This window comes from Morus notabilis, unplaced genomic scaffold (assembly GCF_000414095.1).
Source record: "Morus notabilis unplaced genomic scaffold, ASM41409v2 Scaffold538, whole genome shotgun sequence".
Classification (NCBI taxonomy): Eukaryota; Viridiplantae; Streptophyta; class Magnoliopsida; order Rosales; family Moraceae; genus Morus; species Morus notabilis.
In genome coordinates, this window is record NW_010359796.1 from 192,454 (window position 1) to 250,119 (window position 57,666).

Consider the following 57,666-nt stretch of genomic DNA (forward strand, 5'->3'; position numbering starts at 1 on the left):
ACTCACACTTACTAATGTGAGCCATATACACTAGACTAATGGCATGTTTACTATGCCTTCACGTTGCCGGAGATTTTTTTTCCTAGTATTTTCATTTTTTTTTTTTTTGTAATTATTGGATAAAGAATAGCTTGTTATCAAATGTGTAGCAGTTTTTATATTTGTTTCTATCATAACGTGATTTTCGACCACTTGTTTTGAATAAACAGTTTTAAAAAACTTTCGTGGCCTTCGTACTGTAGTCCTCCCCATAACAAAATGATGCTAGTCAATACGTTTTGTACGGACACGCTATTAATATCGTAAATTTTTTTAGACCGTCAGATTGATAGTTGAAGGCTGCAGATCGCAGTCTCATGGAAAGAAAAATGGGCACAACTTCATTTGCTCACGATCTATTATTAATCAAATAGTAAAAAAACAGAGGAAAGTTCTAAAAAAAACGGTCGGTTACTGGAGGAATTGCCAACGAGCATCAAACGTGCCTCCTTCAGGACGAGGATCGAACCTCCATCGTGATGAGGACCGGACCTTCGTCGTGACGTTTCGCGATGAAATGGTAGTCACGAGCTCCGGCCCAAGGGGTCTCGATTTTCGTCGCGACCTCCATCCGACCCATGGGGTCACTATCTGGGGTCGTCGCACCCTGATCTGGCATTGCCAGCGACCCTCACTTCGGCGATGTGAACAAATTTCATATCTAAGATATGAGGGCCGTGTTTGGAATTAATCTCATTTGTGAGAAAAAAATGGCCTAAAAAAATAACAAAAAGAGTAAAACGTAGTCAAAAAGTCCCCGGCCCGCGTAATGGGGAGCCCAGGGGACAGCTCAGGGGCCGGAATGAGTCAAAATTTTACATTTTTATTTATGTTTTACATTCTAAAATTAATATACAATTTTTAGGAATTAATGCAACAAGCGGCACCATTTTTTGATGAATATTCTATTTCTTATGATTTTTTTTATTTTTCATCTTTAAAAAATATAATAAAATAAAAACGACGTCAAAAAATAATAAAATTTTGCAAACAAGATCCTTACATTTTACTAGGCATGTCACCAAAAAATGGCCTCAAAAAATGACAAAAAAAGTAAAACGCTGTCAAAAAGTCATCGGCCCGCGTAGTGAGGCACCCAGGGACCAGCTTAGGGGCCGGGATGGGTAAAAAATATACATTTTTATTTATATTTTGTGTTCTAAAATTAATATATACTTTTTAGGAATTAATGCAACAAGTAGCACCTTTTTTTTATGAATATTCCATTTTTTATGATTTTCTTTATTTTTCGTCTTTAAAAAATATAACAAAATAAAATCGATGTAAAAAAATAATGAAATTTTGCAGACACGATCCTTACATTTTTCTAGCCATGCCATAATAAAATGGCATAAAAAAAGATAAAAAAATTAAAACGCTGTCAAAAATCTGCCAAGTTGCGTTGTAGGGTGCCCAGGGGCCAGCTCAGGGGCTGGGATGAGCCAAAAATTTATATTTTTATTTATGCTTTGCATTCTAAAATTAATATATCATTTTTAGGACTTAATACAACAAGCGGCACCATTTTTTGATAAATATTTTATTTTTTATGATTTTCTTTATTTTTCATCTTTAAAAAATACAATAAAATAAAAACGATGTCAAAAAATAATGAAATAATACAGACACGGTCCTTACATTTTTTCTAGGCACCCCAGAAAAAAATGGCCCTAAAAAATGACAAAAAAAGTAAAACGCTGCCAAAAGCCCCCAGCTCGCGTAGTAGGGTGGGAGGCCAGGGGCCAGCTCAGGGTTCGGGATGGGTCAACAATTTATATTTTTATTTCTGTTTTATATTCTAAAATTAATATATGATTTTGAGGAATTACTGCAACAAGCGGCACTATTTTTTGATGAATATTCTATTTTTCTTGATTTTCTTGATTTTTCATCTTTAAAAAATATAATCAAATAAAAATGATCTCAAAAAATAATGAAATTTTGTAGACACGATCATTACATTTTTCTAGGAATGCCAGAAAAAATGGCCTCATAAAATGACAAAGAAAAGTAAAATACCGTCAAAAAGCCCCCGGCCCGCGTAGTAGGGCACCCAGGGTGAATCTCAGGGGCCGGGATGAGTCAAAAATTTATATTTTTACTTATGTTTTACATTCTAAGATTAATGTATGATTTTTAGGAATTAATGCAACAAGCGGCACCATTTTTTGATGAATATTCTATTTTTTATGATTTTTTCCATCTTTAAAAAATATAATAAAATAAAAATTACGTCAAAAAATAATGAAATTTTACAGACACGATCCTTTCATTTTTCTAGGCATGTTAGAAAAAAATGGCTTCATAAAATGACAAGGAAAAGTAAAACGATGTCAAAAAGCCCCTGGCCCGCGTAGTTGGGTGCCCAGGGACAAGCTCACGGGCCGAGATGGGTCAAAAATTTACATTTTTATTTATATTTTACATTCTAAAATTAATATATGATTTTTAGGAATTAATGCAACAAGCGGCACCATTTTTTGACGAATATTCTATTTTTTATGATTTCATTTATTTTTCGTATTTAAAAAATATAATAAAATAAAAACGACGTCAAAAAATAATAAAATTTTGCAGACATGATCCTTACATTTTTCTAGGCGTGCCAGCAAAAAATGGCCTCATAAAAAGACAAAGAATTGTAAAACGCTGTCAAAAAGCCCCTGGCCCGCGTAATGGGGCACCCATGGACAATCTGAGGGGCCGGAATGGGTCAAAAATTCACATTTTTATTTATGTTTCGCATTCTCAAATTAATATGTGTTATTTAGGAATTAATGCAACAAACAACACCATTTTTTGATGAATATTCTATTTTTTATGATTTTTTTATTTTTCATCTTAAAAAAATATAATAAAATAAAAGCGACGTAAAAAAATAATGAAATTTTACAGACACGATCCTTACATTTTTCTAGGCATGTCAGCAATAAATGGCCTCATAAAATGACAAAGAAAAGTAAAACGCTGTCAAAAAGCCCCCGACTAGCGTAGTGGGGCGCCCAAGGACAGGCTTAGGGGCCGTGATGGGTCAAAAACATACATTTTTATTTATGTTTTGCATTAGAAAATTAATATACAATTTTTAGGAATTAATGCAACAAACGGCACCATCTTTTTATGAATATTCCATTTTTTATAATTTTTTTTTATTTTTCATCTTTAAAAAATATAATAAACTAAAAATGATGTCAAAAAATATTGAAGTTTTGCATACACGATCCTTACATTTTTCTAGACATGCCAGAAAAAAATAGCCTCATAAAATGACAAAAAAAAGTAAAACACTGTCAAAAAGCCTCCAGCCTACGTAGTGGGGTGCCCAAGGACAAACTCATGGGCCGATATGGGTAAAAAATTTAGATTTTTATTTATATTTTACATTTTAAAATTAATAATTTTTATGAATTAATGTAACCAGCGACACCATTTTTTGACAAATATTCTATGCTTAACCTATATCGGATGGGATTTGAAAAAATAAAAAAAATTCATCATCTTTACCCTTTATTACTCATCAGTTTCCTCTTGCTTGTAAATCCTCTCCTCTCTTCATCTTTCTTCTCCTAGGTGTTTATGTCGCTATTCTCCCTCACTTCATCTTCTCTTACCCATTAGTTTTGTACCATATTTTGTTTTTTTGATTCTCAACAGCATAAAGTATGACTTTCAGAAATCTTTCTTCAATGCTCTTCTGAACCTTGCCCTTGTTAATTTTTAACATTTCCTTTTTCGTTCGGTGGAAATCGCCGAGAGGTAAATATCTTTATGGTTTAGTTTTGCCCTAATCTGAAATGCCTCGTGCTTTTCTTTTGGTGGTTGCTGCCTTATCTATCTCATAATTCTTTTGTGTCTCTTTTCTATTATTGCGTTTATTTTGTTGGCTTTGGGCGCTGATTAGGTTGAGTCATGGACAAGCCTTAGCTCCTTCTACCACATCCGAGGGTCCATTCAGCCATGGTAAGCTTTTTTTTTTTTTTTTTTTTTTTCTCACTCTCTCTTCGAACTTATAAATTAAGAGATTGATCTTAGTTAATCCCTAAATTATGTAAGCTTTTTTCCTGCCAGGATCTTACTATTTAACAATAAGGGAACATAGCCATAAAAATGGAAATAATGGTTATGACTTTTTTTTAGTCACTGTTCAGTCCTTTTTATTATAAATTTGGGTTCTTTTTAGTCACTGTTTGAGAACTAGGTTAATTCCTTTTGTGCTCTTTTTTTTTTTTTTTTTTTTTTTTTTTTTTTTTTTCTGTTTTGGTTTTTGTTTTTTTCTCTTTTCTTTTTAACGTTGTCTCCCCCACCCCCTCCCATTTTTTTCCATTCTTTTCTCCTCCAGCTTTTTTCTCTATCCTTTTCTTTCACCTCTCTCTGCCTTTTGTTTGTGCTCTCCCTCTATGCATTAAGATGAACGAAGAGTTGTTTGTGTTCTCCCTCTATGCATTAAGATGAACGAAGAGCCATCATTTTGGGCTTGTGAGAGAGGCCATTATCAGAGTAATTGTTGTCTGCTCTATCTCCTTTCATTTTAATTATTTGAAACATATATCTGCACTTTCATACGTGCGGATCTATTGTGTAATGGGTAACTTTCTTAGTGTTTGGTTGCTGTGAGATAAACACAGGATATTGTTGTTGCAAAGGGTGTTGTTAATTCCATTAAGAAAACATCAATCTTATGATCAAATGTTGACAAGGATTTCTTAGTTGCTAATGTCTGATAAATCATAACTCATGCCATAGTTGCTCTGATAAATAGCATAGTCATATGATTACAAATTTCTCTTCCATTAATTGTTCCATTCATATTTCTGTTATGTGATTTGCTTGATTATCCAATTCTCTCTGTAAAACGCTTTAAGATATGTTCGTCTTTGTTGGTCATCTTTGTCTGGGAAAGTAGATATAAGGAGCTGTGTTGTTTAAAATTCTTTTTCTTGTTGGTTGTTCCTGAATTTTTTATGTACTGTTTCTGCTTTGTAAGTTTTTACATTTCAGAAGAACCAATTTTTATGCTATACTTAGGTCGCTGGAACTTTTGTGAAAGTTGGCGTATGACATGCCATTACATGGATATATATGTATACGGTAAGGACGTTGATTTCATATAGCATTCCAAACATCTGAACTGGTAAGCACATTTTTCCTCCCGATTTTCATATAATAAATGGCCAATGGAAAGCTTACCATCTTATAGTTAACGACAAATATTACTGCGTTAATTCTCAATGGATTGTTTTATTTTAATTTTTTCAGAAAAGTCGTGTATGAGTGGCAATTCAGTGTATTGGACAATATGGTAGTTGTTAGTGGATACTGCCCCATGCTTCGAAGATCTAGAAACATTGAGTGCAGCTTCTCCAAATCATTGTGTATGCTTTTCTGCCATTGTTCATTTTGATTTTAAAAGAAAATTTTCATCATTTGTAATCTTAGAATATTTTGCAACTTATTAGAGGAACTTAGTATCAAGAATGCACCAAACATGGCTCCTTATCTCCATTTAGTTGCTAGCGATTTGACACACTCGTTGAACATGTGAGAACACGCAGGCAGGTAAGCAACTACCTTTTGGTTATTGTTCATTTTAGTTTTATGCCTAAATTTTATGTGAGAGGGGTACCTATGTTTTGTTCTCATCTTTGGTTTTCAGGTAGACAGATTCTTGTGTAGTTTGTTTGGGGAGGCTGCATTATTAACACTTCAAGTTTGAGAAAAGACTCTTGAAAATGGTTGGTTTCTATAGCATGCTGCATGTTTTGTGTGTGTTTATGTTTGTGTTTGTCTTTTTCACATTTTACTTTCATTTATAGCATATTACACTTAAATCATGGTCCTAATCTATTTCAAGGTGAGAAGTGGGATCCTGAAAAACTGAGTAGAGAAAGAGAAACTTGAAAGGCAACAAAGTTTACTTGTAATTCTGACATTAGTGTTTGTTCTATGATTTGCCTGTTTCCTAATTTGTTTGTATAAATCTCAACGTGCCTCTATTTTCCTCATTAGAAAAAAGCTTGATTGCAATTAGTGTAGTGTGACATTATAATCTTTTGTGTTACCTGTTCAAGATTATTTGTTGGAAAGAGTTTATGTCATCTCAGGATATTATTTTATCATAAGAAAGCTCTTTTCACAAATCACAATAAGGAATGAATCTCATAACGCTTATGCAATTTAATTTTTTTTTTGGAAACCATCTCTTTTCTGGATATTGTGGATTGATTAAATAGTTTCTTTCGCGTCAAATATTGTTGAAATAGATTTATTTAACATCTTCGATCTTAGCTTCTTTATCCTTTTTTTTTTGGAATTATTAATCTCAACTTCAACTGAGAGAGGGAAAGTGGTTGACAAAGTTCATTTCATGGAAAATACTCTATCAACCAATTCAGTGCAACTGTTATATGAGTCGATGGGAGTTTTATACTTCTATTTATTTTCTTCCTTTTCTCGGATTTATTTTATTTCGTTGTATTGATGTATGTTTATTTGTTCTATTTAAAACTTGAGTTTGACATTTTCGTTTTCATTTTCATCTTTTATTGTAGGAAATTTCAGCAACTAGCTGTAAGTGCTTGTAATTTTTGTAGCAATGATATGTTGTCTTTCAATGTCTAAAGCAATTTGAGTTAATATTTGTTAAACTATATGAGAGGACAAATTAAAATACTAGATTTAAATCACTATTTGATTTCTTTCATTGATCTGCCCATTTTCATGGTAATTTCTCAACAGTTGATCTATTTTATTTTTAAAAAGTTCTTTGGTAACTTACCGTGGCAAAGGATTTGATTATCCTAGATGTCTCCTTTTTTTTCCCTTTTTATTTTCAATGGGTTCGTTATTGAGTTAGTGTATACAAAAGATTGGATTTCACGGATCAATCGAATTGACGGATTTCGTAAACACCCCTAGTCAGTTCAATTGAAGATGGAAGGGATTTAGAGCAATTCTAGTCATACTAAACATTTCATACTTTTAGCCAAAATAGTTAATAATTTAGCTTTTTTTAATAAAAAAAAAACTTTTTTCCACCCCCACCATTAGCTAAATTGTTAGTTTTTTTTAAAAAAAAATGATTAGCTATTTTAGATAACGTCTTTGACATTAAATAAATATAACTAGCGTGGAGATAATAGCTATTTTATTTTTTATTTTACTTTATTTTCAACCATAATAAGTGCAAAGTTTTTTTTTTGGTTAATTCAACAAAATTATTTGTATTTTAAATTTACTAAATATTAAAATAATTTATAATTAGTTAAAATATGAATTATGATTAGAGTGATTAATTAAAAAATTACTAGATAAAATAGTATTTTAATCATTTTAATTAGAATTTAATTAAAAATTAGAAATGCTCTCAACGTATAACTCGATTAGAGATTACATTAACTGAATCTGGGAATGTAAATATTTATGCATCTAAACTAACCACAATCCACTGCACGCAAATGGTGCCACCACATCGTCTGCACGACATGTCTCTCTATCATGTAAACAAAACGTGGAATAATTTTCTCCACTTATTTATTAAAAAATAGTTAAATAAGTAAATATTTAAGGAAAATATCTGCAAGAATTTTGATTTTTCTTATTTAGTTAGCATGTTATTATCTGTCATTGGTTGTGATTTGTGAAGCTAAAGACCTCATTTTCTGAAGGAAAAAAAAAAAACTAATGACCTCATTTCTTGCGCTAATTTCAATTTTCAAATAAACCCACTACTACTGCAATGCCTTTGCAATTTTCTTTGCTTTTGGATGAGTCTATTAAATCCACTTCCTTTTCAAAATAGTTCATCGTATCCCAGTACTAGGAATTGGTCCCGTTTATTTCACTGATTCGAGTTTAGAATTCGATTTTTACTACAGTAAAAATTTTCACAAACAGTTACATTTAATTTTTTTGCTACAGTAAAAAGCTCTCACATAAAATCACATCTCAACTCGAATTAAAAACTCAAATCAACGAACTAAACGGGCATAAAAGACAATCCCTCATCTATCAAGTTGGAGATCAAGTTGGAGAAAACAACTACAAAACGCTTTGTTGTTTCTCCAATTTTTCACGAATTGTCACGAGTAAACAACGTCAAACCTATTTTTGTTTTAGGAAAAAAAAAAAAAGGGTACAAACTATTTTACCTTTTCTCCAATGTTACGTAACAAAAGGGAAAACATAAGGTCGTAAAGTTATGAAAATAACAAAATGTATAAGGAAAGGAATAGTTATGCTAACTTAAGATAGAATATACTTCTATGTAATGCAGGCGAATATATAAATGTATATACAAAAAACATCGAAATAGAAGAAAAGATGCAATCTACTTCTGTATAGTGCAAGAAAAAGATACAATATACAGCTTGGAAATGGGAAAAAGTTCTTAACATACAATATATTTCTATATGTTGCAAGCCAAAAAAAAAAAAAAAAAAAGAAAGAAAGAAAGAAAGAAAGGAAGGAAGATAAAATATACTTCTAGAAAATGAGGAAGAAAAACCTAAGACACAAATATACTTCTATACATTGCAAGCAAAAATGAAAAAGATACAATACACTTCTAGGAAGAGGGGGAAAATTTTAAGATATAATAAACGTGTAGGAGAGAATGAAGTCCTAATTTTTTGCTGAATAGAATGAAGTTCTAATTTAATATTAGCTTCTCGACAACAAAACAAAACTAGATTACACAAATTATATACAAAATGATTAAAGAATTGTTATTTTATTACAACAAATTGAATTGAGAAAAAGACAAAAACCAAAAGTATATTGAGTAATGATAGAAGCCTTAATACTTATCCTAATATGATAAGTGAATTGCTATGGACTAATTGGTGGATGCTAAGGAACGAAGAATAACTTATCAAATAAGTTGCCATTAAATATTGATATAAAAATTAAGATGCTTAAGTAACATTATTCAAAATCCCTTGGCCATTAAAGGTGACCCAAATGAGACTTATTTTTCTCAGCAAACATAATGAGAATGAGAAGAGGAGAAATGAAAAAAAAAAAAAAAAAGTAAAAAGAAGAAGAATTAAAAGGGAAGGTCGTTCTCATGTCCAACTTGAAAGGAAAGGAGAACGATCATAAATATTCATTTTTGGTTTAAAGCCAAACAACACAACAAAAGAATTTACCCAAAAAAAAAAAAAAAAAAACCAACACAACAAAAGAAGAAGAGAGAGAAGGAATTAAGCCCAAATCGAACTCATAACTCATTAGCCATTTCTCACAAACCAGCACGTGCGCTCCCGCCTCTCTCTCTCTAAACGCTTCGCTCATTCTTTTTTCCTCGAGAGAGAGGAGTGGACTGGAGATCTTCTCCATCGCCATATGACGTAGGCGATTCCTCCAGCCACCCACAAATGCACGCGTACAACCGGCTGCCGAGCAGTGGCCACACGACACCGTCTCCGCCGCCGTCGCCGCTCCGGTCGCCGCGGCTCCGGCACGGGCGGTCGAAGACCGGTGGCCGGTTCAACCCATCGGGAAGGACGACGCTGGTGCAGCGGCTGACATGGCACATCCTCTCGGTGCTGATCCGGCGACAAGGCGTCTTTCTCTTCGCCCCTCTGTTGTACATCTCCGGCATGCTTCTCTACATGGGCTCCGTCTCCTTCGACGTCGTCCCCATCATCCACCACCGCCCCGCCCCCGGCTCCGTCTACCGCAGTCCCCACTTCTACTCCAAGCTCCGCCCCGAGATGGACGCCGATAACTCCTCCACCGATGCGGTTCGTCATCTTCTCTTTCTCTCCATTTCGAGTTTCGTATTTCTTCAATTTCGATTTCAATTTCGCCGAATGAGAAACTGGAATGCGGTGTTTGCTTTTAGTTCTAGATTCTTTACGCGTTTTTTGATTCAAATTTTGCGTGAATTGCGTTCGATTAATGTTAAAAGTTAATCCTTGAATCAAGATTTCTTGTTACGATTAGAGATCTTCTTCGTTTCTGAACCTTTTTATCGGATTGATCTTGTTTCGTTTGGGTTTTTGGGGAATGAAACGAATCATGAAATCCGAAAAAGTGCTTCTCTTTTTGTTACTGTGTACTTGGCGCGTCAACTTTCTGAGCTTTTTAGTTTGTTTTTTAATGGAAAAGAGAAGCAGAAGAAAGGAATGATTTTGAAGCATATCCTTCTCTTTACCATTACTCATTCTGGGTCCAGATGCAAAGGCTGAAGGGAATTGAGAAAATATTTTTATTGAATAAAGCATAAAAGCATATCAAAGTTGGCATTTCTAAGTGCGGAAATTCAAGTTGTTAAAGTTGGCATATGAATTTGAATAAGGAAATAATGCCCATCTGGTGGCTGCTTGGTATAAAAAATTAATGGAATGCATTGGAGAGCTTGGTTTCTATGATTTATTGAATCCAGATAATAAAAATCCACTACAATTTATGTAGAAGAAAGAATAGTGATTGGTGATTTATCAATTGATTCGTATTCAATAGAACAGCCTTTTTAAGGGGAGAGAGCTACTAATTTGGTGAGAGCCGGTGCTGAATAAAAGAAATGTAAAAAATATGCCATCTTTAGCATAATTTTCATCTACTGGATGATATTTACCTGTCTTCTGTCGATTCGTCTTGTGAAGTACAATCAGTTGACTATTTGTGCAAATTTTAAGCTCGGACCATTTTGGTTATTTTTCTGGTCATAGCCAAGTATTTCTGATCCAGTTGCTGAACTGTATCATTATTATACTCACATTATCGGTTCCTTTCAGTGTTCAAACTTCAAAGATTGAGTGTTGACATGAGGTCTTATAATAATGTTCATCCGTCATGTCTTTTTTTTTTGGCTTATTGCTAGGTTAAGGTTATTTTTATAGTTCTTTGATTGATTGATGTAATTTACATCCAAAGTTATCGCCCTCTCTCTAGCTATTAACTTACATAAGCTTGGAAGTTTACTGCAGATATTAACTATATGGAAACATTCCTATAAAGGTGGTGAATGGAAACCATGTACAAACACTTTTTCTGGAGGTACGAGTTATTTCCATTTTTTGCTAGTTGGGAAAAATTGTAACAGTCTTTTGTTGTTTCTGTCTGTTTATTGAATTTTTCCTCACAATTACATCCTTTCTTTTATGGGTGGAAACCTTCTGGCTACAGTACTATTTCTGGTTCACATCGAACTTCATTTTAACTCTTCGCGAGTCTTCAAACCGGACCAGTTGTAGTAATCACTGTTTTACTCTAGTTGCTGCATTTATGCCATCTTGACTGTGGGTTCCACAAGTACAAGGGTGATTAACACATTCTTAGGATGCATTACTAATTTAAGAACTCTTCTACTTCAAAATATCCATTGGAACTTCTGATATCGTAGTAATTTAGTTAATTTAGTTCTCCCCGATGTGACATTCTGAAGATACTGCATTCATGTTAACGTTTTTTCCTTAAGACTTGAACCTTCCTCTGCTGTTCATATGTATGAGTGCTCATATGCAAAAACATTAGCGGGCTGTTCTTATTATATAGTGAGTAGTTGCTACGCTATATCTGTTACACATGCTATTGGAATCTGAACATGTGGTTTGCGTGTTTGTCATGGTATTTATTGTAAGTAGTTTCTGTGCTATTATTGCAGGTTTGCCTAATTCAAATGGTTACATATATGTTGAGGCAAATGGTGGCCTAAATCAGCAGAGGACTTCGGTTAGTTTTGTTGCTCAGTTGTCAATCTTGTTGCCACCACTTTTACTGTCTCTGTTTTTGATTAATCATGTAATAGTTCTTTTGACTATAGGTTGTTATTCTTGAATTGTAGATATGCAATGCTGTTGCAGTAGCGGGTTATCTTAATGCTACACTTGTTATTCCCAACTTTCATTATCACAGCATCTGGAGAGATCCTAGGTTTGTTGATGCTTATTTCTTCAAAAGTTTATTTGTAGGACTAATGCTGCCCATGTGATAACGCACGGAAAGAAGAATAAATACTCTAAATATTTACCCCTTAGTCCTTGCTAGTCTAATATGTTTGTAAATTTGAACATGCCTCGCAATGTTAATCTTTTATTAGGGAGTGCTCTAGTTCACATCTTACATTTCTTACTTTGGGATTTATTTTGCAAATTCTGCGACCAGTGATTCTAATATATAAATAAACTATGTATTGCCCCTTGTCCGTGATAATATTCTCTAAATGAAGATATTGGTCTATTCTCTTGTTTATGGTCTTATTTACGAAAATGCTGGTAGGGTTCTTTGCATTAATAATATTATAAGTTGGTTTCTTGACTGGCTCCCTGAACCAACCTATGCAGTATCTATTGGTTAAATACGATCGTGGGGATCTGTTTCCCAAGAGTTAGATAATGTCAGGATGCTGAATGAGAGTGGGTTCCTGTTCTCTTTTTAATAAATTCTTTTGGAAAATAATGATGAGGCTAAGGAGACGTAGTATTGCAAGTTTACATCTCTCGTATATTCTCTAGCTTTCTATCTTATAGTTTGGTTTTGAATAATTCTCTGCATACTTGCTCACTGTTTGCTGATATTTTTTAACTTTGTAGTTGTTTATTCAATAACAAATTGTTAGTTGTACATGGTGTTTCTGACTTTGGGCTTACTTGTCCAGCAAATTTAAAGACATTTATGACGAAGATTATTTCATCAGTACCTTGAAAAATGATGTGCGGGTGGTTAATAAGATTCCAGAATATATAATGGAGAGATTTGACAACAATATGAGCAATGTTTACAACTTTAGGATAAAGGCTTGGGCATCTGTTCAGTATTATGGAGATGCAGTTCTCCCAAGATTGCTTGAAGAAAGGTAAGCTTACACATCAACTGGTTCTTTTTTCCTTTTTCTATTTTAGTTTTGTTTGCATCCTTGATGTTTACTTGTGATTGGATATATGCTAAATTATGAAACTTTGGTAACTGTAATATGATCTGATAGTGACTTTATGCAGCATGGGGGATTTTTTTTTTTTTTTTTTCCTTTCTTCATCGACTCTCTCTCTCAAAACATCTGATTAGATAGAAACTAGTAAGGGGGGAAAATGTCAAATGGAAAATCTCTCATTATTCAACATTGCTACATGGCCAATGTTAGAAGATTGGCATTGTGTCTATCTACTTATATTTGTTTTGATTTTTGAGTATATGACGTTTAGTGTAGTTTTATTAAATGAAATATCTTTGGAAATATACAGGATCATTCGGATTTCCCCTTTTGCAAATCGATTGTCATTTGATGCTCCTCCTGCTGTTCAATGGCTTAGATGCTTAGCTAATTATGAAGCTCTTAGGTTTTCAAGTCATATATTAACACTGGGAGATGCTTTGGTGGCAAGGATGAAAGAACGCAGTGCTAAATATGGTGGCAAGTACATTTCTGTGCATCTTCGCTTTGAGGAGGTTAGATTCAATTGGAAAGAAGTGTGGTTGTGCAATTTTCTCTTTGATATCGTCCAGCAAGGAGATTATCATCTTTGTATTTTAGTAGCAAGCAAAGTAGTATTCCTCTTTGTGCAGGATATGGTTGCTTTCTCTTGTTGCATTTTTGATGGTGGGGAGCAAGAAAAGGAAGATATGGAAGCTGCAAGGGAAAGAGGTTGGAAGGGGAAATTTACAAAACCTGGTCGAGTTATACGCCCTGGAGCAATCAGAATCAATGGCAAATGTCCACTTACTCCTTTGGAGGTATTATCTATTGTTCATCTTCCTAATTAAAAGACAGGAAAAGGATGTAGCTTTCACTCTACTCTTCCTGTGGGAAAAGTACCTTGAGATATGGGAAATAGATATTTCATTTGGGAGTTATGTGGATGTGCTGGTCCGAATCTGATCATGTATATAATTCCTTATTTTATGAAGAGCTTTATGAGCTTTCTAAACTTCTTCTGTAATGTACAGATATCAACAGATCAGCTCATTATTATTATTATTATTTTTTCAATTTTCTCATTAGGTTGGTTTAATGCTTCGGGGAATGGGCTTTGATAAAAGCACATTCATCTATTTGGCATCCGGTAAGATATACAATGCTGAGAAAACAATGGCGCCACTGTTGGAAATGTTCCCTAATCTGCAGACGAAAGAGATGCTGGCTTCAGAGGAAGAACTCGCTCCATTCAAGGTCTGAATGATGTGCGGTTATTTGTATTTCTTCCCAATTTGAAAGCGTGACAATGACATTATGCAAATCTTCTGATTTAAATTTCTGCTACTAGAATTATTCTTCCAGGATGGCTGCTATAGATTACACAGTTTGTCTTCACAGTGAGGTGTTTGTGACAACTCAAGGTGGGAACTTTCCTCATTTTCTGATGGGCCACCGGAGATACTTGTATGGTGGACACTCCAAGACGATCAGGCCTGACAAACGAAAGTTAGCATTGCTCTTTGATAATCCAAATATTGGGTACGTAACTGCTAGCTCTTTTCTTGCAAATACGTATTCTATGGAGTCAAATGATTGCAGAGAGTCAATTTGCTAAATTTTATGGAGTAAAGTTACGCTTGCAAGATCTAGCCAAAACTGGCGAAAAAGAAAAATGGGGCAACCCAACAGGAATTTGGGGTCAATATGGAGTTGAAAAAGGTCACAATTATATTACTTATACATACATACATACACACACACATATATATATATATATATATATATAAGAACAGTTATATTTGTCCGTATCCAACATTTAGAATTACAACTCTCCTTTTTGTGCGTTTGTGTGTGTACCTTCTTATTCTTATTCTTAGCATTGTTCTTATTATTATTATCATCATCATCATCATCATCATTATTATTAATTATTATTATTATTATTATTATTTCCAAAATGAGTAATGGTCCCGAATATATTAAAAGTTAAATTGACTTTTGAGTGGAAGTCCAGCAACTAAATTTAATTTCTGTAGACTCATAATTGCCATCTTTAATAAAAAAATATGCAACTGGCAATTTCGGTTTATCATTTCATTCTGCCTTTATTTTGTGTGATATAGAAGAAGTAACATAATTGGATTGATTCTTTTCCTTTCCTTCCAGATGGAAAAGTTTCAAGCGCCAAATGCTGGGTATCCGGTCTCACAGTGATTTAAAGGGGTTTGAGCTCAAAAGGCCGAATGACTCCATTTATACCTTTCCTTGCCCAGATTGCATGTGCCGAATAAACAAGACAGAAGATTCGAAACCATCGTCACTGACTTGATTTAACATGAAGATTCTTTGATGGGTGTTCCTTGTACCTGTAGTTTTGATCCTGCTACTGACCCTCTTTTCTGTTCGGCATTCTTTCATTTTTTTGTGCCCCTGTCCATTGGCGGAGAGGGCATACCACACCCTCAATTTTGGGAGCTACGAGGATTTTGTTCGAGATGTCATATTGATCTGATTTGTTTCCTGGGATCGAATTGTGGGGCAGTTCCATCACTCTCTGTATATGAAGATACTGGTGGAGAACAGAGCAACTTGCCATCTTTCAATTTCAGGAGTTTCCCAGTGTTGACTGCGCAATTGTTTTGTATATGAAGTCGCAGCTACTGTATCTAACAAGCTGTGAATTGACACATCACATTTCTTCACACTCTGGTTTTCTGATGTCTATAGATTTAGTTGGAGTGAGTTTGTTATTCTGCTCATCCAAGTAGAATCTAAAGTTGGAACTTTGTATACATTTATACTCGGTCTCAGGGTATTCATTCTTTTCTTCCTATTTTTGACTCCATTTTTTGTACACTTCTTACTCTTTACGTCTACAATCTTATGGTTACATTTATTAGTGCTACTCACTATATTCGTCTTACTCGGCGATACAAACATTACTTTTGTGATTTTTGGGTCATTTGAATGTAAAGTATGGCATTGACTGGCGCCATTTAGGTTTCCAATATGTGATCTTTTTCTTCGTTGTGTGATTGTCTTGTTATGGTTCTTCCTTATTTTATTTTATTTTTTATAGTATGGTTCTTCCTATTTTTGGCTTTTTGTTTAGAAAATGTGCTTTTATTTTGTATTGAATGTGCCTTGATCCCAAAGTAACCACCTCCTTTGCTTCTCTCTCCTCTTAAATCATCTATTTTATCAAGAGTAGCACACGTTTCAAAAAAAAAAAAAAAGTGTACTTTCAAAAAGAAAAAAACATATATATTGCCTACTTTAAGATCAGTTTCAGCAGATTCGGCACGTGGAATAAAATATATAATGCCTAGCAAATGAGTAACTATTCAATTCACTCTAAACTGGGGAAAAATTACTCGCATTCATGCTTGAAATGCAATAAGTAAATTATAAAAAATTTGATTCGAAAAAATTAGTAAAAACTTTTGACAACTGAATAGTTCAAAAAAAAAAAAAAAACAAGAAGAAAAACTTTGCAAGTTTTTTCAGTTCACTTTCTTGATTAAGGTAGCTTCGTTGTTTTATTGAGGTAGCTTTAACAGATCAATCGTTGTTTCGTAGAAAATTATTAGTAGTTCAAACCCCACACTTTGGTTTTTTTTGTTGTTTTTTTAAATATAATTAGTTATAAGCACGCGCCTCCCGAGTGTATTATTTACATTTTCATATGAAAATATAAAATTTTTTCTAATAATTAGTTGTATTTATTTATTATTTATTTAATAATTGAGTTTAGTACAAAAGGAAAAAAAATTTAGTAGTGCGATTACAAAGAAAAAATCGTCACATAATAAATTATTTATGAGATACATATAAAATGAATTATTTTAAATGGAGTTAAGACTAGAGTGAGAAAAGAAAATCATAGAGGTATTTTGTAAGAAGATTAAATTACAAAAGAGCATTTGGTAAAAGACTAAAAGAACTCTAAAGAAAAAAGCAAAAAAAGATTAGAAAAAAAAGTAAAAATAAACAAAAGAAAAATTAGAAATAATATAATGTAAAAAGTAAAAATAACACTATGTTTGGTATGATAGAAAAGTGAAAGGAAGAAAGTGAGTAGAATGATTGTTAGATGGAAAATGATAGAATTAGTTGTTTGGTAAGAAGAAAGAGAGGAGAGAAAAGAAAATAGGATGAAAAAAAATTTTAATGGGGCCTACTATTTTTATCTCTCTAATATTGGGAGGAAAACTCAAATCCACTTATTGAGGACTAAATTTACTTTTGTGTCCTTATTTTAAAATCTAAATTAATATTAAACAATTGATAAAATAGTCATTTAGGCTATTCTATGTTTTTTTATCTCATTATACCAAACACTATAAAAAAAAATTAACTTCATTCATTACCTTCACATTTTTTTTTTAATGTGTTTTCTTTATTTTTTAAAAGAGAGAAATAAAAGATTGACATGTGATAAAAAGGAGCAATATGTTTACATTTTTTAAATAGCTAATGGTCAAACACATTAATCACCCAATAAAAAAATAATAGTAATCACCTTTTGTTCGTATAAAAAAAAAAAAAATCATAATTTATTAATTAAATTTTGAACAAAAATTTAAATTTGAAAAAAAAAGCTATAGTACTTCGAACGGTGAAAAAAAAGGCATGATATTCGTTTGATTTTAAAAGCCTCAAAACACAATAAATAGCACCATATCATATTCGCCTCCAAAACTTTTGACTCATTTGAAGTTGATCATCATCGCAGCGTCATGGGTATTGTTGGAAATCTCAGTCCAGCTCAGCTCCAATCCTTCGAAACCGATGGTAAACTACTTCTCAATTCGTCTTAAAGTTTCCAACTATTTTCAAAATCTTAATTGTTAATGTCAGCAGAAACGAAAGCTTGAAAAAACCATTTTTCCCCATTTTTTCTGTTTGGTGATTGTTCGACGAACTTTGAAAAGGGTATATTGTGATGGAATCGTTTGCAAGCGGCGAGGAAATCGAGAGGATGAGGAAGAGAATGGAACAGTTGCTGGACGAGTTCGATTGCTCTTCCACGGCCTCTATTTTCTCTACCAAAAACCAGGTTTTCACTTTTTTCTTTTTTCCTTTTTTTTTTTTGGTTATGGAAATTATGTTGCGGAAAATAATTATTTCTTATTCCCTTTCAGCAACACTCGACAGATCATTATTTCTTCGAGAGCGCCGAGAAAATTTCGTTTTTCTTTGAAGGTTTGGGGATAAATTGCGTCATTTGTAGTTTTTTTTTTTTTTTTTTCGATTTTTTTTATTTCATTGCCTTTTAAGAAGAAGAAGACATTCTGTGTATGTTTACATGAGTTGAGTCTTAAAGTACTTTTTGAAAATGAAAGCTGAACAAGAACCCAAATGGATATGCGAGGAGGAGTATCAATTTTTTTAGTACTTATTGGTGGTTTTTAGTTCAGCTACTTATTAAAGAAACGAAAAACTGATAAAAGGAAAAAAGAAGCAAAAACAGAAATTAGAGATGGGAAGCAGGAACTAAAATTATGGTGAGATTTGTTTATAGAGTTTGGTAGCTATTATTCTCAAGTGCTGCAGTGATGGGGTTGTGGAGGTCTTGATGTTTGCTATATTAAGATTCAACTTCGGAATATTCACTGAATTGCAATATCTTAGGTAAATTCTAGTTTACTTTCAGGCCGTGTTTACTTTGCATGAAAGAGAAAGGAAAAATGAAATGGAGGGGTGATTCTCATTTCCATTTAACTATGTAAATACTCTTTTTCTTTTTTGGTAATTTAATTATGTATTTCCTAACAATATTAGTAATGAGAGTTTCGTGGCCCCGCACAATATAGAGAATGAAAAAAGGGAATACTAGTCTTTGCCTGCATCCCCTTAGTATTGATTTCCAGTTAAAAAAGAATGAATGTTAAATTTACTTATATATCTTTAATAATCTAACATATTATTATCCGATGATTATTCAATTATGTGAAAGGATATTTTAGTAATTAGATTGATAAGATTTCTATTAAGTTTAGTAAACAATAGAGAGTGAGTCAGATTGTTTCCCGTTGTACCATCTAATAGATAAGTAAACAATAAAAAAGGAATCAACGATTCTCATTCTTATTAATGTACTTTACTTTTCACTCCCATTACCTATTCAATTACATTCTTTTATGGTGTAAACATGCCTTTATGGCTTTCTTTTTGAAACATTTGCGAATTATAAGCCTCTGTTTGTTTCACTGGTTTAGTTTAGTTTAACTCAGTTTGAACGGTGAGTATAGTTTGAACTCATGTTTGGTAAACACGCAGTTCGAATTATATTCCCCGTTTGAACTGGGTTAAACTGTCCAACTTAGAGTTAACTCCTCCTTAAAGTTCGACCGTTCAAACAATTTCTGAACAGTAAAAAAGTGTTCGCTCTCTCTACTTTTCACACTTTCCATACACAAATTCAAATTTTATTCCTTGTTCCAATTAAAATTTTAACTGCACATCCAAACACCAATTCAAACTACAATTTAAACCATACAGTTTGAATTTTTCTATTCAAATAAAAAGGTTCAAATAAATAAAATTCGAACTAGCAAAACAATGGGGGCTTATTTTTTGGAACTTCTGAAAGGGCCTGGTTTTTGTATTATTCTACTTACAGTTTCCACTTGTTATCTTTGGCAGAGAAAGCTTTTGGGGAAGATGGAAACTTGAAGCAACCGAAGGAACTTTCTATTAACAAAGTTGGACATGGTAATTCCTTGTCTATGGAGTGATTTTCTTCTTTTCATTCGGTGTTTATTATCATATTTTAACATTTTTATACGTACTCTGTATTTTTAGGGAAACTAATAATTGTCGTACATTATGCAGCATTACATGTGCTTGATCCAGTATTTAAAAGCTTCTCTGACTCCGATAAAGTATGCAGCATGTTGGTTTCCTTGGGTTACAAGAGACCAATTGTGATTCAGTCTATGTACATATTTAAGGTATTTTTTCTTCTTCTTCAAGATTTAGTAAATTCTGGACATTTTCTATATGACGTACATGTCTTATGATTTTTGGCGTATGAAGTAACCTGCAAAGATCTCATGAATTGGCAGCAACCAGGTATTGGGGGTGAGGTAGTGCCACATCAGGATAACTCTTTTCTGTATACTGAACCAACAACATGCACAGGGCTATGGCTGGCCCTAGAAGATGCAACGATCACGAACGGCTGTCTCTGGGCTATTCCTGGATCTCAAAAAAGTATTTCACACTTCCCTCTAATTTCTTTTCATGTACAATTTATTGGGGGTTGCCAAACTTCTTTTCCTATTCTAGGACAGGCGATTAACGATTGCAGTATCCATTAAAGAGGGTTTGGATAGTTTTACTGTATGTTTTGTTGTTTGCAGATGGCCTTGTCAGACGGTTCATTAGAGGTGAAAATGGGGTGACCTTTGATCGGCCTTCCCCAAATTATGATCAGAAAGATTTTGTGCCCATTGAAGTTAAAGCCGGTTCTTTGGTTGTCATTCATGGTGATCTTATTCATCAAAGGTCAGTTCATACCATTCCTTTTTTATGATTAAACAGGCATACAAATGATTTCTCCTTAGCTGAATCGCCTGAAATGCGTCCTAAATTTTGTTGCTCTTTTTCATTAATGGACTACAGTTGTGAGAATCAATCTTCAAAATCAAGGCATGCGTACAGTCTGCACATGGTAGATACAGAGGGCTGCAAATGGGCTGAAGATAATTGGTAAACACATTACAAGTTCTACGAGTTTTACCTTATTTCTATTTAAGAGTATCTTGTACAGTGTTATTTCTGGCTTTGCTAAGTATAGAAAAACTGAACTAAATTTTTTTTGACTTCTTAGATTTATATGTGCTCTCTTTTTGGCTCTGTGAATCTGGAAAATATATGTACCAGGTCTCTGAGGATCTTATTGAACTGTACATAAACTTCTTTCTGACGGGTGAGCTAGGACAATCCATTGAAGTGTTGCTGTTTACCTATTATAAACTTGAAATGGGCATTACTTAGGAAAAAAAATGGCTAAAATGTTAAATTGTGGGGTCTGGGAAATCACATAAACAGCTAAATCTTTGGTGTAAGAAATAAACAGCTTAACGTTTTGGTCTTACTTAGAGTTAGGTGAATGTAACTCAATTGTGCAATGCAGTGTGATGTAAACTCAAGGACATGAAAGATTAGCAAAAAAAAAAAAAAAAAAAAAAAAAAAACCCCCTCAAGGACATGGAAAAAAAAAAAAACTCTCAAGGACATGGGGGAAAAAAAAAACTCTCAAGGACATGGAAAAAAATAAAAAAGAAAAAAGAAAAAACCCCTCGAGGAAATGGAGGAAAATTAGTTAGTGGGCAACACATTTTTCCTCATAATCTCTAAAGAAATAAAGCATGTCTTTCTGTTGCTTGTTTCGCGGGTAAACTAAGTAGCTTACATTACCTTCCAAACACTAGAATGGTCAAGTGGTATTACTTGCCGTTAAAAAAAATTTGATCGTACTTCCTGGTGAGAGGAAAAATGCTGATCATTCTCTTCTATGAAGTGATCAATGCAAGAGCTATGTCTCTTTTATTGAGAGGAAGTTAAAAAACGGGTTAGCTAGGTTGATAGACCTTAAACCTAACTAGTCTTGTTATCATGACCTTAAATCTACTTTATGTTTAACAATGTTATTTTGTATTGAAATGTTCTTTTAGGATCAGGCAAAAAGTAGAGCCAACGCCTCTTTATGGATCTTAATATGACCCGAGAGCAAGATGCATAGTTTGGTGGGGTGCTGCTATGGGAAACTTAAGTCTCAAGTTGAGAGATTCTCTGCCATGCTCATATGAAGATTCTTACGTTGAGAGCTCATCTATAGTTTATGGATTTTATCTTACTTTTTTCTTGTTCCAAATAAGAGCACCAGTTAAAAAAAAAAAGGAAAAAAAAAAGAATAAGTTTGTCATAACTGGATGTCTTAAATAGTTTCCTTGTCTAATAAAATGTCCAGGTTAAGTATTTCTATTGTCATTATTTTCTCTCTTGGATTGGTTTAAACTGTTTGAGTGTGATTTACGGACCTAAAAGGCAGAAAGACAAAGATAACAAAAAAAAAAAAAATTAAAAATCGCTTAGCTGAGCTATACTATACGGCTTAATAATGTTGTTTCTCTACCCCTTGATTTTTTATTTTTTTTTTCCCAGGACGACTATTGAATTCCAGTTAAGTAGTTTAGCAGAAAAGGATCTAGTAAAAGCAGCAACTCTAGTTAGAAACTAACCCTTTTAAGCTTAACAAAAATGTTACTGAAGTCTTCTATTTATTTAAATTCTTTATACTTATTTTGCATTTTTATAATGCACGCATGACATGAAAAGAAAATATTAAAATTACATAGCAACCCAAAACAAAGGACCTTATAATAATTACTACACTTAAATTTTTGTTGGAAGGCATAATCACTAGTACTCTATTTGCTCAAGTCAGTTCTTCAAAGTTAGAAACTCAAAGAAAGGTCTTGTTTGAAGTCAGAATCTCTTGTCATGGAAGAAATTTTTGGAGCCTGATCTTTACTCTGACTACCCTTAAGATTGTCACTCAGAAGAGGAAATAGCTCAAGAGTTGTAGTGGTAGTTTCTCCACTAATTCCATTCCCAAAACTGGTGAAACCTTCTTTGCTGTTGGGCATTAAAGATGCATTGTAATCTTGAGTTTTCTCCAATAACTTTTCATCAAATGTCACCGAAATTACTGTGGATCTGGTCCTCTTGAGGTCATTATTGTAAGAGGGAAAAGTATAGGACATTTCCATAGGTTTCCATGAGGCATGCTTTTCTTGTGTGTTCTTTATTAGTTGCGACTCTTTCTCCTCAAATGCAACCAACTTGTTTGTACGTCTCTCAGCTATTGTCACTCTAGGCATTGAATTAACAGATTCCTGAAAATTACAAGTGATAAAAAGCATATAGTAAACCCACACAAGATCCGAAAAAATTGGAATTTCTTGCTAGACAGCCCCAACAGAAAGCAAATACTAGTGCAGCTTTTGAACCTCTACTTTTCCCAACATTTTAAAAGCTTCTGTCCCTTTCTTGTAATTTGAATTCTCTCTCTTAATTGGTGTTTTGACTATTGTATGATATCATGACATGGTTTTTAATTCCCCAACAATGTCGTGTATTATCATTGCTTCTTAAAAAACTACATAATTTTATATGGCAAAATTTAATTAATTAAAAATGAATCACTCGCGTGTTCTTAAAAATATATTAGAAGATTTCTATACTAGAAAGTAGAACTTAGATAAATGATCTGCAGATTTTTATTTTTCAGCCTTCAGATCAACAGAAATTGTATGTGCTATATATTTTTTTTATTTTGATGACCAGCTCTAAAAGTAAGAAATGTACACTATCAATAGCACGTTTCACCGTAGAAAGACCCAATATATTAATATATAAATTTTAGAAGACAGATTATGGGAACGCATATAGTTTTATGTGACAAAACAGGACCGATATTGGTGATGCTTAGCATTCTTTCTTACAGTAACTTTTATGTCTGATCTGTTGGGCTAAAGTAGAATATAACTGTAATGCATACAAACCATACAAATAAGAAATTAGATGAGATGCTGTATGCACAATACATATTATACCTCTGAAATTCTGCTGTAGTTTGAGAGAGGTTCCCGTTTTGTCGGCTCAACTTCAAGACCTGTCACTCTCGGTCCTGAACACAAAACTGCAAAGCAAAAGTGTATCCCAAGTGCTATTACAACACAACAGATATTCAATTCAAGAAGGTTGTGACAAAAGTACCACGGTCCGTAAAAAGAAATGTTTAGTAACAAATATGCATCCTAATTTTCTATTGTAGTTACGAACAACTGAAATATCGTTTCTTACAAATTTTAAATTTCCAAAGGAGAAGACAATTCAAATATTTTTACAGAACATATGGATATATATCATATCAGCATTAGCCATATCTCCAGCTCTTTCTAAAAATTGATTTTAACAGAAAAAATTATGTGTAAAATATATATTTTTAAAAAATTTAATTTACAAAATAACTTCTGAACCACCAGCGTAACCATTTTTTACACCGTGCGACCGGTTGTGTTGTTCAGTGTGAAAATGAAAAAGGTATTGATTTTTAATAATATGTGGGTTACTCTTCTGGCAAAACTGATTGCATAATTATATGTGCAGGCTTATGAACACATACAATAAGGTGCAGCACTATAATGTTTCAAGACTGAAACAAAGAAACTCGTATGAATATTCTTCTTGTAAGTACTATATTATGAACATATAGCTTTAAAATAACAGTTAAATAACTAACAGCTGCATAATAATCCTAATACTCAGAGACGCATGGAGCATATACAATATTATCGTGTAATTCTCCTGTAATTTTGTTCATTAATTACCTGATGTTTTAGTTCCGAGACTTTTGGAATAATCATACTGATGTCGTTCGATCTTTAGGCGACGAGACTGATCCACTTTGAGGCGCTGCTTCTTTTTGTCCCTTGCTTTGTGGTTCTGAAACCAGTAGAACACATTTTTGCCTTCAATCTTCCCGAACCGCCGGAGCTTCGCGGTGATCTCTTGGATCTGCTGCGCTGTCGGAGTTCGCGTCCCCCGTCGGTACAGCTCTTGCAGCGCCATCAACTGCTCCGGTGTTGGACTCCACCGTGTGCTTTGTAATGGCACTACTTGTGCAATATTGAGGTCCTTTTTTCGACGTTGCTCAGTAATATTCACAATACTACTATTATTATTATCTGAAACAATGTACTAAAGCAACTTACCAACAAAAAGGAAGAAGAAGAAGAAGAAGCTGCAAATGTGAAAAATATAAGGTATTACCTTGAGCACTACTCTTAGCACTGCAATCAGTTACCGGGGTTGCTTGATAAACGACGGTCGTTTTGACAGGACTGTAAGTAATTAGAGGGCGAAGCTTGAGGTCTTTGAACGAGCTTCGCGGCTTAAGTTGATTTCCATGATCAGCAGTACTACAACCCATCATCCACATTTTACACCGAGCAAACGATTATTGGTATTACTAGCTAGTATTGATTCTATATATAATAAAATATAGTTCTCTCTCTCTCTCCCTCCGCAGAAGAATATAGACCGGGGGCAAAAGAATAGTGTTTTTGAGCAAGAGAGATGGGATGTAACAAGAAAATGATATGATAGTTTCTAGCTAGGTTTCAAATATTGGACATGGGAAACCGTAAAGCTAAAGGTACGGTTTTATAGGAGCTGGGTTGACCATTGCATACACGTGTGCATGATGCGAATAAGGAGAACATATATATTTATGTTGTAGTAAAAGATCTGTTTCGGAGTGATGTGATCGTACGGTGGCCTGGATTTCTGAGAGAGAATATCTCCGACAATGGTCAATATATAGAGAAGTGAAAAAACATAATTGTTGTTAACTCAAGTAATCATTCCTTCGAAAGCCACGCTAAAGTTAACTGATAGTGCTACCCAGTAGTGTTACACACTGTTATAAGTATACGGCTAAAAAGTTATTACTAAAGTTGTCACATATTGTTTGTTGCCTAAATTTTTCAGGGAACACTATCAAATATAATGGTATTTAAATTAAATACATGGGCGAAGTCTCTGGACTAGATAAAACGCCAATGTGGATAGTAAGTTGCATCATCAAAAATTGGAGGCCATATGTATATTATGCAATATTGGCCAAAGCATGATTGTGGCAAGTGGATTGAATGATAGGTATCATATGGGCGATAATTGCTATATTAAAATCAGTTAAGGACGATTAGAAAATGATTTGAGATATTAAAAAAACGTCCCCAATTAAGCCTTAATGAGTCCGATACTTTTAGAGCTACCGCATTTAAATATATATAGCTTTTTAAGCACAACTTATTAGACCTCATTATTTATGTAGTTAAGAATTGTCCCGTACATGTCCACTTTTTTGTAGTGAATAGTAATCGTACTAATTTCGTGACAAAGTGCATCGAGCATGTATTGCATGCGTGACAAGTAGGGTTAAAATAAGCTGCATATATAATGTGTATAAATGCATGGTTAGGTTGCACTGGCATATACCAAAATATGCGTCCAATTTAACTAGCTACCAGAAAATATAGTAAATATATACATAGTGTTTGGAGGTTGTGACTAATTATGTGTAGCGTTTGCGTGCATATATGAATTATGTATTAACCACAGACAATATTGCTGCATATGCTGCGGTGCCGTCCTCGGGGTTTGCCTTGTCCGTGTCGAGATTCCTTTATTTTTACGCGTATTTGGAAACCATATATTGCTTCATTCTCTACCTCTTTTGTTCCTAAATTTATATATAGGTCATTTCTTATCCATCTGTTCTCTTAATATTGTAAGTAGTTATGTTCCTGAATTCCAATAAGATCTCTAGGTACACTAAACTTTGTTTCCATACTTGGAAATGATCAATTCATTGTTACCAATATATATTATAGCCAGTATCAATTTATTTCGGCCATTTTGTATGTAATTGTAATAAGTTGCCTGTTATTTTTCTGTGTCTATGGTATATATATGATATGATGGCAGTATTCCAGTTTGTTAGATACTAACTGTGCATTCTAATTTAAATAATGCCCTTGCTAATTTCAGGATTAATTTCATAAATGTCCACTGAACTATGTACCCAGCTGAACATGCTCCCTGAACACTAAGAAGAGTTTATTTTCACTTTTGAATTGTAGTTCATGAGAGATTTATGAAATACAATTAGTGTCACATCACCATTCTATTAGTATTATAGATGGATCTATAAAGAATGAATGTTTTGATTGATTTTATATAGTTTAGGAGTGAAATGGTTCTTTTAAAAGTTTGAGAAGCATGTTAAATTAGAAAACATAATTCGGTAACATTTATGAAAATCCTAAACAATAACATCTCAAGTTTTTCACATCACTTAATGATGAAAATATGATGAGCAACTTATTTTTGGCAAGAAAAAGATATTTGGCAACTTATTAAGTAAGACCTATCCCTTAAAAAAAAAAACAAAAATAATAAAAACAAAAACCTGGCAATGCCAGTTGGCACATTACTCGTTATTGTTAATTAGCATTATTTTTCAGTATATGGGTGCAATCTTTTTTCATATTCAACTAGTTCGACTCCACGTACTATGCATGTGGGGAGTCATCACGTGGGGAATCATCCATATGTTAAATTTTAATTACAGTGTTAAAATAAAATATAATATGTGTATAGACAAGTATAGCATATTATTGATGAAACTATTTTGTTCATGTGAATCAAGTAGAAAATTACTTAGAGTGTACATAGGAAAAAAAAAAGCAAATAAGGATGTATTTGAAATATCAAAGGCTATATTTGTTAAACGTATATTTTAGAGGATTGAAATGAAAGTTTAGGAGAGAAGATAAAAGTTTGAACAGTAATTTGTGAGGTGTGCTACAGTAACATCATTCACATTTCTTATATAATTATAGTTATAGATGCAGTGTAAATAACAAACGAAACATATTTTCAGTTCTTAGTAAAGCAACACGATAACAGACACAACAAACACTCTAAAAGCATTTATATAATACCAAAAGCAAATATGGCTTGCGTGCATGTGTATGTGGTGCGTTAATAACACATTTAGAAGCAGTTGCCTCCTATTCTTATACATTATTAAAAAAAAAAAAAAAAAAAAGAAGCAGTTGACTAGCTATCTTCCTTTATAATTATATTATGTTTGAGAAGGAATTTTTTTTTTTGTTTTTTTTTTTCACCCATTTCATTACATAAAAATCGCTTCAATGTCAACTATAGGAATGAGACTAGAAAGCTCGATGTCGTGATCACACGAGGACACAAGGAATCTAGCCTCAAATTATATATGATAGCGTAAGCTAGAAACGACATCAATGACGCCCAGGTGTGTGTGTAATATTGTTGCGTGTTTAAAAGTGCAAGAACCGGGTAAAATAGTAGTGGACCAACCAGCTGTTTACAACCATATTCTTTACTTCTAGCTGACCTAGGGATCTGATCCCCGTTTACTCTATCCGCCTAAAGCCTTCGTTGGCATCTTTAATGTTGTGTTGTGTCTATCCAAGTGACTTGGATCTTTTTATATGATTCAAAAGAATGTTTGATGGGATTCGTGGGAACTAGCTTGTTCATATTCACATATATGTCGGATTTTAAACTTGCCAAAATATTGTTCTTATAACAAACTTTCTATACATTGGTGGGTTTTTAGCATCTTAAATGTTAGTGACATAAAAATATTTTTATATGTACACTTTGGGGTTGGGGGGTGGGCGCCAAAATCTTATTCTTAACAAACTGTCTATGCACGTAAACACAGCTGATAATGGCATTATATCTTTCATTGGCTTGCCACATATGGCTTAGATTGATGTGATTTTATTGCATGCTAGTTAATATAAGTATGAGTCAGGTTTCTTTCTGTTCCACTTATGGTCTTAATAGATTGTCAAGTAACAGTTGGGTTGAGAATGTGAGGAAACCGTTAGACTCTTTTCAACCAAAAAAAAAAAATTACCTAAGCATATTTGGTGGGCACGGAATCTTTAATGCTGGGTGGCTCGAAGTGATGAATTTTGATGGTGGTTAGAAATGAGAGCTTGGTTTTGGTATAATGGTATGTTCATACTATTTTGGAGACCAAACTTACCAAGATCTTATCTCATTGTATATAAACAAACTGTCTATGCAGACATGTTGGTGGGCTCGGCATATTTAAAGTTTGCATCTCTCAAAGTCTCAACGTGACATGGTTTTGATTGTGTTCAAAACTTATTCAGACATTTTGGTGATGCGTAAGTTCCCTAAATCTTACTCTTGCTGGGGTCTGCATGTTTAATGTTTTCTCCGGAACTGACATGAATCTTGATGATTATGGTGAGTACTTGATTTTTCGATACCAAACTTGCCAAAAAACTCTCATATCTACAATTTTGTTGCCAAAATCTAAGAATGGTTTTGTCCGATAAAATCTGATGATTTTTAAAGTGCGCTTCACCGAAAAACTGAGGTTCTGCTTCTACTTAAGATTTACATGTTGAGATTGCAATTAAGTATGTAGTTATCTCACCACATTAGTGATTCAAAAGGATTCCGCAACTAATTAATTACATTGCGAATTTTTCGAACATATATTGTACGTACATTACTGCATCTTAAGAAAAGTGGGTTGGACCCATATAATTGACCAATCAGCTCATCCAAAAGAATGAAACCTTCTCCTTTTCTCTATACTAACTAATGGTCATGACCGATGACCCCTACCTCCATCACAATTTTGATCTTTGGCTAGTTCTCTGGATAATCAGAAGATTATGAATATATTATATGTTGAAGCTTGAGTAACTACTCAAGAAGCTTATTGCAGGTTCCAACGCCAACAGCCGCAGCAAGATGCCATCCGGCGTGAAGAAATGGGGTTGTAGGAAACACGTCATCCGCGATGAAAAGCACGCCTCCGAGCAGCGATGACATCTTATGAACATTATGGGCCACTCTTAAATCTGGATCTTTCAATGCTCTTTTCGCAAAAGCTACCTGTAATCATTCAAATTTGAAATGGCTTATAGAGTTAGTTACGAGAGCATGAACTGAATATCTGCGGGTTACTTTTGAATAATTGAAAGTGGAAAGCACCCATTGTAGTCTACTCCTGAACAAAAAAGAGGTCCTAGAAAGACCAAGTAAACTATGAATCATTTAATAAACTATGATGGAGCAAATTCAGAATGAGAAAGGATTTGGAACTGAATACGATAATGTTTCAAGCGGTTGATTCAATCTTATCTGGAATTAGAATAGGAATCAATTTAATCCGTTCTTAGTATTTGAAGAATGGGAATCAGAAGGATTCCATTACTAAAATGTCGTTATGCATGAACGATGTTAGATTAGGTTAGGACTAACTAGGTAACTAAGGACGACTGAAGCGTTCTTGGTAATTATTGCGGGTGTAGAAGTAATCCTATAGTTTTTTTTTCACTTGAAGGGAAACAGGGCAACAAAGTTGAGAGAAAGTAAGCAGCCCTTCTATTCTCTTCACATTGACAACAGCTAAACATGACAGTAATTTCTTACTTTAAAGTATACTTTGTTTTGTTTGGAGTAAGAAATGAAAGGACATGGAATCTTCTTTTTTATTTATTTATTTATTTAAATTTACTGGGGGGAAGATTTTTGGGTTACCTCCATCATCCCAGTGTGAACAGCTGAAACCATTAGAGGCTGGAAAGGTAGAAACAGCGCAGAAGCGGCCATCAACACTTTGGGGTTTTCCTCTCTGAGAGCTCTTGAGAGACACTGCAGAAGCAATACATATATATATATATATATATATATATATATATTCAAATGTTGAATGTATGTCTAGGTGAGCAAATAAATAACCTAACAGAAAAAAATAAGATAGTGTTACTAATGATTGTCACATGGAAACTACAATAATATAATGCATAATGATTCGGATTTCATTACCTGGTACATACAGGCATACATCAGAAACCGGGCAATAGTGTTATTTACATACGATTAACAAAACATTATGTTGGATTCATCATAGAAATTGTGTTTGCCTATGGTCATATTAGATTCCAAGAAGATGACTGACACCGTTATGAACATGGCCTTCCTTGTTGGTTCTCAACAATATAAAATTTCACAACATTTGTAAAAGACATTAAATCTTAAAACTTGGTTCTTGTTCTTGGATGAACCTAACAGAAACTAAAGCTTGGCGGCATAAGGACAAAACTTTTCGCTCGAAAATCTACAATTTAGGTCGAGAGAAGTGCTTAAGAGTGCCGATGGATTGGAATCTCATTGAAAAGGAAATGTGAAACATCTTAACAAAAAGCATCACTTGTAAACAAAATTATTTAAAAAGTTCGGACATGGTGACATATTTAGATAAGATCCAAAATACCTCGAGTATAATTAACACAGAAGAGCCTATCAAAGAGATTTAGATAAACGAGAAGCAAAGTAGTTCACATTGATCAAAGCGCGGTTCTATGAGAGTTTGAGCAAAAGATTCGTTTAACAACCATAATAGAGAGTAACTATATATTAGTAAAAGGAACTGTGTTTTGTGAAACTAAATAGCATAAATGGGGAATCTTAAATTATTGTCCCTTTCTGACACCAGAATATGTGAACTACATGCTGAAGAATAAGAAATCTGATAGAGGAATAAAAGCCCACTTGAGAAAATATAACTGGTATAGACAAAAGAAGAAATGTGCGGAGACAGAAATAATAGAATCCAGGATGCTACGTACAACACTACTAAGAGTTGCATGCAACAACAACAAGCCTTAATCCCAACTTAATTGGGGTCGGCTCTATGGATTTCACTTTTTCACGCAGCTCTGTTCGAAATTAAACTTTCCTGAAGGCCTAGATCTAGAATGTATTTCCTAACTACTTCGGTTCACGTAATTCTTGGTCTACCCCTCCCTCTCCTAGTATTAGGTATAAGAATGTCCTCCCAAGCACGAACTGATGCTTCTAGCGGTCTACGTTGGACATGCCCATACCACCTCAAGCGGCCTTCGCGCACCTTATCTTCTATTGGCGCTACACCTACTTTACTACGAATAACTTCATTCTTTATGCGATCCATTCTCGTATGGCCACTCATCCATCTTAACACACGCATTTCTGCCACACTCATCTTAGATATATGTTGTCTCTTAATGACCCAACATTCACTACCATATAACATAGCTGGGCGGATTACAGTTCTATAGAACTTTCCTTTCAGCTTAATAGGCATCTTGCTATCACATAAAACTCCTATAGCATTCTTCCACTTAACCCACCCTGCCTTAATCCTATGTTGAATATCCTCTTCTATATCTCCTTCGTACTGCACTATAGACCCAAGGTACCTAAACTTCCTAGAAACCTCAATCTCCACACCATCTAAAGAAATTCCAGCACTCTGATTACTTGAGTTACTAAACCTACAATGCATGTATTCAGTTTTCGTCCTACTTAACTTAAATCCCTTCGTCTCGAGAGTCTATCTCCACAGTTCTAACTTACGGTTAACTCATTCCCTATGTTCATCAACTAAAACTATATCGTCCTCAAAAAGCATACACCAATGAACTCTATCTTGGATTTCTCTTGTCAGCTCATCCACCACGATGGTGAAAAGATAAGGACTAAGAGCATATCCTTGATGAAGGCCGATCCGAATGGAGAACTCTGTCGTGTAGCCTCCAGCAGTTCTCACACTCGTGACCACCCCATCATACATGTCCTTAATTACCTTGATATACCTCACATGCACTCCTCTCTTTTCTAGCACCCACCATAAAACTTCCCTCGGCACCCTATCATATGCCTTTTCTAAGAGTTGCATGATAAAAGAAAAAATCAATTTCATCCTAGATTTTGATTTAACAGCTTCTCTTCAATCCAAGTCCAAGTAAAGCAGAACATTTCATGAAACTACAATTGGTGCATCAAATTTTTGCATGTTGATGACCTTGAATAGGTTGGTAATACACTAATTTTGTCACTATATACTATTTCTAACTTACTACTGTTGCCGTGGCAATCATTGTATAATCGGCCCATCTGAAATATTTCCTCAACCTTCCCCTTGAAGAATGGTACAAGCTTGAGGCAACTCCAACTCCAATTAAGGAATTTGCATATAACTTACAGCTCAGATTTTTCCTGGACACCCGGAAACAATCAATAATCAAGACTAATAGATGAATGAAATAAAATTAATGTTCATCAAGCATCTTAAAATGAAGTATTACCTTGGGGCATGAATTCCAAGCACTATAAAAGGAAGTGAAGTGAGCACATTAGCAACTGTTTCCAGAAGATTCTGATCACCTAGCAGAAGGAACAGCGTGCAAGAAATGGTACTATCAATGCTGTTTTGCAAAACATGAAAGAAAGCAAATGGAAAAGACATATATATATATATAATATATATATATATATATATATATATGTGTGTGTGTGTATATATCTTCATTGTGATTATACCGTGAGTGCAACCCTGGATGGGCCTCAAACATGGCGGCCTTTGCTGCCATACCCGTCTGGAGAACATGCAAACAATAGGTTATTGAACTCACTAGGGCTCAATTCTTTTGTAAAGAAAACAACCTTCAAGTTGATCGTAACAATATGTAAATATTACAAGCATGTTTTGTGATAGACAAGTTTTTTTTTTTTTTTTCTTCTTCCTAATTTTAGGTTTTTACTCACTGCATTAACAACATCTGACTGAATCCAAAAGCCGAATTTCCATAAGATGATTTAGGAAAGTTTCCATCTTGATCAGTCGCTTCCGATACAAAGGGTGAATGAGGCACCACATGCACCCCATGCACACCTTCTAGGGCCCTACTGGGGTTCAGTGTACTCTGGGGACTCATAAAAATTGTCTGGATATATAGGTTCAGAAAATTGGACTGCCAGCAAGTTTTTGCTGGCAGCGGAAGAAGTGTATCCACAGCAACCCAATTTATTGTTTAAATCTGTGCTCAAGTACAAAACAACGATGGATTAAGAGCAGATCAAACCTAACTTAACAAGAAACGTTCAAATTGAACTCAACAGTGGATAAGCCAAAACATATACGATGTCAAATATTTAACAAGCATAAAAATTTGAGAGTTTTACTTCCATTTGAGGTTCAAAAACAAGGTATTGTATGTAATTGCTCCGATATATAGCCATTTCAAGCATAACAATTAACAAGCAATTGGGAAAGCCACCATGATACCCCCTCTTTGAAATATTCAGAGTTACTTTCTTGTTTGTCCTGCCTCATGGTATGAATAAACAAGAACAAACACCATCATCCCACAGGGTCCCATACCTCAAGCTTGCCTAAGTTAATTATCTAAATATCTAATTGATAATAAGGTCTACTTAGAAATTGATAAGAGATTATTCAAGGTAGAGACATAGAACTTGATCAGAAATAAAGTGAAGCTCAACATTTGGATAACCCTTAAAGGCCATTTGTGGATTATTTTAGTGCATGTGTTTCATTTACCATTCCTTTGTTATTCATTAGAAATTAACAATAGATATTTGATGCTAGGCTGCGCTCATACTCATACAAGTCTACATTTGCAACTAAAAATATATCATGGATATAAAGGTCATGAGATTCATAAGAAAGTGTACTATGACGTGACCCCTAAAGAGATTGCTCTTTCTAACATTTAGTCACTTTAAAAAGTTTAATCCAGCAATAAAAAAACAATGAATTTGAATTGAAACGAATCTTTATTACTATAAGCCTACACACCTAATAGCTTATTTAAGGATTTGGCAAAAATTTATAACCAAACTAAACAAAACAAGGCAAAACAGAATCAGCTCAGACAATAAAGTCAGCATTACCAGATAAGGTCCAAAACCCATGTCTAAAAACCCAAACTTGGGATCAATCGTCTCATTCCCACAATCCAATATTCTCCAAATTTTCAACTTCCAATCACTATTTCCTAAATACCCAACAAATCAAAAACGAAATCTGGAACTGGGTTCGCGTCCCAAGCAAAAACCCAACATTCAAAAATCATCAAACTTCACAGAGAAGAAAACAGAACACAAATCGTTTAGAACAACACACACATATTATGCATGAGAGAGAGAGAGAGAGATAACCTGAGAAGATGAGCTGAGAAGGAAAGAAGAGAAGGTGAGTTGGGTCACAAATGTTATATGAAAATAAAAGGAAAAGGCAGTTGAATTCAGTTATATAAACAGATCATATACAAATGAATTTATTAACAGCGAATAGGAGGTGCATGCCAGTTTCAGAGAAAATAATAAGAGATGCGAACGAGTGAGGAATCTTCCTGATTGAGTGTTGGGCATATTCTGTTGGCTTATTGGAATGCGCCACAAATACACTCGGATTTGCTTCTCACGCCTGTCCAACCTCACTTTTATCTTCTAATAATAGTTGTCTTTTGTTTCAAAAGTTCTGTAGTTTAGGATCATAATTTTTAATTATGTTATAGTATTTTTGTTTTATAAAAAATTTAAATTTTAAAAATTATAATTATGAATTATAATTTTAAATTTATGAATCAAATATCATCTTAATCTTTTTTGATTTTGGCATCTCAGCTTTGTTCCACGTAAATATACTAACTCTTTTTACCATTTTATTTTCAGAATATCTATATTTTTATACTTTTTATTCAAAATCTATACCTTTAATTTTTGAGAGAAAGAGGAAAATATGTCAAGACTTAAGATGAATTAAAATTAATAGGCCAATAATTTACATAAGTTAATAAATAGGCAAAATTACTATTTTCGTCCATAACTTGTCTAGTTATGAACCATAACTTGACAAGTTAGTGTCCATAAATTGTCTGGTTATGAACCATAACTTGACAAATTTGTCCATAACTTATCTGGTTATGAACCATAACTTGACAAGTTATGGCCTATTAATTTCTATAACTAAAAATTGGCCTATATACTTTCTTAAGCTTTTCATATTGGCATATTTTCTACTATTTTCCTTAATTTTTTATCTCATCAAGTGTATATCTTAAAATTATATTTAATATACAAATATATCCATTATCTTAGTCAATAATTGATTTTGATCTTTAAAATGACCAAACTATTCTTAAGAAAAAGATAGAAAATAAAACTAAAACTTTTCAATATTACAAAAAATAAAAATTAAAAACACAAAAAAACCTATTTCAATAGTATTTTGGATCCTTTTAAGGTTGAAACCGTAAATTTAAATTTTTTTTTAGTTTTTTTATTTTTATTTAAAGGTAATTTAGGTATTTTATGTTTAAAATTAAGGATTGAATGTGAAAAGATATAAATTTGAGTATTAAATTTAATTTGAAAGTATACATTTGATGAGATAAAAAATTAAATGTATAATTTTTTCATAAACCTAAAACACATGGTATAAAAATGTAAATATCCTTTTATTTTCACCCTCTTGCCTCTCTACCTTAAAATAATTAATATATATATATATATATAGAGAGAGAGAGAGAGAGGAGGTTAATAAGTAGGACCTGAATGCTAATTGAAATAAAAATATAATTTGGTATATTATGACTCAGTTTGAGATTACTGTAAATATTGTAGTAAATAGTATATTTTTTAAAATAACAAATTTTAGAATATTCTAAGTAAATAATAGTAAAAATATTTTTTTATCACGTAAATTTACTTTTTATAATTAGATTTACGTGCTAAAAATATTTTTACCACGTAAAATTTTAATTTACTGCTATTTATTATAAATAATTTTAAAACATGTTATTTACTTCAATTATTTACGATAAATCTATTATTTATTTTATTATCGTAAAATTCTATATGTATTTGTATAAATAATATATATTAGAAAAAATAAGGAAAAAATAGAGAATTTATCCTTAGAGTGTATGAGTCTGGACATTTATTTTTTACTCTTGATAAATATCTTTTTGTTAGTGTAATTATTTGACTAAAAATGTTATAAATCAAAAGTAAAGGGTAAAAATCATGACATATTGTAATGACCGGGAAAAATTTAGGTATAATCCGGACAGTCCGGTATTTGACCGAAATCCTTTCCGGAATAGTAAGTAGTAGGATTTTGATGTAATCAAGGAAAATGTTATGTAAAAACTTTATGTACGGGGTAAAATTTCCCGAAATGTGTAAAGTTATAATACGAATATTTTTACCAAGAAAATTCGTAAATATCAGTTATGAATAGTGAAATATCGGTTAAAGGTTAGAAATTTTAGCGGGTATATTTCAGTTATGAAAAACTAAAATGTTTGGTTTGTGACCAAGTGACCAGCTAGAAAAAGAGTAGAAATATTAAATGTAAGGAAAATAACAAAAGTTCCTGAAACAGAATTTTCCCGAGCCAGTTAAAGTGGGAAACTGCTAAAAAAACCAATGCCGTGAGGGTAAGGTTTTGGGCAATTCTGGATCGATTGAAATGAAAATTTCAGAAAAAGAAATTGACTAATGAGATACCCAAGAGAATTGGGTTGAACATTAGAAGTTTGACCCATGGTACTCGACAGTCCAGAAAATTAGTATAGAACTTGTACTGATTGTGAAATTATTAGTACCGGAAAGAGACTCGTTTTGAGAAACAGAAAGTTAGGTCTCGACAAGAAAAATTTGAAGAGTATAGAAACTCATTTGCTAGCACATATCTTGGATATAGCAAAGAATAAAAATAGATTGAACAAAGTTTTAATATATATATATATATATATACAGGGATGTATGCCTCACATGCAGAATGCCACTTGCCATTATATAAGCTTAAGCTAACTCATGAAGGGTGACTCATGACATGAGTTTCCAATGTCATCTCACGTGGAAAAAAAAAACTAAAGCAAAGGCTATTGATACTTCACGTGAAGTATAGCAGAGGAAAAAAAAAGGGAAAAGACGTGAGAAAGTTACGAAGAAAGAAAAAAGGAGAGTTTCTAGAGAGAGACGGAGGAAGGAAAATCAAGCATTTTTATTGAGATTTCTTCCGTTAAGTTCGGTAGAAACATAACTTGAGGCGTTCTAGTGAAAAAATCTCAACTTCTAGAGGTAAGATTTCGGAGTTTTCGTGAGAATTCTATATTTTCTTGATTTGGATGTATAGTAACCCATCTCAGAAAAACTTTCGTTAAAGTGAAAATTGAAACTGAGGTTTTGTAGAGCATCGTAATAAGAGTTTAACGGTGTAAGTATTAAGACGATTGAATGAAGTTTTGGTGGATTTCTATTGAAAATCCGTGAGCCTAGATTAAGAAAGAACATATGTTTTGTTCAATTTTATGTTGGAATCTGTATTCAGGAATGTAAATCTTGACTCCAGGTACCGAAAATCGGAAGTAGAACGAGTTATTGAAAACTCAGGAAACGAGAAAAATAAGGCGAAACTCTGCCAAAATTTCCTAAAAATTAGTTAGTAAGCAATGAGTTAGTAATTGATTCTAGGGAATGAATAACAATTTTAAAGCTCGGAAATGAACAAATTAAGGTTCAGAAACCAAGATACACAAATATGTGTCATTTACCTCTTAAACTAGGATTCGGCCTAAAAGGAAAAAAAAGGTTTAGAAACGAGTTTGGAATTAGATTTTAAGAATCTAAGTATGAAGAATTGTGATTTAGAATAGGAAATTTATACCTATTTCCATGAAATAGGTTTTGGCACGAGAGCCGAGACAACGAGAAAGAACTTCCAGCAAGCGGGAATCCTAGCAAATTATAAGTAAGTATAGACATATATGTTTGTCTGGACTCGAGTAAGCTGTAGTTAGACTTAGAACTATGAACTTACTTATGTTTCCAAGTTTATGTGATTATACGTGTTTGGAGGGCTCAGTGCCCTAAATTGCAGAAGGGAGACATATGACTACCCTTATGCACAGTTAAAGTATGCAAGTAATATTATGCATTTTATGTTAGCATGTGCACGTAGAGAAACGTTGCATATCATTCAGTAAAGTTTTTAACACTTTGAAATGAAAACTCAAAGTTTAGTAATGTAAAGAGACTGACGGGTCGTCGGCCGCCCAAGGGAGGAAATCTCAAAGAGTAGAGATTCTGACTAGACCAGACAGTAAGCAGGGGCCCAGGCCTATAGTAACAAGACAGTAAGCAGGGGCCCAGGCCCATAGTAGTAAGAACAAAAAGACAGAAATCATGTTTCACACGAGCATATCTGCATCATAACTCTTAATGTAATTCTTTTCTAGTTTATGATGTGTGCATGTTTATACTTGCTGAGCGTTAGCTTATCAGTTTACTTGTGTGCAGGTAACAAAGGTAAGCAGCCAGCTATATAGTGATTTTGCTTGATGGACTGGCAAAGGCAAGGGTGGCGGAAATGTCATGAGTACACGGGAGTGGTCTCTACTATGCTCACTTAGAAATTAAATTTCGCTGCAGAGTAATGTAATATAGAACCAAGTTTATATGTTTCAGTTTTAAGGAAAAGATGTTACGGTCATTGTCTTAGTAAAGAACAATAGACTGTAATAAGTTAAGATAAGTTTCGAGGACTTGTTCCATATCCGATTTCTTAAAGTATTAGCAACGGTAAGTTGTTGTGTAACAAAAGAACATGCTAGGAACATATTAAGAACCCGAGGGTTAAAGAAAAAAAATTTACTCATACAGAAACGTAAATTAAAGAGGCGATAGTCTAATAACAAGTAATAGATTAGTCTATAACTCGGCCTAATAGTAGTAGTTTAAGGTTAGCGACCCGTCACTAGGGCGGGATGCGTCACACATATGCACGTTTAAGGGGTATTTGTCAAGATTACCCTAGAAATTGAGTCAAAATGGCCCTTGAATGAGATGGGATGGGCTGGTCCATTGCGAGTCTAGACAGGCTGGTCCATTGCAAGTCTAGACAGGCTGGCCCTGCTTGGTCTAAGCCCGGCTTGGCCCACAAACTTTCATAGGCCGAGGTACGCCAGTCCAACCAAACTCACTAATATTGATGGGTTAAATCATACTTTAAACAGAGTTGTATCGTGCTAGCTCAATATTGTATCAAAATGGGCTTAGGCCGGTCCATTGGCCTCAGCCCACAGCCCATAGTTGCATCTCCAGCCATAAAAGGGAAATTTTATTTACGCTCCGAAATTTTATTAAGGCACCCTAGTTCAGTTATTTTTATTATTGTAAATTCAGTGAAAGGACAATAATATACAACTATAAACAAAAACTGAAAACAACAAACCCTTTTTACCTAGAGATCACACATCGTATAAAGAATAGAATCCTGACATTTTTGCAATTCATACACCGGTTCTCATAGGTTGATGGCTTTCCTCTTTTCTAATATTTTTGCCTAACGTTTTTTCTTTTAATTATTGAAAACATTCCATTCACGAAAAACAAAGCAAAAAAACCAAGGGTTTTTTATATTGTGTTATTGTATTACTTTTCTACCAAAAAAAATCCGTATCAGAGTGGGGTTTTTTCATCCCCTTGTTGATTTACATTTCCTGGGTGTATAAGAATTTCTTCTTTTAATGCATTTATTATTATCAAATTTTATGTATTGGATTTTTCAATTGCAGATGGTATATATGTAGGCACAGAGATATATATTTGTTCGCTAGAATTTCTATCCTTGTTTGCAGAGGCGAGAGACGGAGTTTTGGGGTGTATGTAAGGGTATTTGAGGAATGTTAAGTGATTTTCACAACAAATTATAAATGATTTTAAATTTTAAATAGAATTTTTTTTTTGCGGGTGCCTTAATAAAAATGGAGGGTGTTAATATAATTTCTCTAAATGAAAGTGGTTGCTCAAGGGGCACTTGTGGGCTTTTCATGGGAAAAGGAGTCCAAATACACTAAAAGCCCAATAAAGACTGCTTAAAATTGAATACATATTTTGAGCTCGTTCGTTTCGTTGATTCGAGTTTAGAATTTGAGTTGAAATGTGATTGTATGTAAGAGCTTTTTACTGTAGCAAAAAAGTTAGATGTGATTGTTTGTGAGAAATTTTTACTGTAGCAAAACTCGAATTCTAAACTCGAATCAGCGAAACAAACGAGACATTTGTGTTTTCAGTGGGTATGAAAGTTAGATTGCAACAAGTTGTGTCATGCACTAACACAAAGTCGTGCAAAATCATTATTGGTGAAACTCATATTTAAGGCAACGCCAAGTCATCCTGATGCCAACCACATCGCTTATAACAAATTTGAGGGGAGAGGGATGAGGACAGGAGATGGCGTCACGAGTTAGATCAGAATTAATCAGCATCGCAAAACTCTGTTATTAAGATCATGGACCGTCCCCATTGTAATGTGAGCGACGGCGGTCATAATTTAAGGGACAAAGGCTTGAAGATGAGAAGGAATGAGCGAGAGAATGCTGCAAGGATTTTGAATTCGAGAGGAAGAATCAAATGAGGCACATCTGGATTTGTATATTTTCAACAATTTCTGACTTAATTTTCCCCAAATTCGTCATTTTCTTTAAGTTACTCCTCTGATTGACTATTTCATTCATTCTTAGGCATCGTTCACTTCGCGGATTCGAGTTTTCAATTCGAGCTGAGATGTGACATTTTCTGAGAGTTTTTTACTGTAGCAGAAAAAGTTAAATGTGACATTTTCTGAGAGCTTTTTACTCTAAAAACCTAAAACTGAAAACTCGAATCGGTGAAGTGAACGAGGCCTTAGTAATTCTCTGATCTCTAAAGTTGATAACCTCGATTAGTGTCAAACCTGCAGTTTTTTTAAAAAATAGAATGAAATAAAAATAAAAGGAGATGAATATATCTATCCAAGATTTCGTGGTCCTGCTTTCTATAAGGAGAGCAAATCGTCAAATTGCATAATAGTTTTGGAAAACGACTTTGTGAAGAATATATATTGGCTTGGTTAGAAAATGCACGATGAAAATGACATTAGCAATGATAATGATGTACGGTAAAATAAACAAAAATCAGTTAGGGTAAGTGGCATATTTTTAAAATTACTTTTTTTTAGAGTAAGACTCGACTTCATTGACTTTATAGGTCGTCAACTGTACTTGATTTGGTACTTTGATTTTTAGATTAATGGGTTGTTTGGTTGGTGGATTCGTATCCTAATTTGAATCATGGTTCGTGGTTCATTACAATATTTTCTCTCATAAAAAACACACATAAATTGAGAATAGTTCTGAATCATAATTCTAAATCCATGAACCAAACGTCCACAAAATTTTTTTCCATTAACCCTTTCAAGGATATAACACTTAATCATATTCAGTAGCCTTGTGATGTAGAAGAGATAGAAAAGGAGAGAATCAAGTGAGAAACTGAACCAAGAGAAATAAAATTAGAAGGAAGAAAAGAATATATGAAACTGAAAATCTTAATCTCCATTAATCATCAAAACTGAATAGAAAAGTACAAGATCGAGCTTATATATAAAGAATAAAAATCGTAAAATATTTCAATAGCGAGATTAAACATAAGTAAATATAAAGTATTAAAGATATGTCATCCCAACCCTAATCTTGGATAAATATATTGTGGCAATTATCAGTTGATTAACTTGCCGCAGTACAACTTGTTTACTGGGGATAAATAAAGATTAACTTTGTATATGTATTTAAAGTCTATGAATATAATACTAATATATAAAACATACAAATATATATATATATATATATAAGCAATATTCTGAAGTCCTCACTCTCATATCGTGTGAAATTAATAAATTTCAAAAACATTTATTTTCCATTTTGGAAAATAACTTTGCAAATAATATTTTGTTCCTTGTTTCTAAGAATCCACGGTGAACATGTTAGGACCGGCAATATGAGTCACGACGACAACGCGACTCAAAAAGACACAAATTTTACGGGTTAGGGTTGAGAAAAAAGAGGTTCGGGTCAAAATTGAGTCAACATGAAATTAACACGAAAAATATGGGTTAATTTCGAGTTGGACCCGCCTAACCCGAACACGACACGAAACTCATAAAAAACTAAAAAATACATATATTTTTCATTACAGATATGAACTTGTGATATCATGATAGTTATACTCAAAATCTTATACTATTATTTGCTTAATTTTAATGGATGTTATTGTATTTTAGTGTGTTATGAATTTTAAGTTATTTCTAATATGTAAAAAACTAAATAAAAGTATATAATTTTCGTGTCAATTTTGGGTTCACGGGTTAATTTCGTATCACGGGTCATTTTTCATGTCGTGTCGTGTCAACCCATAAAGTGGTCATGTCGTGTTCGTGTTGCGGTTTTTTAAAAATTTTGTGTCACGGGTCGTGTTCGGATTGACTGTAAATATAAAAAGAAACGATCAAAACACGACACGTGACATGAATTGTCACATTTAAAACATGTCGACAGCACAACAAATAAATGCATGATTAAGAGATTATTATATTTAGTTTTTTTCTTCTTTGATCATTAACGTCAAATTATTTTCTGGAATTTTGTTTTTTTCTTCTTTGATCCAGCTTGGTGGTTATATTAACCAATCCAACTGATGTTTTTATAAGTGCCAATAGAATTAATTGAACATAAGAAACATACTAAAATCGCTGAAGTTTTAGGTTTCGTTCGTTTCAGCGATTTGAGTTTTTAGTTTTAGATTTTTATAGTAAAAAATTTTTAAAAAATGTCACATCTAACTTTTTTTATTGCAGTGAAAAGCTATCAAAAAATATTATATCTCAGCTCGAATTAAAAATTTAAATCCCTAAAGTGATATTGTCTTTTAATTTTCAAATTGATATAGCAGTTCTTAGTAATAAAACAAACAGTCATGTCAAAACCTGAATTAGTTACTTATTGGCAAGTGCAGGTGAGCTACTAGTTTGACCACATTAATTAATGATCAAGAATTAGATCATCAATATTTTATGATCCCCGAACGTTTCCTTAAAAAATACAAAAAATAAAAAAAAATCCCACGCTGCCATAAGTAATTTAAAAAAAAAAAAAAAAAAAAAAAAAAAAAAAAATTTTCAAAAACAGTAATTTTCCAAAGTAGTCTAACTGGTAAACATTTCTCTCTGCTTACGCCCTTGATTATTATTATTTTTTTTAAATTAATTGAACACTCCGACTAAATTATGCATTATCATCATATAAAAAATTCGTAAGAGAATATATTGTTGGCGGATATAAATCATTTTACGCTTAAGTAAGAAGAGAATTAATGTACTCCGAGCATAATCTACCTTCAGTTCATCCTTAGACTTACTCCAGATCAATGAACGTACTACATGAACAAAGCAGGGTTGAGAGAAAACTATGAAGCTATGAACTAACTCTAATTTCTCTCTCCCTCTCTCCGATCTCTAATGCTCTAAAATCGAGAGTCACAATGTTATCTCCGTAATTAAGCTAAGTCTAGGTATGAGGAAGGTCTAGATACCCTTCACTTGATCTCTGATCATGATCCAATCTTCAAATTTGAAATTCTGCTGTGAAAAATCCTCATTTTTTAACTCGTTGATTGTCCAGCTATCTTCTTGCAGTTATGTACTGCACACAGGGTATTGAAGCTCTTGAACATGCGAACACACAGATAGTTTTCTAGTAGTTTTGCGTGAACATAATACCTGATCCTGATATTCAAAAACATTTGAACTGATACAAACCTTACTTGTTAGTTCAAATTTGAATCATGTTCAACAAAGAACCCGATCTACTAAAATTTGTAAGAGCCCTCATATTCAGAGCATAAGTGAGCGAGAAAATCGAGGTAAGACTTGTGGAAAGACGTTGGCTATTGTCAAGTTGTTGGAAGAGAATCATGCTGCAGATATTGATATATCAAAAGATCAAATTGACAAAGATTGTCTCTTACGGCACTCCTTCAATTAAGGACATGATTTCTTATCTTAAGATATCAGTACCATCACTTACCAAAAGTAGCTTTTATTACCGTTAGCACTTTTCTTGTATATAAACTCTTGTACAAAGATTGTTTTAATATACAATTCAATTTACTGCAACTTATTAGAGCGGAAACAAAGGCTACATGATATGTATTGCATATACTTCATACTTGTATATAATTGTCGTTTGCAAGTTGGCTACTTGGTTGGTTATATACATGGAGTAGTCAACCGCAACTACTTACTAGTTTACTAAGGAGTAGTAGTAGAGTAGTACTAGTGCTACAGTCAGGGCAGAGAAAATAAACAAGAGAACATTAGAAAAGTTTCAAAGGGGGGCAATTTAGTCAATATATTTGTATGGAAGCATTTTTTTTAAAAAGTGTATGTATCAATATTCAATAATGTGGCAGAGATTTGCATTTAAGTAAAAAAAAAATGGCAATAAAATCAAGTGATGCAGTGAAGAAGGAAAAAGATTGGTACGACTACCGAGTTTGTTTAGTAATGCCTGCTGTATATCATTTTTTCATATATAAATTTGAATAAATTCCGGAGACAACGGCTATTAATACTGGACAGTCCCACATACCATCTCCAAGTAGCGTGAGAAGAAAAAAAAAAGATTAAATAAAAAAACATATATGTACACATATATATTTGTACATAAACCCCCCCTAAGAAAATAGAAAAACGCAGGCCCAAAAACAGATAAATTCGAAGAGAAGGTGCATGTGTTAGCTAGAGTAGAAATTGAGGTGCAAAAACCGAAGACTCAGAAGCGAAAATAAGAAAATATTAAGAAGGTTCCAGGAATCAAGGGTCAAGAACATGTGACTAGACCCTTGAGACAAGGAAGTAGAACCAAATTAGCTTTTCTTATTATTATTACTACTATATATATATATATATATTTTTTTTTTTTCTCTTTAGCTAGCTAAACCAGCTTCCTGTTTTCAAGATTACCAAAACCCACTTCCATTTCACACTTTTGTACAGCATTAAAACCTCAACGAGCTTTTCTTGGTCTTCTTTTGGCCGGTTCTTGGTCTGGAGCTGCACTAGTGCAACTACAACTACTACAAAAGAAAATATATACATATATATAATTTATATATCTGATATTGGAATTTCAGTTTGGTGCAAATGCAAGGTAAAGAAGGTGAAAGAAGTAGAAGAGGGAAGGGGTCACATGGTGGAGTTAAAGTAGCTGCAACTTTCTTCTTCTGGGTCATCTTAATTTTCTCTCATTTGAGTTTCTCATCGGCCGCCAAAGTACTTCACAGAAACGGTCGGCTATATCGGCAGTCGCCGCCGAGAAAAGCGCGTTTTGTAGATACAAAGACGGCGTCATTTCATGCACCGCTAAGTCCGGCAAACAGCATCAATGGAGCCAGCGATCCAGACATACTATATGGAGACGACAAGAGATTAGTTCACACAGGTCCAAATCCTCTTCACAACTAGTGAATTAAAAAAAAAAAAAGAAGTCAACGTAAGATGATCTTTTACGGATATGATCATATTTTTCTTTTTTCTTTTTTCTTTTGGTTTTGAATTATAAAATTATGAGATCGAGAGCATAGCTGTAGCCTTTTCAGAGTTGGATTTAATAAATGAGAGATGGTTGGCTATATGGGGCAGTGTAGCAATGGTGTGAGAATGACGGGAAAGGAATTTTGAGGGGCAAAAAAGAGGGGGAAAAAAAAGGGGAAAGTATGGGGAGGCTAGTGTTAATGCTCTTGTTTCTTTTGCAGTAGTACTGCTTCTTTGTTTGGCTGTACCCAGCTTCTTTCTGTAGTTTCTGTTACAATTATTCATTGTCTTTGAATTAATTAGTACTGTGTAGTTACTCTTCTTCATCTACTTTTTTTTTTTTTTTTTTTTTTTTTTTTTTTTTTTGGTTTGGAAGCCCTAGAGAAGGGATCAAATACACTGCAATATACATATATGAAATTATCCTTTTGTGCCTGAGAATATACAGTACTTTTTGCAGTCAAGAACGCGCGTAGAGTATATACATATAAACTATCTCAGGAAAATGTGTAAGATTTTTGAGAAAAATAATAAAGGTCTGTGAACTGATTAATTAGGGCAGGGGATAGGGATTTTATTTATTTATTTACATTTTGTGTTCTAGCAAAAATGAATATCTTATTCCTTTTCCTTGAACTCTATGAAGTCTATGTTACTCTTGAGTTTTATTTTTATCCAAGAGACAATTTACTATGTCATAACTGTTTCAATCAATTCGAAAGTGATTAACCACAACTGTTTCTTTCTATACAATATTGTGCGGTCGAATTTGTACCCTCCAAAACTCAAATACCGTCTCAGTACTTTATCCTATGTAGTTTGATATAATGGTAATTGGCTGATTCACCATGCACGACTAATCAAATGCAAGAAAATATGTGACAAAAAAAAAAAAAGTGTGAGAAAATCGAATTTAGTATGTTATCAGTGTAGCCATTCAATATGGCTCAAGGTGAAACTTTTCTGTACAAGTTATACTACCAAAAAAAAAAAAAAAAAGGTATGCACAGAAGTGATCGTATATTTATTGTCTACCATACTATCGAATGTAAGAAGCCTATGAAAAAGATTTATTTTTCCTTTTATTTTCTCCCAAATGTTGCATGACATTGATAAGTGTCCATTAACTTAAGAAGTTCATCATTTCTTAAAGGGGGAAAGAATGTCTTTTCTTTAGAATATGTTCATATAAAATCATATCGATAGCTAATATACAATTAATTATGCATGCAACAATTGGTGTTGCTCCTTTAAAAGATGATATAATTGATGTAATTAATGCGCATATTAGAATTTGTATATCTCAATTCTATAATTTACTGCTAGATATATATATATATATATATTGTTCAAACCAAAACTTCAAAAAATAAATTGGCACTAAGCAGTACATAATAAAAACTCACGCCCAAATTTACAAAAAGGTGGCATCTTCTGTAAACACTTGTATACATTACAGCAACCTCATGCCGAATCACACACACACACACACACACACATTTACATATACATAATGTAGATTGTTTTCCGGTCATCATCGGTTCTCTAAAATGAAGACAAATAGTTAAACACGATGAAATTGAGGCATTGCCATTACCTAAATGAGGGTCCTTATCAAAACTAGCTAGGGCTCCTCATTAATGCGAAGGAAAAAGAAAAAGAAAAAAAGGAAAATAGGGCTCGAAGATATAGGATAGGTATAGGGCATTGTTTTCTGAGTCTATACAGGAATGTGTCGTAGTTAATATTCACTGCCACGGAGATCCGACCATCTAATTAATACTCATATGCCCACTAAATATTATTATAAGTATATTAAAACTATAATAGAGTCTTGCAATATTAATTGAATTGACCAAAAACCCCAGATCTCACAGGTAGGATTTGATCCAATCCATCCTGACCACTGGTTCACAAACTGAAATATCTAGCTATACACACTCATGATGAAAGTCAACGTTCATTAGTGGGCCACGTGCACGATCAAGGCTATAAATATTTGGGTGGTGAGTACTGTGGGACTCTTTTGATTGATTATTCCTAGAAGTCCCGTCTGTATTATTTGACTTAAATGCACCCAATTCTGGTTTTCCTTTCAAGAGAAAGGGAGTATGCCTGTTCTCCATGGGCCAACGCGCTAAATTTTTATTTACTTATTTATTTATTTATTATTACTTCCTCTTTTTTTTTTTTTTTCTTTTTTTGTAAAAGGACACTATACCCCCACCCCAGCACATAATATTAATGGTGCAGAAACTTTTATGCTTGAGGCACTATATATTAATCAATGTGAAGGATTGTGCTGCCCCCTTGGCCTCTTTTCTGTTTAGAAATTTTATGCCCCGTTCTCTTCTGTCTTGCTAAAATGCCTCATTCTCTCTCTCTCTCTCTCTAAATGAAGTACTTCTTTTATATATGTATGTATTATATATCTTGCACTTAAAATTTTATGTAATATTATATCACATATATAAAGGTAACATGATATATAAGTGCGATCTCAAGTAAAAAAGATATATAATACTATAATACTATAATAAAAAGCAAGACCTCACTGACATCATTGCTAAAGATAATATTAAGAAGACTTACTCTAATATGTGTATATATAGATAACAAAATGGAAAGCTAAACTAGATTTGGGTATTACTTTTCTGTCTAATTATTTGATTTTATTGTTTATGAAAAATCTAACTATTCATCAGTGCTAAATGTATATGATCATGATCTTTCACTTGCAACTTTACCCACTGTGTCTATATAAAAATGAATACATGGGTTCCGATGTGCTGTTTTGTACAAGCGTATAATGTGCATATTATATTTATATTAATTGATGTCTCAATGTCTCACCTATGGACAAAACAAAGTTCAACCTTTCGAGGTGAGATCCATATAAAGAAGTCATAGAAACTTCATCGGAATGAGTTGTGTCAACTGAACCCTGTATAGGCACTTAAAAAAAATCCCCAAAAAATGGCTGGAGAAGAGAGAAGTTTCTTATTTTAACATAAGTTATTGATTAGTTAAAAAAAGAAGTCATTTCTTCTAAAGTAAGTTTTTGCTTAGTTCAAAAGATTCCGTGAGAAATATCATGTCGTTCAAAGGAGATTTTATTATATTTGTGCTCAATATACATATACATACATACACACACATATATATATATATATATATATCTATATAGGCTAGTACTTTCCCTGTGAAATGAATGTTTTTCCTTTTCATTTTTTTTTGGGGGCTATAAACCCGTGAAATGAATGTTTGCCTTGAAGGTCATCATAGAGCACACACATTTATGTGTTTGAGTTAAAGAGGGGCTTGATGAGTCTACAACTACCTCATATTTCCATTTGTCAATTCCTATAAAACGCTTGTTTATTGCTTCCACCCACCTCAAACGTTTTTTTTTTTTCTTTTTTTTAATCCTAAGAATTAGCAATATGAGCTATCATTTTTTCCTTAATATTTTGTTCTATGGCCAAAGAAATGACAAAATCAGTGCTCATACATATATATATATATATATATATATATATTATCTTCTTAGCTGGCCAAACAATGGTCCTGTTCTTTACAAATTATTATAGTCGAGAGAGGGCGAAAAAAAGAGAAAAAAGAAAAAAAAAATTCAAATTTTGCCCCAATGTCGTCAACCACCTCATACACGTCGTATTAATGTAGTCAATCAATGTAGGTCGTATTCATATTGCATGTACAACTGGATGATCATAATCGATAATTAAAGGTATGGTCTTTCTTTGTACGTATTCAGTTTCAAGAAATATACTGTCGTGTACTACTGAACTTTCCTCAGTAAATATTTATGTGTAAATAGGAATGTTCCTTGCTGATCATAAGGATTAGATTTTAAAGAAGTAATTTGAATGGAACCTAGATTTCTATACCTAGGAGAGGTTTCTCTCTAGTATAGATAAAACTTTCTAGATTGCTATATATATAATATATATACCTATAATATAACATTGGGGGCTGTGAAGGGTTTAATGCATAAATTGTTGATCATTTTTTGAGATCACTTTATGGTCAAGTATCAAGAAATAATATTAGTTAATGTACTAGCAAACAAATAAGGAATTGAAAATTAGGCTCTGGAAGTCTTGGGAATTAACCACATGACTTGAGAGAAATGGTTTCCATTGGTGACCAAAGAAAAATGGGAGAGTTGCCTTCGGGTTTGCTGTAATAATTATTATTATTATTATTATTATTATTATTATTATTATTATTATATGCACTTTCTGATTCTGTCGTGGGAAAAGTTCAAGGCATATTGGTTCTTTTACAATTTATGCTCTCACTGCATCATTACTAGAGGGGTTTAGAAAGAGAGTTCTCATGGCACAACCAATTGAATCTGATTACACTGTGCAATGCTTGAAAAGACATTCGATGATGATTAAAACATAATTGAGAATTGTTGAGAATCATTACTTGCAATACTATTTGTCTCTTTGTTATGCTTTTCTACTAATCTCTCCGTTTATTTATTTATTCTTTCTTTTAACATGTAAGCTTAAATAGTTTTGCAAGTAGTATTGCAACCCAATTTTTGTTTATTATTTGGGTTTTTTAATTTGAAATAATGGATAATATCAAACAAAAATTGAAATAATAAGGCGTAATATTAAAAGTAAAAGCTAAAGATGTAAATGAAAAATTTTAAAACATTTTGCATTACTATTGAAATTAGAAAATTTTAGAGAAGCAAAATAAGAAAAAAGAGGCACAAAGAACTAAATTCTTCAAAAAACAAAATTAAAGGAGTCCTTGGGCATATGTTAATTCCACGCTGTGTGATCAATGCTTGAAATTACTGTAGTTCTGGTTTTAAAACTATGTTTGATAGAGAAGAAAAGTGGCAGGAAGAGCGAGTTAGGAGAGAAAATAAAAAGGTGAGTTGTTTAGTAGGAGAAAAGAGAAAAGGCATAAGAAGATAAAGTGGAAAATGGTAAAAGTGAGACGCATCAATGCACGCAGTTTGGCATTATTTTAATTGTTTTTAAAAATGTTTTTATACGAGACATGAAAACAGAAACATTTTCTAAATAGTTGGTTGGTTAATAAATGCTTAGAAAACGAGAACGTAAACGAAAAATAATGAGAATTGCTATGAAAAAATGTCCTGTTTTCATTCTCTCCTTCCTAGTATACCAAACAACAAAAATAAAAGCTATTTGTTTTCTATCATTATAATGTTATATAGTTTATATTCTTTTTGAGATTTTTTTTTGGTATTTCTTCTTTTTTTTGGAACATCGGTGTTCTTTGTTTTTCAATCGTTAAATCTGCATCAGAATCTGTCTGTTCTGCATATTTTTACAATATGGTGTTATTTAGGTAAAATCGAACGGCTGAAAAAGTAAGGAACACCGGTGTTCTCAAAAAGGAGAGAACACCGCAGAAATTCTCTTTTTTTTTTTTTTTTTTCTCTTTCCCCATCTCTATTTGCTCTCGAAAATAACCACAAGAAAGTTTTGGTTTCTTGACACGAGAAATAGCCTTTTTCACTTGGGGGAGATTCAAGAAGAGAATTACAATATCTAAAGTCATGCATGCACTATGTTGATCATAAAAGGAAGAAGAGATCACCATTTTTTGAGTATTTGGACAAGAATGACGTACATAATGATCAACGTGTTTGTTGATCACAATTCTTTTTCTTTGTCCCCTCTCTCACTCAAAAGTCACAACAGCTTAATTCAACCCATACCTCACTGCCTTTCTGAATCAAAGGAAGAATCCTACTTGATTACAAAGGTTTCCATTCCTTGTTTGTAGTATTTGTCCCCAACTCCTAAAAGCATTCTGTTTTCCCTGGAAAATCACAGCCTTTTGGTTTAAACTGGAAACAGAAAGCCATTACGTGTGAGGCCCCACATTATTTGCATTGATTTCTTAAGAACAAAAAATGATCTCATGTCGGTGAGCAGAACACCAAAGAGATGGATTTCGAAGTCCATTTAGTCAATTAATTTGCTTATCAGAATTAACTCGATCGTCTATTTCAACAATTGGTTTTATTTTCTCTTCGAAAAAAGGAAGATTACTAGCGGCATCCCATCTCTATCTTCCATCCTTTTTTAAAAAATTTGGAGACCCCACAATTAAGTTGTAAAGATTTGATATAATTGTACTCAAAGGATAAGTCAAACTTTAAACAGATCATTATTGGTCCAAAACGTTGCACATCCCATTAATTAGATGAAACCTACTTTTAAGACTGTCAAGATTTGAATATAAAAATATCCTGAAAAAAGAAGGAACTACATCCTTCCTGCTCCACTATTATTTTTAACCATTGATTAATATAGTGAGTTTTGTTTTGTTTTTTTGTTTTGTTTTTGTTTTTTTTAAGGATTCACCTAAGATTTATATTGAATTGAACCTCTGGCATATAGTTAGCATATAGTTAATTTAATAAAGAAAATAAATATATAGTAATTTTCTTATAGGATTCATTCACCTAAGATTTATGTTGATCTCATTGATCCTCTTACATATAGTAATTAGCAAATATGCTAATTCAATAAGGAAAATAGTTGATAATTAGGGAAAATACTGTAGATGTTCTTGCCTTAACCTATGTTTTGCCAGTTCTTTACCATGCAAATACCGAAAGCTCTACTTTAATAGAGCCACACCAAAAAAAAAAAAAAAGTGTGATCTTTTTCATTGGCATAGCCATTGAATGCTAGTAATGAAGTAGAGATAAGAGGCTAATGTAGCATCTCTGGAAGTCACCTGTATGGCTGAAAAGTACATTAATTATGTTGTACTTAAAAGGTCATTGATCAAAGCCCTCTTATTTAACACCTCAGAAGGGACAGACTCTGTTCAAACACCCTAAGAAGTGAGAACTTTTACAGCCAAAAAGTCTATTAGCCTAAGCCCTAATCCATGAGCCTCAGTATTAAATTGACTCAAAAGTTGAGACAAAATGAGCATATTTTCAATCTTGCAAAAAGAAAAATTTGATGACCACAAGCTTGGATCAGGTGTCTCGTTATCCCAAGTTACGGCGTCAAACAGTCAACAAAGAGATTATAATAGCCTAAATTGTGTTTAAACTATGACTTTTTATTTCCTTCATTCCTAACAAGATTTCTCATAACAACTTGCACCAGAAATTGACTAATTGTCAATTGATTATGAAAACTTGAAGTATGCATGATGAAGTCAGACTTTCAATATAATGATGCCCACACCATGACTAATTGATAACTCTAGGATTTAGAGTTATTTTAGGCATTTGTATGTTTATAATTGGCTCATCCAAAAGTTTAGTTGTTAATTTTCTGCTTTATTTACTCAATTTTTGGTTCATGTGGTGCACTCTGTTGAAATTTATTTGTGTGCTATTTCTGTGATGTTTTTGAAGAAAACTGCTAATGTGTGTCCAAGAGGTGTCGTTTCTGATCTGTACGTTTTGTGAGGATAAATGCTGCAGCATTTGCTACAACAAAAATATGACAGATTTCTGATATGTATGTTTTGTGAGGATAAATGCTGCAGCATTTGCTACAACAAAAATATGACAGCAAGCAGTTAGTGGATGACGTCAGCGCATAACTTTGCGAGAGAATTAGGACAAAAAGCTCAGAAGATGGATTTGGTGCTTAGTCAGCTAGACCCAACCTCTGAGTAGGAGCCACCTCAGCGTCCTTGGTTGCCCTAGAGAGAAATACACTTGAATTCTAAAAGAAAAGAGGCACTGCAGGAAGCAAAAACAGAGGAGAGGAGAAAATAGAACAGAGGACACCGAGTGAAAAGAGAGCCAACAGAGAGCAAAAAGAAAATCAGAGAGAAAGAAAGAAAGGAATGTCAAGTACGAGAGGAGACGAATTTGGAGCTAGAAATCTCAAGAAGTGAAGCCACAAAAGGAGACTACCAAGCTTCATCTTGTCTTTACTCCTATTCTCCTCAGTTTTGGTTTATCTTTCCTCTTCCTCTGTACTTAAACCATGGCTGTCTATTTTGTTGAAATTAACAGAACAATTATGAGCTAAATTAATTTGGATGGGATGATAAAGTACCCAGATTTGTAATTTGACGTTGTGTATGCTCACTTTTACTATATTGATACTGATTAGTTTGTTCAATATAATTTCTCTTGTTCATTTTTTGTTTACTGACCGGCCATCATAAGCAAAATATAGTGATTTCAATTTGTTAGAAAGTTGATTGGAATTAGACCAATATTGAACAGTGTGTTGTTTAGCTAAATTTCACAAAAAAAATATAGTTGATTTACGAGTAGTATATGAATATACACTTGTCTCATATAGCCCAATTGAAACCAATGCTTAACATAACCTCTCTGTTTAGATTTCTCATAGGAATATGTTAAAATTTGAGTAAAGAGGCGAAATCATAAGTGGATCAGGAGATTCTTGTGTAAAATTCGTATTTCAAGTTAACTGATAGCATTGCTGTAGCAAAAATCGTAGCATAAATAGCCCATGTTGCAGTGAAGGGGAAATTGAGTCTCAGTCATTCACATAGATTGATTTTTACTTTTAATAAATGAGTGTGCATTTATTTACTTATGTTTGCTGCAATTCTTTTAGTCATTATAGTTGAATCAAACCATTAAATTTGTTTACATTGCATCTCTTAAATCTTATTAGGAAAAATATTGATAATTTTTTCTGTGAGAATGATACTCTACTCATTCACTTTATTACTTATTTAGCACGTGCACTTGGATAGTAAATTTACCCCAACACTAATCCGACTCTACCTAGTCAGAATGAATAGGCTTACACATAAAAGTCTCAACAAACAAGATTCCTTGATTTCAAAAAACATTGTCAAACATTGTGCCAAAAGTCAAGTCCGCGGTTTAAGACTCCAAAGTGAAAGAGAGCTTGGATTAGGGAGACGAAAATGGCACTTTTCTGCGCAACTTTTTCCCCCTATGCGTATGACGTGTGTAACTTAGAGAGTCCCTATACGCAAGAAGAAATTGTCGACTTTTTATAGCGAACAAATTTTACCTTAACTTTGCAATACATTATGGAAACTTGTTTGATGCCAAAAATCGCCTCTAGCCTTGACAGAAGAGCAGTATTTTAATGTGCTCAAACCATCAAAATCTTGTCAACAATGAAGGGTTTCTTTTTTGTTTCACGGTTTTGAATCACAGTTTTAATCTTTTTGCTATGTAAATTTCTGTTTAAACTTTCTGTTCAATCCTACGAATCAAACAGATCAGAAGTTCTTAACATGGAGACAAAACCAACATACATAACCAGGTTGTGTGGGAGACATGTGATTGATTAGGAGGATACATAAAGCAACAAAAATAAACCTGTTGAAACTCTTCTCAAATTCAAGTACAGAAGTAGTACTCCTTAGTAATCCACTTTGGGCTGACCAATGAGCTCAATACCAAATCAATCGATTCATCAGTACTTTCTCAAAGGACTCTGATTGATCATTATATGGCTTACAAGTCACACCCGGACCCCGTTCTACGGTCTGCTGCCTTCCCGGGGGAGAAATGATGATGATCAACCATTCAAATTGAATGACCCACAAATGTTGTTGTAGTAATGTACTACTCTATAATGTGATGCAGTGAATAATGGACGTGCAATGCAGTGATTTTTTTATTTGTTTCTTTTTTCTGATATGTGGGGTACAATTTTGACCTACCAACTTATAAGGGCCAAAATTTAATAAAAGTTTATATTCAGTGTGGTGCAGTTTTTGAACAGGAAGATTGTGTCAGGTGATATATTTCCTGTTGTCAGCTACTGTTTGTTATTCAATCTGTGAAGTGATGAATGAATATATATCTTGGTTCAAAGTTCAAAATCAAAACCATGTGTGGAAGACTGGAGAGGAAGGAAAAGATTCAAGAAGATTGTCAGAAATGACAGCATATAGAGGAATGTACAGTTTTAGTGTTTGTAAAGATGGTGAGCTCTTTGAGCTCAGTACTATAGTTGGATTACAACTAATGGATGAAGACAAGGTTAGGATATTATTTGGTTGTACATTTACTCATTAGCATACATTGTCTTTAGTTTTTCGTTTTTCTTTTTTTTGTATTTAGTATTTAGATTAATTTGAATTTAAGATTATCCTTGAGCTTTAAGGAGTATTTGGAATTTTGTTTTTTCAGAAAAACAAAAAGAAAAGACTATTTATAATTTACTTAATTAATTTATCTTACTGCAATTAGTTTATTAGCTATTACCTATAAATAAAGAGTTGATTTGATAAATGAATATTTACTGATTTTATCCATTTTGTGCAAATGTGTTCTTCTTCTCTCCATGTTAATGTTTTAAATTCTCTTATTCATTAATCTTAATTCTGCTTGTACTTAATAGATTCCAACCTTCTATTTTGGTAGTCCTCATTGATAAACTCCTACTCTCCCTTTTTAGCAGTACTGACATACTGATTAAATGCATAACATGAACTAATATTAGGACTAGTTCAACATTTTGATGACTAAGGCCTTGTTCATTTCACCGATTTGAATTTAGAATTCAAATTTTACTGCAGTAAAAAGCTCTCACATAAAATTACATCTCAATTCAAATTAAAAAATTGAATCAGCGAACTAAACGGGCCCTAAGCATACTCGGAACAAAGCCCATTAAACAAACTTGAAGAGTCAAACTTAATAGGAAAAGAACCACAAATACCACTAAAAAGATGATAAAAAAGTATTATTTATACCACTTTATTCAAAAATAAATAATTATCATTCAATTAATAAAGAGATGACACAATTACATTCAATTATTTAGAATAATATAAATAATTGGCCTAGACAAAACCATGAAAAACAATGCACTTTTGTCAACTTTTAATACGAGCAGTAGGCTTTAAGCCTATGCATTTGAGAAAATTGTATAATTTAAGTATATAAGTCTTGATTTTTATCATTTATTTTTAATTAATATCCTTTTTTAGTATAATTATTTAATTAAAAAGATTATTAATAAAAAATAAGAAGTAGAAATTCTAACTGATACGCTTTTAAAGAATATTTGTCTCTTTTTCTTATGCATTTGACAGTGTCTTTCAAATGGGCCTAACATGCCTAGAAGAAATACCACAAAAAATACCACAAATCCATGCGCTGAATTGATTTATTTTAGGGAGAAATAGAGAAATATGTCAAGACTTGAGATGAATTAAAATTAATAGGTCAATAGTTTACATAAGTTAATAAATAGGTCAAATTACTCTTTTCGTCCATAACTTATCTGGTTATGAACCATAACTTGACAAGTTTGTCAATAACTTATCTGGTTATGAACCATAACTTGACAAGTTATGGCCTATTAATTTCTATAACTAAAAATTGGCCTATATACTTTTTTAAGCTTTTCATATTGACACATTTCCTATTATTTTTGTTTATTTTATGAAACAAATGTTCTTTCAAAAAATTGGTTATCATACTGTCGGTATCCTACCATAATACTTAGAGGTATTCCACCACAATATTTAAAATTCTGACAACTAGTAATAACCAGCTGGTATCCTACCATAATACTTAGTAGCAGGCCACTATAATGTCAAAAATACGAGGCGCTGACCGGTGATTGCAGGTATTGTACCGTAATACTTAAGGGTAGTTTGTCATGACTTTAAAAGTATTGGTAATTGATAGTCACTGAAAGTGTTACTAATTGTTATCGACTATGCCACTATTAGTTTTTTCATCCGTGTATTTATATAAATAAAAAAAATTATCAAAACATTTTTTTGTCACGAAAAACTAAAAAAAAAAAAAAAAGGAAAAAAAAAAAAAAAAACGAGCAAAAAAAAAAAAGAC

The 57,666-nt window shown here is 33.1% G+C and overlaps 4 protein-coding genes and 1 long non-coding RNA gene across 8 annotated transcripts; 3 read left to right on the top strand and 2 right to left on the bottom strand.

Moving 5' to 3' along the window:
* Nucleotides 1–3,572: 3,572 nt before the first annotated feature.
* LOC112091017 lies at nt 3,573–6,691 on the top strand. Of its 4 annotated transcripts, none has more exons than XR_002901957.1 (6): nt 3,573–3,795; nt 3,941–3,999; nt 5,065–5,411; nt 5,496–5,595; nt 5,693–5,771; nt 6,588–6,691. It is a non-coding gene; the product is annotated as an uncharacterized LOC112091017 (long non-coding RNA). The 4 variants fall into 4 exon arrangements; XR_002901955.1 differs by lacking the exon at nt 6,588–6,691 and adding an exon at nt 5,891–6,151; XR_002901956.1 differs by lacking the exon at nt 6,588–6,691 and having other exon boundaries at nt 5,065–5,170; nt 5,296–5,411; nt 5,693–6,151.
* A 2,530-nt stretch (nt 6,692–9,221) lies between these two features.
* On the top strand, nt 9,222–15,850 carry LOC21405716 (protein ESMERALDA 1). Its single transcript, XM_010095062.2, has 10 exons — nt 9,222–9,782; nt 10,971–11,040; nt 11,648–11,715; nt 11,828–11,916; nt 12,641–12,838; nt 13,224–13,428; nt 13,546–13,713; nt 13,982–14,149; nt 14,244–14,434; nt 15,062–15,850. The coding sequence occupies exons 1-10, from the start codon at nt 9,414–9,416 to the stop codon at nt 15,222–15,224; spliced, it is 1,689 nt and encodes a 562-aa protein (XP_010093364.1). The 5' UTR covers nt 9,222–9,413; the 3' UTR covers nt 15,225–15,850.
* A 1,742-nt stretch (nt 15,851–17,592) lies between these two features.
* On the top strand, nt 17,593–21,883 carry LOC21405717 (phytanoyl-CoA dioxygenase). The gene is made up of 9 exons (XM_010095063.2): nt 17,593–17,689; nt 17,830–17,954; nt 18,040–18,100; nt 19,544–19,612; nt 19,733–19,851; nt 19,966–20,113; nt 20,263–20,407; nt 20,525–20,611; nt 21,580–21,883. Exons 1-9 carry the CDS (start codon nt 17,635–17,637, stop codon nt 21,620–21,622), a joined length of 852 nt encoding a protein of 283 aa, XP_010093365.2. The 5' UTR covers nt 17,593–17,634; the 3' UTR covers nt 21,623–21,883.
* A 479-nt stretch (nt 21,884–22,362) lies between these two features.
* On the bottom strand, nt 22,363–24,911 carry LOC21405718 (WUSCHEL-related homeobox 1). Its single transcript, XM_010095064.2, has 4 exons — nt 24,743–24,911; nt 24,301–24,657; nt 23,524–23,609; nt 22,363–22,803 (listed from the first exon to the last, which is right to left on the bottom strand). Exons 1-4 carry the CDS (start codon nt 24,909–24,911, stop codon nt 22,363–22,365), a joined length of 1,053 nt encoding a protein of 350 aa, XP_010093366.2.
* Nucleotides 24,912–28,892: 3,981 nt separating this feature from the next.
* Nucleotides 28,893–34,820, bottom strand: LOC21405719. Its single transcript, XM_010095065.2, has 7 exons — nt 34,580–34,820; nt 33,164–33,435; nt 32,939–32,994; nt 32,704–32,782; nt 32,476–32,614; nt 30,113–30,226; nt 28,893–29,464 (listed from the first exon to the last, which is right to left on the bottom strand). Exons 2-7 carry the CDS (start codon nt 33,331–33,333, stop codon nt 29,273–29,275), a joined length of 750 nt encoding a protein of 249 aa, XP_010093367.2. The 5' UTR covers nt 33,334–33,435; nt 34,580–34,820; the 3' UTR covers nt 28,893–29,272.
* Between the last annotated feature and the right edge of the window lie 22,846 nt (nt 34,821–57,666).

Bases quoted from the DNA above. Each gene is read 5' to 3' on its own strand.
- LOC21405717 (XM_010095063.2), top strand. From the start codon at position 17,635: ATGGGTATTGTTGGAAATCTCAGTCCAGCTCAGCTCCAATCCTTCGAA. The intron at 18,101-19,543 runs GTTTGGGGATAA...TATCTTTGGCAG, and splicing joins AATTTCGTTTTTCTTTGAAG to AGAAAGCTTTTGGGGAAGAT. The intron at 20,114-20,262 runs GTATTTCACACT...TGTTGTTTGCAG, and splicing joins TATTCCTGGATCTCAAAAAA to ATGGCCTTGTCAGACGGTTC.
- LOC21405719 (XM_010095065.2), bottom strand. From the start codon at position 33,333: ATGAGTCCCCAGAGTACACTGAACCCCAGTAGGGCCCTAGAAGGTGTG. The intron at 32,615-32,703 runs GTAATACTTCAT...CCGGGTGTCCAG, and splicing joins CTTGGAATTCATGCCCCAAG to GAAAAATCTGAGCTGTAAGT. The intron at 29,465-30,112 runs GTAACCCAAAAA...GAATGATTACAG, and splicing joins TTCACACTGGGATGATGGAG to GTAGCTTTTGCGAAAAGAGC.
- LOC21405716 (XM_010095062.2), top strand. From the start codon at position 9,414: ATGCACGCGTACAACCGGCTGCCGAGCAGTGGCCACACGACACCGTCT. The intron at 11,716-11,827 runs GTTAGTTTTGTT...CTTGAATTGTAG, and splicing joins TAAATCAGCAGAGGACTTCG to ATATGCAATGCTGTTGCAGT. The intron at 12,839-13,223 runs GTAAGCTTACAC...GGAAATATACAG, and splicing joins CCAAGATTGCTTGAAGAAAG to GATCATTCGGATTTCCCCTT.
- LOC21405718 (XM_010095064.2), bottom strand. From the start codon at position 24,911: ATGTGGATGATGGGTTGTAGTACTGCTGATCATGGAAATCAACTTAAG. The intron at 24,658-24,742 runs GTAATACCTTAT...ACATTGTTTCAG, and splicing joins TGCTAAGAGTAGTGCTCAAG to ATAATAATAATAGTAGTATT. The intron at 23,610-24,300 runs GTAATTAATGAA...TTTGCTTTGCAG, and splicing joins TCTCGGAACTAAAACATCAG to TTTTGTGTTCAGGACCGAGA.